Source organism: Protomyctophum parallelum (assembly GCF_964188405.1).
Source record: "Protomyctophum parallelum genome assembly, chromosome: 21".
Taxonomy (NCBI): domain Eukaryota; kingdom Metazoa; phylum Chordata; class Actinopteri; order Myctophiformes; family Myctophidae; genus Protomyctophum; species Protomyctophum parallelum.
In genome coordinates this window covers 19,693,005-19,761,569 of record NC_139713.1, presented here as the reverse complement: position 1 = coordinate 19,761,569, position 68,565 = coordinate 19,693,005, and the positions used below count along the sequence as shown (strand labels likewise).

The 68,565-nt window shown below is 40.8% G+C and overlaps 1 protein-coding gene across 1 annotated transcript; it reads right to left on the bottom strand.

Moving 5' to 3' along the window:
• Positions 1 to 24,900: 24,900 nt before the first annotated feature.
• On the bottom strand, positions 24,901 to 55,387 carry LOC310878863 (interferon-induced very large GTPase 1-like; the record flags this gene model as incomplete). Its single annotated transcript, XM_083793280.1, has 2 exons — positions 24,901 to 29,631; positions 55,283 to 55,387. 2 exons carry the CDS (start codon positions 55,385 to 55,387, stop codon positions 24,901 to 24,903), a joined length of 4,836 nt encoding a protein of 1,611 aa, XP_083649406.1.
• Positions 55,388 to 68,565: the final 13,178 nt, after the last annotated feature.

The following is a 68,565-nucleotide window of genomic DNA, read 5'->3' as shown; positions in this document are numbered from 1 at the left end:
GGACTTTTCTGTTTGGATGAATGGGCTGTCAAGGCCAGAAAGTAGTTTTTTGCCACGCGCATATACCCTCTGTACAGCTGACATGTTGTTCATTTATGACATTTATGATAAATAGGGTAAAACGTTAACTAATAGCTATCACGACTAGAACTGCACTCTGTCGAGTGCATACTTGCTTGTTGCACACTAGTAGGCCATAAATGGCCAACTAGTGCGCAAGCAGAGCGTGCAAGTACTTTCGACCGTTATAAACTGTCACTTTTGATGCGTATGCACCGTCCCAGCAAATTGTGCCTGATACGGCAGTGGTGCCAGAATACATACATGTATACACAGGAGCATTACCTTTAATCCTCCCAACACTAAAACATTATAGTCATTACGTCACCATCGAAAACCAATTACACTCTGGCATTGGGTCCTTTAATCCACATATTTCTTACGTCATCATTGAGAGCTAGTTATACATATACTATGTATATGTAATTTGTAAGTTGATTAGCGGTATACTGTGGTTACTTTGCGCCGTGCGCTGTCCCAGCCAACAGGCCACTTTTGATGCGTATGCACCGTCCCAGCAAACTGTGCCTGATACGGCAGTGGTGCCAGATTACATGTATACACAGGAGTATTAGCTTTAATCCTCCCAACACTAAAACATATCGTCATTGCGTCACCATCGAAAACCAATTACACTCTGGCATTGGGTCCTTTAATCCACATATTTCTTACGTCATCATTGAGAGCTAGTTATACATATACACACCATGTAATCTGGTCCCAGCAAATCAGGCACAATTTGCTGGGACGGTGCATACGCATCAAAAGTGGCGGGTTGGCTGGGACGGTGCATACGAGCCGGGCGAAACTATTACTTGCGTGCTCTGCTTGCGCAAGTAATGACACTTCTCCAGTTGATACTTACATTAAGAGTAAGACTTGGCTTTTGTATCACAAGTTTTCTGAAATTATATGTTTAAATATGCAAATTCGGCATTATATGTGCTAATTTGCATACTTTTTGGGATAATACATCTGAAGATCGGATAAGGCCCTGCAGGTTGAACATCTTGACATATTAGAGACAAAGGAAATTGCAAATGAGGGGATTTTAGATATCTCTTCTCATCGCTCCAGAAATCAGAAAATACTGTCAACAGGCCATTTTCGCCATGTTTTTAGGAATAAAAGATGTATATATAATTGTATTATATGAATATATCAACAAACCTTTCTGTAAATACCTGCAGGAAATAGATATGAATAAAACTGGAAGGTTTGGTGTATGTGAGCAACTGAAGTGGAGATTCTTTGTTCCAGGTATGAGGAAAACTCAATTTGGGAAAACTGCCTTTTTGTATTGATAGATAGATTTGTATTGTAAAATTACAAAACGTTTTATTTGAAGCCATTATTTTGAGACACAATATCTCATCCAATACTTGGCAACAACATGTCATTCCATATACCGTTGGAAAGGTCTGGACCTCGAGCTGACTGTGGTTTAATCCACATGTGGTCATAATTGAATCTTCACCCAGCAAAACGAGCCGTCATTGGCTAAAATAAACATCTAAATGTGTATTTTGAATGTTTATTTTGCATTCGTTTGAAAGAAGACATGTGTAGGAAGCAAAATAGCAAACATTCTCAAAACAATTTCCACCTGCCATGTCTCGCCTACATACGCATTCATTATGTTCAGTTGTGAGAATGTGTTTTTCTTAACATTGAAGTATTGACCTGGTGAATAAATGCTTCTTACCTGCTGTCTCCATTGTGTCTGAAGCTCTTCTCAGTTGTGTCGTTATCTTCTCCAACTAGTTGTCATCTCTCAGCTTCAGCATCGACAGCTTTGAGAAGAAAAACAGTACATTAACTGGTTTGTTCTGGTATTCAGACAGTTTTTAAGTTGCTTGATTTAGTATTTAGATATTTGATATTGATTTTAGCTGCCATCAAAATATTTTTGGAAAATTAGCATCTCCATGAAGCTTGTTAGCATACTGAAGCACAAACAAGATGGCTGTGTTGAAACTATTGTTAAGTTTTCACTGTCACACCAGCAGATAACATGGCCTAAATCATCACTTTTTTCCCAAGTCAAGAGTCTCAACAAAACCATCTATTATGATATGATACATATCATATCTTCCTTTTCAGGCAGCACTTGGCACCTGCCCACAGAGCCAAAACTACTACTAGTTTCAAGCCTGTTTTCTCAACTCGCTGTTTCTCTGCAAGACATTACTCTAAAAGCCATATCTCCAAAACTGGTGGGTCAAACTGAACAACCAATATGTCAAATCTGGCCACAATTGGTGTGCTGACCATGGTATTACTGTGATAAAAGTAAAACTACTAGTAACTGGTGCACTGACCATGGTATTACTGTGCTTAACTGACCAGACAACTGGCCTGACCTGATAATCACAGAGAATCTAGGTTGCATTGTCAAGAGGAAGGTGTGAGACATAAGAGATAAGACTGAACAATACAAATTAATTCACGGTGGTTATCAAAGTAAACCTGGGCTTCCATAAGACCTCAACAGTGCCACAGGCTGATCACCAGCTCCATGCCACGCCCCATTGATGAAATAATTTGTTCAAAAGTAGCCCAGACAAAGTATTAACTGCATATACATTTCAGATGGTCGATATTTCTCGTTTAAAAAAATCCTTTTCTTAGTGGTCTCATAAAATATTCTAATTTGAACAGAGATAGAGGTATAGGATTTTTTTGATTTTCATGAGCTGTATGCCATACTCATCAAGATTAAAACAAAAAAAGGTTTTACATACTTCACTTTATGGACAATGAATTGAGAATATATGAAAGTTTCACTTTTTGAATTATATTACGGAAGAAAATAAACTTTTACACAATATTCTAATTCATTGAGATGGAGCTGTATTCATTTGAGATTCAAGAGCTTACCATCTACTTTCACCAGCAAAACTAAACAAATAAATAAAGAAATGCAACAATGAGTTAAATTTAAAAATGTTTTATAATAATGTAATATATCGGAATTGGCCGATATGACTGTGCAAATAATTGGATATCGGTCATAATTTCAATGTGCATCTCTAAAATGTGTGTGTGTGAGTGTGAGTGAGCGTGCATGCTCCAATGTTCATGGTCAAATAATTGCACATGACAAAACTATCCTGACGGTACGGTACCTGGCTGGTGGCTGCAAGGAATTCTGACGTTCCTGACGATCCCGAGGATAAAACAGTCACGCCAGAAGCTCTGCACAGATAAACACAGTTCAAAGCGTTAATGTTATTATAATGCTTCCTATCCATACATTCTGTAGTCTGATATGACAACATTAAAACATAGATTATAGTGGCTAACAAATACAAAACATTCAAAATGCATACTTAATTCCCTCTCTCTTGTCTGTGTGTAAAAAGATGCTTAAGGATGTCAGTGGTGCATCTAACACCTCACTGCTGATCACCACAGTGTGTGTGTGTGTGTACTGTGTGTATATATATATATATATATATATATATATATATATATATATATATATATGCTGTGTAGGGACCACGTACAGCTGACTTAGACAGGCAATTTCTTAATAAGACGTTAACCTCTGTACTTTAATAATTCAATTTGATATCATGATGTGTGAGTGACATATTTACTTTTACTCCCCTATTGTATTAGTGTAGTTCTATAAAGAAATGTAGTTTTATGATTTCCATGAAACCATGTGGTTTCAAGGGAATAACCGTCCGATACACAGCTCAGAAAATGTAATGTCAGTAGGTTGTGGTGAACCCAAAACCCAAACTCAACTGTACTACACCATAGGCTACCGTACGTGGGGATCTGTAACTGACACTATCGAACTCATAGCACGTGGCAAACACATGCTAATGAACTTGAAAAGTTACACATCAGCTTCAATTAATTTAATAAGATTTAAGATTAATTATGACCTTCGGGTCTTAACCATATTCTATCAGTTACTCAACTGCCAAAAGGCCAAATGTATTTATTTGCTATACAATCTCCTATCGGCAGACATCCCTCCTGCTTTATAAAACTTGTACATAAAAAAGACAATTTCATTTTAATACTACTCATTAAGCTACTAATTTAGACTGAAGTAATCAAAGCGGGTCATGTTTATTTAATTCAGCTGTTACAATTCCAAACATGAAAACAAGACCCGCTTTAAGAGTGTGTGCGTGTGTGTGTGTTGTCAAAAAATATTACTTAAACAGTAATATACTACTTATTACTTATAACTTTTTAAAAAAGTAATAAAGTTACACTACTTATTACTCCCTGAGAAAAGTAACTAGTGACTTATTACTTTACTTATTATTCTCTCGCCCCCAGTAATTGCATATTTTGTCCCCAAAAGTCTTACTTTGTATTTTCAACATTAGCAGTCCCCCCTCCCCTATTCTGCAGTGTTTATTTAACTCTAAAAAGTGTACTGTATAGTGTACACATTATAAATAAACACTCAAACCCACAGTTCCACCAAGGCTCGTGAAAATAGTAATATTAGTGATGCACCGAATATCGGCCGCAGAAAGAAATCGACAGAAAATGGCTAAAAATTCATTTTTAGCCTATTCGGTTTAAGCCCAAATAGGCAGAAAATATATTCACTGAATAGTGTATGCAATTAATGCATTCAAAAGAGCAGAATAAATGTTTTATGGATCCATAACAGTGATTATACTGTGCGGGTGTAGGTATGTTAAGTGATAACCACTTTCAACATGGCATTACAGGCAAAAGCTTTCTAAATCTTTCACATTTTCCAAAGATCTACAAGCTTGTAGGTCAACTATTTTCGCTATTTGTTGTACAACAAAGTATATAGTGCTCAAGTGGCATTCTGGACTAGACCTGTCTGGCTGGAAACATTGTGGTTGCAAGGACTGACCTTTTGACCTATCAGCTACAGGACTGTGTCACAGTCATTACCAGGTGATTGAGAGATTATTTATTATTTACTTACTCTGTATAAAAATACTATTTTAACTAGTGATGAACCGAATATTCAGCCGCAGAAAATGTTCGGCAGAAAATGGCTAAAATGCATTTTTGACCTATTTGGTTTCTGTCCTAATAGGCAGAAAATATATCATCGAATAGTGTATGCAATTAATGCATTCAAAAGGGCTGAATAAATGTTTTATAAATAAATAAATACATTTTATTACTTAAGTTACTTGACAACACTGCGTGTTCCAATGTTCAAGGTCAAAATACACAATTATATAATTGCACATGATAAAATTATCCTGACGGTACGGTACCTGGCTGCTGGCTGCAAGGAATTCTGATGTTCCTGACGATGCCGAGGAGAAACCAGGCACTCCAGAGGCTCTGCACAGATAAACACAGTTCAAAGGGTTAATATTTTACTATAATGATTCCATGATTCTGTCTGACTCTGAAATGACAACATTAAAACATAGATTAGTTAGCTTTGCAGAACTAAAAACAACATTCAAAATGCATACTTAATTCACTCTCTCTTGTTCGTGTGTAGAAAGATGCTTGTTCCTTGTCAGCGTTGCATCCAACACCTCACTGCTGATCACAGAATATAGGTGTACAGAGTATAGAGTAGGCTACTTCATCAGGCGCACCTCTTCTACTGCAGTGAACGGTAGAGTGACTAATGTTAGTCTGCCTCAAACGTTACTCTTTTACCTGCATTTTATACTAACACTAACATTACAAAGATGCCCAGAACATCGAGATGAATCTGTTTAGTTTATGGCTGCTCCAACAGTAGTGGCAACATAAAAAAATAAAAATAAAACTGAATGTCAAAATATCCACCGCGGGGTCTGAGACCAGAACATTGAGTAATGGTTGAGACGAAGCAGTGAAAGGTCCTGAAAGATACATAACGTCAGTCTTACCCAATACCCAATCTTGCAGTTTTATGATCACATGGCTGCTGTAGTTTATACCTCATACTAAGCATTTAAAGCAGGGGTCCCCAAACTACGGCCCGCGGGCTGTATATGGCCCGCCATGTCATTTTATGTGGCCCGCCTGCCTCAAGCAAAAAACAAACAAATTTCTTTTTTCTTTTTTTTTAATAGCCACAATATAGGATTTTATTTTATTTTTTCATTAGCACTGGATGAGAGCAAATAATTAGATTCATAAATTAAGTTTAATTTGTATTATTGCTCTTGTATTGCTATTGGAGACACTGGGGAGGCACTGGGGGGACACTGGGGGACACTGGGCAGGCACTGGGGAGACACTCAGGGGGACACTGGGAAGGCACTGGGGAGACACTGGGGAGGCACTCGGGGGGGGGGGGGGGGGGACACTGGGGAGACACTGGGGAGGCACTCAGGGAGACACTGGGGAAGCACTCAGGGAGGCACTCAGGGAGACACTGGGGAGGCACTGGGGAGACACTGGGGAGGCACTGGGGGGACACTGGGGAGGCACTGGGGGGACACTGGGGGGGCACTGGGGAGGCACTGGGAGGCACTGGGGAGACACTCAGGGGGACACTGGGAGGCACTGGGGAGACACTGGGGAGGCACTCGGGGGGGACACTGGGGGGACACTGGGGAGGCACTGGGAGACATTGGGGAGGCACTGGGGAGGCACTCAGGAGGACACTGGCGAGGCACTTTGCAGACACTGGGCAGACACTGCAGGGCAGACTCTGGGGTGGCACTTGGGGAGGCACTGAGGAGGTACTGGACATTTCATATCACACACACCATGATTCACTAGGCCCCTCAAAAAAGAAAAAACAGCTTGGCATGGCGCGATTTATTTCAAGCATGGCAGCGCCATGCCAACAACATTGTGCAGGAAACCCTGGCACTGCTGCATGTACAGTACATGCACTATGCAGCCCTGTAGTGCTGCATGTACAGTATGTGCACTGGTTATTAATATTTGGTTATGTGTGGCTTTCTGGAAAAAAAAAAATGTTTACGTTTAGGCACCCCCTGCGATCGTCACACTTTTTCTGTTACAAACTGACCCCGGCCCCCATCAGAGAAGGGAAAAGTTATGTGGCCCTCACAGGAAAAAGTTTGGGGACCCCTGATTTAAAGTATAAGGTATACAGTACGGCAGCCTTGTGTTCATAAAACAGAAAGATTGGGTATTGGGTAAGACTGACGTTATGTATCTTTCAGGACCTTTCACTGCTTCGTCTCAACCATTACTCAACCCCCGCGGGGGATATTTTGACATTCCGTTTTTGTTTTTTTGGAATGTTGCCACTAGTCACTCAGTCACTCTACCGTTCACCGCAGTAGAAGAGGTGCGCCTGGTGAGGGTTTAAACCCTGCAGCTATGTCGAGTCCGCCTACAGGAAATACGTAAGCTGCGACCATGAGACCCGTTTCTGAATTCGTCTATAGTGGTTGCACCACTCAAAAAACTGGAAAAGAACACTTATGCTAATATCAAACTTATGCCAATTACAATATGTGAAATCACAATATCCAGTCTAATTATATGAATATAATTACTGATGCCTAGGGTGACTAGATCCAAAGTGAGGATGATTTGAGGGGCAGAAATATCACTTGTGTGGGACAGGGGGGACGGGACGGGGTTAGCGACTTATTACTTAAAACCTTTGTGTAGGGTTAGACAACATTAAATGAGATGGTTGCCTCTGGCTATATCACATTTTTCCGATTTTGATTCTGGAAAGTTATGCAAAATATGGCATGTTTTGCATATGCCTAATTTGCATATTTAAATGTACAATTTCAGAAAACTGGGGAAGTTTCATGGTGATAATTTCTTAAAATGTGTCATCCAATTCACCTAGGTGAAAATAGCTCCTCCTACTTTACTTGAAACAGTTTAAACTATTTTAACCCATTTAGGCCTGACGTCGAAATTAAAAAAATGTCTTCTATGGCTTTGCCTACTCATTTGGTAATCTCGTCTCAAAAACTCCTAGGAACCCAGATTAGGTAATCATAGCCCACATTTGGAGGTCTGGCTCATGGACTTCTGTCTTATGTTGGTATTTTAACACCTGAATGCAGCCTGACTACTGACCTGTCCTGAACAGTAATGTAAACCAACCAGAATCTCAACTGAGAATACAGGTTCTGTTTCAAGCTCCGTCTATAAAGAGACACAATTTGGCCATGCAGTTCAAACCTGTCACCCTGCACTGAGCCACACCTCATAGACAGCAGCTACAGAATAACAGGAAAGCCCTCAATGCCCTTTTAGTGACCAGAATCAGATCCAAACTGATGTCTCACATTTTGTTTTAAATGCAAATTTTGGTCATGGGTGGTATGGCCGACTTGGTACCATAGCCTAGGGGATATGTCTAATGTTATTTTAACAGACATAATAATAACACCTTGCAGGAAAGAGGCAAGAGAGCCAACTATTAGGGGACTAACTATTATTAAGGCATTTCAGCAGTGAGGCCTGCTAGTCACAATGTGTCCCACCCCCTTTCAGAACGACGAGTGGCCCAGGAAATGAATCCCAATGCATTTTTCCCATAGGCTTTTCTTAAAGTATTTATTTAAAGACGGTTACGCCGCGGACAAAGCCAACTCGGATCGTGACAAATCATGACAATGAACACAATATTTTGGGCCGATTGTTCAACTGTGTAAAAAATGCGTGGCTCACGCAGTTTATTTATTTGACCCAACATGAAACCTGCATTTATAACAGTGAATGTCCGGTTACTTTAGTGTTACTCCGCTCTGAATCTCGTCAGCCATCATCTCCCTTCATGTTTGTTATGAAATAACAGCACAGCGTGGCTGGGCGCTGTGACGTAAAATACTGTGTTTTGCGACACAACGATATAAACGATGGAGAACATTTTTCACGATAGACATTTTCTATCGTCTATACGATATATATCGTCATATCGCCCAGCCCTAGTTACCACTGACTCAGTGATGTCACTTACTCATGAAACTTAAGTGATAAGAAATGTGGGTGGATGATTTCCATGAAACCGCGTGCACGCTGACTCAGCTGAAAACGCCAGCTAATTTCTTCATTAAACCTCTGCTGTACTTTCACAATTAGATCTGATAATCTGATATCATAATGATGTGACTGAGTGACATAATTTACCCCCCTGTTTTATTACTGCTAGTTGTGTAAAGAGATAAGACATGTAGGTGGATGATTTCCATGAAACCATGTGATTTCAAGAGAAGTCTGATACACGGCTCAGCATATTTCCTGTCAGTAGGCTGGGGTGCAAAACCCAAACTCAACTCTACTACACCATGCCATACATATAAGGATATGACACTACCGAACCCAACTGTACTACACCATGCCATACATATAGGGATATGACACTACCGAACCCAACTGTACTACACCATGCCATACATATAGGGATATGACACTACCGAACTCAACTGTACTACACCATGCCATACATATAGGGATATGACACTACCAAACCCAACTGTACTACACCATGCCATACATATAGGAATATGACACTACCAAACCCAACTGTACTACACCATGCCATATGTACATATAGGGATATGACACTACCAAACTCAACTGTACTACACCATGCCATACATATAGGGATATGACACTACCGAACCCAACTGTACTACACCATGCCATACATATAGGGATATGACACTACCGAACCCAACTGTATATACTACACCATGCCAGCTAGTGGCAAACACATGCTAATATACTTAAGTTAACTTGATCACTCCCGGCTGGGTCGCCTGAGTGAGGGGTATGATGTTGCGAGACCCGAAACCCCGTTGACCTCAGGATACATCACTGAGGATACGTCCCAGGTGCATCCATGCAATGTTTTTTGTTATAGTTCTTCTATTTATAGTGACTCATAGGAATGGTTAGACTATGTGACAACCAGGTATAGTCTGGTCTGGTGACCACCGGAGAGACGGGTGACAGCCGGAATGTAGACGGCAACCGGGTGAGCAGTATGGGTTAGCGCCCCAGCCTGTGTCCTCCGTGAGTAGGAAGCCCAACAACCCTCGGTGAGGCCTTTAGGAGGGCCATGCAAGCAGCAAGCGGAACCGCAATACCATGACCCTGCGGAACCATTGCCCACCACTCCTGAATGAACTGTCTGGTGCTGGGACTCTGGTGCAACGCACAGGTCCACGCTCTGGTGAGAGCAGGAGTGGACCTGGTGAGACGTAGGAGGGGCCCGGACAGGAGACAACCCACAGAGCCTAGTCCCTCCATGTGCCAGAAGTGTACCTCCAAGCCCTGGCAGAGTAGTTCTGGAGTAGTTCCAACGGATTGTGTGCCCCTGGTTTTTCCCTAATGGGACTTATTGAGGGTAGCTACTGGGACGTAAGTCGGGACTTGATCACTCCCGGCTGGGTCGCCTGAGTGAGGGGTATGATGTTGCGAGACCCGAAACCCCATTGACCTCAGGATACATCACTGAGGATACGTCCCAGGTGCATCCATGCGATGTTTTTTGTTATAAGTTAGCTTCAATGAGCTTCAATATATTTTATAAGATTTAAGATACAGTCATGACCTTCGGGTATTAACCATGTTCTACCAGTTACTCAACTGGCAAAAGGCCAAATTTACTTTCTATACATCGGCAGATATCCCTCCTGCTTTGCATAAGATCAAAGTTGGCGGTGTGGAGTTTGCATGTTCTCCCCGTGTCCCCTATAGGGTAGGTACCCTCACATGTTCTCCCCGTGTCCCCTATAGGGTAGGTACCCTCACATGTTCTCCCCGTGTCCCCTAGGGTAGGTACTATAGTAAAATACGCACTTTGTGGAGGTGCTGGGTTCAAAAAGTAACATATGAAAAGAGAAGGGAACCCGCACACTCATGCTCCAAAAGATACATTTATTGACGACGTTTCGAGCCAAGGCAGTTTTGATCAAGTGGCTCCATCTCCAATGACTCTGTGTAATCCTCTCTTTCTTCAGATGAGCTACATATGACATCAAGTCCACACTTAAACAGGGGCAACAGGGCAATATCGCTTCAGATTGTACATTTCAGGAGAAAAAGAAGAAAGAGCGGGCAGAAAAAGACAAAGACAAAAAAAAACAAAAAAAACAAATAAACGAAAGTATTTACATTATTGCTGAGGGGAACAAAAACAAAACGGCTTTGGACTTCGACAATGAGAGGAGGAAGGGTGTCTTAAACATTTTCTACAAAGATCATAAAGCAGGCAATTATAGGACCAGTGAGATCACACAAAGTCTGCTCTCAGAGGGGCAATGTGCACTATCCAGTTATTCCAAATTTGGTAGAAATTGTCTAGTCTAGTTCTTAGAATGTATGTCCATTTTTCCATTTTGAACTATTCCATGCCAATCGTCCATTGTGGGTGTGATTGGGGTTAGCCATCTTCTTGTTATTGACATTTTGCTGGCTCTATCTGATATTTTTCAATAGAGGGTATGCGTGTGACATCATCATCAAACCAGGAAGTTATGCGAGAACGCCTACTGAGTGCAAAAAAAATACTTTCTAGCATTGACAGCTCATAAATCCAAACAGAAAAGTCCAATATGATTGCATTAAACGACGTTAAACAACATTAAACTCACTTTGCCACTCGATTTGCCATTCACTTTATGCATGCTGTGAAGGCTGCGAGGTCATCAACAGGCGGGACACGGTATTGCAGCACTTTCAAAACGTTGTTTATTTCAATTTAGCACAGTAAATAATAGAAGAGCAGCAAAATATAATTTCCAGACAGGAGAAACCCCACGTAGGTCTCTTCTGCTGGGTTTGGTCCATACAGTAATTGTTTGCAGACACAGTTTTTATCAGGCGTTTTCCAGCCTGGAGATAGATGAGAACAATATATTAGTTTCAACTCAGTTTATACAGAGTCTCATGTACTCTCCTGTAGCTCGCTCCTCACTGGAGAGCTTAGTTATTAATAAACAATATACAGTCTCTGATGGCTCCGGGTTAACAGATAGTGATATACAGGTGACGTCGATGCCTGGCTTCGTGACGTCATCAGTCTTTATCTTTATCTGTAGCGGCGTTTAGCTCCAAAAGAGCGCAAGTCTTCAAGCCGCTCCGGCGTATAGAATGAGCGCCTGTTTGCTAGACAGGCCTCAATGCAATGTCTCAGAATTATATAAAGAATTAATTGGTTTCTTTCCGACCTTAGTCTCTGTAGTTTCCTCGTCCTCGTCGCTGTGGCGGGGTGGCCTCCTTCCCACAGCACGGTCCGTGGAAACTGGACTCCTCTTCTGATTATCTGTAGTTTCCTCGTCCTTGTTGCTGTGGTGGGTTAGCCTCCTTCTCGCAGCACGGTCCGTGGAAACTGGGCTCCTCTTCTGTATCCCAGACAGAACTCCATATTATATAAAGAACCAATATGTCTCTTTCCGACCTCACTGTCTGTAGTTCTCACGTCGCCGTCTGTGGCGGGGCTGGCTTCCTCCCGTAGCCCGATACGTGAGAACTGGAACTCACTGTTATAGACAGAACTCAAAGTTATATAAAGAATTAATAGGTTTCTTTCCGACCTTACTGTCTGTAGTTCTCACGTCGCCGTCTGTGGCGGGGCTGGCTTCCTCCCGTAGCCCGATACGTGAGAACTGGAACTCACTGTTATAGACAGAACTCAAAGTTATATAAAGAATTAATAGGTTTCTTTCCGACCTTACTGTCTGTAGTTCTCACGCCGCCGTCTGTGGCGGGGCTGGCTTCCTCCCGTAGCCCGATACGTGAGAACTGGAACTCACTGTTATAGACAGAACTCAAAGTTATATAAAGAATTAATAGGTTTCTTTCCGACCTTACTGTCTGTAGTTCTCACGTCGCCGTCTGTGGCGGGGCTGGCTTCCTCCCGTAGCCCGATACGTGAGAACTGGAACTCACTGTTATAGACAGAACTCAAAGTTATATAAAGAATTAATAGGTTTCTTTCCGACCTTACTGTCTGTAGTTCTCACGTCGCCGTCTGTGGCGGGCTGGCTTCCTCCCGTAGCCCGATACGTGAGAACTGGAACTCACTGTTATATACAGAATTAATATGTAAAGAATTGTAGGTTTCTTTCCGACCTTATTGTTCGTAGCTTCCTCGTCCTCGTCGCTGTGGCGCGGTCCGTGGAAACTGGAAACTCCTCTTCTGTATGCCAGACAGAACTCAATCTTATAGGAAGAATTATAGGCTTCTTCCCGACCTTATTATCTGTAGTTCTCACGTCGCCGTCGTTGGCGGGGCTGGCTTCCATGCAACAGCCCGATACATGAGAACTGGAACTCCGTCCTGTGTGCCTGACAGGACTCAATATTATATAAAGAATTAAATGCTTCTTTCCGACATTATCAACTGTGGTTCTCACGTCGCCGTCTGTGGCGGGGCTGGCTTCGTCCCGGAGCCCGATACATGAGAACTCGAACTCAATATTATAGAAAGAATTACATGTTTCTTTCCAACCTGATTCTCTGTGGTTCTCACGTCGCCGTCACTGGCGGGGCTGCCTTCCTCCCGCAGCCCGATACGTGAGAACCGGAACGCTTGTTCCTATATGTCCATGATACAGTCCCGTGGATTCTGTCGCTCGGACATAACCCTGGACTGCTCCGATATGTCCTTCATCCAGTCCTGTGGATAGTGTCCCTCGGACACAATCCTAGACGGATTCTATAAAACCTGTGACGAGAGGAGAGTGACAGTTAAGACACGCAGAGCTATACACATAAGTGTGTGTGTTTGGTGGAAGTGCGTGTGTCTGCTTACCCCCCGACGGTGTGCGTGCCTCCTGGAGCGTGTGTGTGAACCAGCCGCTGTCAGACGCACTACTAAGTCTCCCTTTTATCTGACGGGTGTGGCCGCTTGCTGATTTGGGTGCGGTCCGTCAATCAGCTCAATCTGGCGGAGGAGGGCGTTCCTAACGGCCCGAGGCGTCTTCTGTCTGACAGCGTGCCTGTTTGCCCTGGCAACGCACTTACCATCGCGGGGGTCGCTCACCAGACCCCACAATGCGCATACCCTCTATAGCTAAAGTATGACATAATGATTAAAACACCGAAAGGGGTTCCCACCCAAAAACTGAAAATACACTAGTATAGAGCCCTGAGGGACTCAACAACGTATGCTGTTTAAGTTTAACTGGTAAAAATTAAAAAAAGTAATTCCATGAATTAGGAAAAGAAAAATACATCATGTATTTTTGTATGTTATGCTGAAAAGGTTTGGGAACCCATGAAGTAGACGGAAAGTAATTACTGAAAAACATGCCATCGCCATCCATTTTTAATTGTGTGCCTCGTACCGTGTAGTCGTACTGGAAATTAACACGCAGACCCACCAGGACACTGTACCACAAACCACAGCATATTCCAGCACTGCATTGCATGCACGTGTGCATTGCATATTTTTAATTGTCATATCTGTAACACCATTGGCTCATGTAAATCGTTTGCTGCCAGGTGGAAAAAAACTTGTATTCCCAATGTTTCTGATTATTATTTTTGAAAAAACATTTTAAAATGGTGAAAATGTATAACCCATCTACAATTCCACTACGTATGTGCAACACTTGTATGATGGAACTAGGACATTCATTTGGGATTTTCTTTTTAATCTGTAGATACAAGGTTTCTGCCTGAGATATTGCTTAAAGCAACCGTTCAGAATGCACTCTGTTCATTCTGAACCTGTGAAATACAATCCTCCACAATACTAGATGAACTAGATGAACAACACTCCACTAATGAGCTTGCAGAACTTGTGACACAGCTATGACATCAGGGACAGGAAGTCTGCTGATGTTCAATGTGGCAATAAGACCGGTTTAGCTTGTTTTCCAGAGGGGAGGATCAGGGTCATGGGGAATATTCTGCTTGAAATTCTCTGCAGAGAGTGTTGGAGAAATGTATCAGTTGTCTCTTGCTGGGTCTGACCTTTTCAGTGCAGGTGCCTCCACTTTTGTGGCCATTTCCCCACAACTGTGTGTGTGTGTATCATTTATGTTATAATACTTGCGTCAAACATTCCCAATGTTCACACACGTTCACAAATTTACATTTATTTATTTATTCACGTACAAGTATGAGGAATATCTTGAAACTTCATGACATACGAACGGTATGTGTGAGACAAGATGCTGCGCTATGGCTATTGTTACAGTACGTTTTAACAGTGGGAGACCTGAGAGACCAATGGCGAGCATCGCTTGAATTTCATTGGCTATCGCCCACAATATACAGCAGCTTAATTACCAGAATCTAGTAAAAATGTGCCATTGCATTCTTATGCTTTGATTATCATTGGTATTTTTTAAATTCAGAAACATGTATTGTGTATATTGTGTATTGTGTATATGATATACTGTATGTGTACAGTAACTATTCAGTACTTGTCCTTGATACATTTTACCACAAATATATGCCTTGGTCAAATGTGTCAGTTGTGACACATTGATCCTACATAATAGTGAAAGACAAGGCAACAAGAGCAACAGGGGCGGCGGTTGAGTTGGCTTAGGGGTAGAGTGGCCGGATGGTAACCGTAACGTTACCAGTTCGAACCCGGGCTCCCCCAGAGTTAGTGTCGAAGTGTCCTTGAGCAAGACTCTGAACCCATGTGCTGGTTGGTGCCTTGCATGGTTTCCGCTGCCATCGGTGTATGAATGTGTGTGTGAATGGGTGAATGCAATGCACAATCTATGTACAGCGCCTTGGATAAATGCACCATTGGTAAATGCACCATTTACCATTTAACAATGTATATGAAACACACTGAATACACAGAGTCAGCAGTCAGGCAGGCCAGGAGACAGCCCCATAAATAGCCAGCGAGACAGCTAAGACAAGAGATACTGTAGGTCAGGCTGTATAGCACTGTGATCATAGAGTTCAGCATTGTGTTCGCCACTGGGGATATCCTAGGTGGACGGATAGACAACATAGATGGGACAGACCAAAGGCATGTCATATCTCCAGTAGTATGACCACAGAGCTCACTGTCATTTTCAAACCCAGATGAAACCGTTGAGGCAGTGAGCTGTGTAATGGAAGCTGACAGGCACGAAAGGTGATATAATTTGGATCCTCGGAGAGCAGTAGAGGGTATACCTCCGAGGAAACACAAAGAAAGCAAAAAAAGAGAAGAATTGGCTACCTGTTGAACGTGCTAACCTAGAGGATGATTTATTGCCTTGCACTCACACTATATTAAATTGTCTGTGCTGTACATAACAGACAGTATATGGGCTATGTGAACAGCTGCTGTTGTGGGGGGTATTTACTGTAGCAGCAGAAGCCATCTACCACTTTGGTTCTACTCCCTGTGACAGGTGCACAAGCAGTACCCAAGTGTAGAAGGGGACTGCTCACAACTCCGACATCCCGTTAATCCGACTATGGCTTTGCGTGCATTAGGGGTCGGGCTACGGTTAGGTTAGTAATGCGCCAGAATAATGAGCCACCGGAATAATGAGGGGCCCGAAGATGGTACCATCGTCATCGGGTACAGTCCGGCTGTATAGTGAATCCTTGCAGCCAGGTCAATTTTAATATGAGTTGCAGGGAGGTCCCTGTTCAGAGTCTTATGGATTGTTCTTACTTAAACAAAGTGACAAAGAGCAGTAGAGCTACAGTTTGAAATCCCTAAAGACAGTAAGCAGCTGAGAGGTAGAACACTGAGATGAACAAAGGTCCTGTAGTACCGCTTATTATCTGGGTTCTATTTACCACTTAGTAGATTCAAAATGTTTAATAGTACCACTTTTGCTATTTTCACAGAATCTGCTGTTTTTGCTGGTTCTTAGCTTATTTTCACCGCTTGCCTGTTTTTGCAAAACGGTTGCCGAGTAAGATATGCAAACAATAGGGATGCTATAGCGTCCCCATAGACCGGGGTCCCCCAGGGCTCTGTATTAGGGGCGCTAGTATTTCCCTCTGCACTGAATCTCTTAGCCGAAAATACAAACATACTGTACTGTAGAGCATGTTGTGCCACTGCCTACTGTAGCTAATTTATTTTGTGACACTGTGTGCCTCTTTAGCACAAGTGAATTGCAGTCGCCAATCTGTTGCGCAAACAGTGTGTCTCTCATCCACAATAATGTCACCATCTGACTGCTGTAATTTGTTTGTTTTGTGGCATTACATCTGGCGCGCACTGCACACATTACTCTTTCCGTGGTGTGTGGAGCAGCTCTGACAGCCACAGGTGTAAGATGTTATTAAAGGCATTAAGCCTCCACCCCCCCCCCCTCCCTCTGCATTCCATTTTCCCTAACAGCTTGTGGAGAATTATGACTTGTGTGGATAGGTGCAGGGTGCTGCTTGCTTGGAAACATAACACACACACACACACACATGTCTCACACACACACACACACACACACACACACACACACACACACACACGCACACGCACACGCACACGCGCACACACACACACACACACACACACACACACACACACGTCTCACACACACACACACACACACACAGGCCAATAAAATAAGGATTCTTATTTCACGGTCCTCCTGGGCCAGTGGGCCAGGGAGAGAAGGAAAAGGAGAAGTAGATGTGAAGGAGGGGAAAATGGCGTTTCTCTGGAGGTCTTATCTTCCTGAGACGTCATATGGACCCACAGGCAACAGAAACATGAGCATCTGGACTGCATGTGCCACACTGGAGGGAGGGAGGGAGGGAAGGAAGGGGAGAGAGAGAGGGAGGGAAGGGGGGGGAGAGAGAGAGGGAGGGAAGGGGGGGGAGAGAGAGAGAGAGAGAGAGAGAGAGAGAGAGAGAGAGAGAGAGAGAGAGAGAGAGAGAGAGAGAGAGAGAGAGAGAGAGAGAGAGAGAGAGAGAGAGAGAGAGATTCAGCAAGAGAAGAAGGAAGGATAGATCAGGCAGGAGCTCCAACCCGCTTCCAGGAATGGAAATGAGAACCAGAATAAGAAATGGAAACGTAATCATCGTTAATTGCTCAGAAAATAATATAACATTATCTATTTATATAAGGCCTAAAAAAAAAAAAACTTTGGTTTCCGATTGGCTGTCATCTTTGGGCTGAGTAGGTAGGGAATTTATTTTTTTTTATTTTATTTTTTTATTTTTCGTGGGAAGGATGGGTAGCAAGGAATTTATTTTATTTTATTTTATTTTTAAATTTTTTCGATGGGTAGCAAGGATTTTTTTTTATTTTTTTTCCTACGGCAATGATGGATAGGCTTCTTTTTTAATAACTTCAATATTTGCCTGAAATACCATCTTTTAAATAATGAATGGTTCAAGTACACATAACACTGTATGCCTACAGCTAAACATTTTAAAACTTTGAATAGAATGTCCACACACTGGTTGAATACTTTAGAGTTTTAATTCAACTCCAAACCAAAGTAAAGTGCTGCATCACTCACATACCAAAAATAAATACAAATGTAAAAAAAAATCTTCAAGTAATAAAGCTGAAACATGAACTTGTGTTTTGAAGCAGAGAGCTACTGGCTATCCCTGGATCAAACAAATTAACTTAAACCAACCAATGGCATGAGGAGTTGGAAAACCAAGAATACTGACTGGTGAATGAATTATACCAGGATTTGAAAATAATAAAACATTTTACCCCAGGGTATGAGATGAGCTCAATTCAGAATGAGGAGCTTTAACAATTAAGTCCATTCTAAATACTGATAGTATGCAGCTTAAAAGTGAATAGTGTTAGAACGGTGGTTGGTCAAACAGATTAGAACGGTGGTTGTTGAACTTGCTACCGCTGTCTGGCCTCTGGTTTGCGAACCAAATTAATTGCTTAGTGTTCAGCATCAAAGTATATAACTTAAATTAACTTGCCATATGCTTAAATGTTCTATACGCCCATCGATTAATCCGCAATAGCTCGTTTTGGAAGCGTCGGTCTCGTTGAACCCAGCTGGGTGAATAACCTAAATCAACGTCACCACGGTAAATGCTCCATATAACTATGAAAGCGCTAATGTTAATGTTCACTGCATACACGTAATATAGTTGACCAAGCAATGTTACAGTCCACTGTAGGCTACAGCTATTTGGTTTCCAAATCGTAGCGCTGTAGACTACAGCAATTTAATTTCCGCATCGCAGCGCAGTGCGCCTCATGTGTGCCCAAAAGAACAGATCTGCAAGCTGTCGACACGCAATCGAGCGGCATGTTGATAGTTTGTATGTCTGTTATTTTGGTTAGGCAACGCACATTACGCGTGGTATGTGGGTTTGAGAGGCAATGATTAATGTAGGCCTACAGTAGCCTAGTAGATTATAGCCAAGTTGACAGTTGTCATAATATTGTATAGCTCTGTTCTGGACTGTTGCACAACGTTAGCCAACGGTGAATGATGAAAAAGTTGCACTTTGTTAACGAGGACAGTATTGGACATGCTGCGTCACTTCAGACGATCGCTGCTACTTTGATTCAAAGATGTTTACTCACCCCTGGAAATCGCTGGAAACCATTAGAATGTTGGAAATGGAACGTGAGTTACAACCTCAAGTAGCCTACCATGCACCTCGCGATGACGCATTCCAAAACATTTGCGCACGTGATATTTTAGACGAAAGAAAACTTTATTTTGACTTTGCGCGTCCCGATGGTCTCATCAAAGAGAATTTTAATGATCAAAGACCTTTTTGGTCTTGAGTCGGTCGTATTCTGAGTTTTCTTTTTTTTTTTTTTTTTTCCCCACCAAATGCCAATAAAATAATATGAGTCGCGCATATTTAATAGAGTCGGTCGGCAACCGTAAACCGTAAATTGTTAAGTTTTTTTTTGTTAGGCCTAACATACATTCCCTCTTTCTATCTCGCTGGTTTAGCACTCTGTTGTGGGGCGGAACGCTAATACAGAAATGTTAACATATTCGTTATATAATAATAATGGAACTACAATTAATACATATAAATATATAATATATATATAAATAAATAAACGCTCTGATCTCCAGAGACTGCAGGGAGAGATAAGACAGAAGAGAAAAAAACAACAACATGGAGTGATGTGAAGATGAGATGATCGGTAACACCTGGTGATAATGTACCATTGCTGCAGAATAGATGGCTGAATGGCCTGCCCAATAAAACATTGTTGAATAGCTGCTCTGTGTTTGGCCCATTGGGTCGAAGAAACGGAAATTACATGAACATTTTTATCATTTTCACACACTGTTTAAATCCATCTCTAGCCTAGGTTCCCCTCAGATGCCTTTACTACATTGTTGAATCCAGCTTAGAGCCTTTTATAATTTGGTTCAGTGTCTACCACATTGAATTATACAGCTCAATAGCTTTTACTGTACTGTGTGTAACAGTGTCTTCTTTAAAATCAGCGTAGTTTAATGTTAACTTGAATGCCCGGATGTAGTTGGAACTGCCTGCAACTGCCTGTCATAATTACACCCCCCTCCCTATCTAAGTATTGGACAGTATTAAGATGTTGATATTGATTTTGTATTCATCTCTAGGGCCCCTAATCACACCTTAGAAAGCACGAGTGTCTATTTCAAACAAAGTGTTTTTTGACTGGGAGGGTCATATTTTGACGGCAGTAACTGCCTGTCATAATTTCACCCCCCCTCCCTATCTAAGTATTGGACAGTATTAAGATGTTGATATTGATTTTGTATTCATCTCTAGGGCCCCCGCCTAATCACACCTTAGAAAGCATGAGTGTCTATTTCAAACAGTGTTTTTGACTTAGCTAGTGGAGTTATATTAAACAGTTTAAAATAAATGCATAGTGTTTCCACCTTTAACTCACCAAATAATACCCTAGAAATAACTAGTGTCTACCTCAAACACTGTGTTTTTAGATGGGAGTGTAATTATGCAGCTGAATTATGAGCACCTGTTAAATGGTTGATATTCATCCTGTTTCCACCTTTACCTCCCCTAATCATACCCTACAAAGCACTATAGTGTCTACAGTACTTCAAACACAGAGTGTTAGAACACTGGGAGGCGGGGGGGCCTGGGAGGACAGACACCCCAGGTGTCACCCGTGTTTTTCACCTGTGTTTAGTGATAGAGTGATAGAGAGAAATCCTCAAATCCCATACACCCACGATGACCGTTTCATTAGTTCTTTTCTCTTTTTGCCATTCTCATATGTCCCCGGAACGGGTGGACCAAAGGAGAAGTTCTAAGACAGAAAATGATACAACACCGGCCTCCGAACCGAAAAGCACCGAGAGGTGTCGGAACCAGAGCCGAACGTAACTACCTAGAATATGAGAAATGAGAATTTCTATGAGAATTGAATTGAAAAAAATATATATATATTATTAACTTCTTTCTTACCTAAATGTACCCCGCTGTTGTTGGTGGTGCTGCAGCGTAGACAGTCAATCATTGCGGACAGTTTGTAAATAAAAACATCACACCCGTGTGACTGTTCCCATCTGTTTTCTCCTCATGGTATTGGTACACTCCGTCACACAATTTTCCTTTTACCTCTTTCATTTCCAATTTTCCACTGCTTTCTTTCTTGTTGTTGCTGTCTCTATTACTGTAGAGAAGGGAGCGGGGGTTATTGACAGCTGTGGCGGCCAATCGCCGGGTCCACTCGGGTTTTAGTCATTACTCGAGGTCTGAGACATACCGCTCCGAACATACAGTCACTTCTTGTGATTGGAACCGGAACCGGTTCAGTTCGGACCCAGGGTATTTTCGGATCTCTCTGGCTTAACCAAAGACCTCTAAGAATGAGTCATCAGGGTGAAAATGGCATTAACTTCAGAAAGGGAAAGTGGAAGATGGAGGCAGGATAGAAGGAGAGAGACATAGGCAAATAACAAAGAATTGAGAACTGTATAGAAAGAGGCACAAAGAGAGATGGATACTTCAAATACATGGAAATGACCAGAGTCCCATCGGGTTCTATACTAGGCCCAGTCGCATTATCCCTCTATAAACCAAATATCTTCACTAAAAGTTGTAACCTACAAGCTCACAATGTGCTGTGTTGCTCCTTGTATTGAGCTTGTAGATTTTCGAAGAATGTTTCACCCAGAATACGGATGCTAGTGTTCATGGGGAAACCTCACTCCTTCCTTTTTTTTAATCCTATGTCCTATCCTATCCTATCCTATCCTATATGATGGTATAAAACTGTTTGAACACGACAAAGTTGAGTTCCTCCAAAAGTAAGCACATCATTGTTGAGATCATTAGCTGAGGGAAAGCAACCATACATCCCTTGCCTCCGTACATAATGATATTTATAGACCAGTGATTCTCAAAGTGGGGTCTGGGGATCCCTGCAGGGGTCCTTGAAGGGGTTCCATGCGGGTCCCTAGCAAAATTAATTAATACAGTATATAGCATCAAAACGACTTTAACCCTATTTTTTCTTTGTCGATTTGAAAATAGCAGATAGCAGAAGCTCACAGCGCGTCAAAAACCTTGAAAAATCGGGAAATCATTTTGAAATAGTTTACTATTTCAAAACCTTTTTATTAACGCGAGAATGTAGCGCAAGCCTGCGGTTTCTAAGCTTGGATTCCCACTCGATGATGTCACTGGTAGGCGGATCCACAGCCCTTCTCTGAGACACAGACCAAGTAGATGACCCAAAAAGAAATGTAACCGTTGTATCATGAGCGGTAGTGAAGACCAATTATATGAATGTATAATGAAATATATATCGGTGCGGTCATTCTTCAACCCATTTAGGCCTGACTCAAAAAAAAAAAAAGCCAGCCAAGAGCCAGCAAATCCCATATATGTCAATGGGATTTCCCAGCAGATGTCACATGTTTTTCCTGTTTTCATTGCAGCTCAAAAAGCTTCACAGACACAGAGAAAATCCCAGCCCACAGAAAATCCACTGACTGTTCAAAGTTCAGATTTTTGGGTATAACTGAGGTCATGAAACAAAACAAACAAAATGAATAATGAATGAAAATGTATGTCATGAACCCTTTAATACATTAACTGTATAATCTTCTCATTGTCAATAACGGTCCTTTAAACGATGCATGGGCACCAGGCGGCCCGGGGGACACATGCGGCCCCCACCTTCACTTAATGTGGCCCTGCAGGTTCCAAACATATAAACATGACCGAATTTAATTACTTCAGTATTAAAATATTATTGTCTTGTTTATGTCCAATTTATTTGTATTTAGTTTATAAAGTTAACATAACTATTATTAAAGGCATTTGAAAGGCATTTGAAAATTCAGCATTTCAATTCAAATATAGCAAAACTAACTGATCTACAACAGTAATATGCAATGTGGCCCCTCTGGAGGGTGTGCGGAAATATAGTGGCCCTCTCCATCGTCAAAGTTTCCCACCCCTGCATTAAACAATACACTCTAATGGATATATGGAATCTGATAATACAATCTTTCTACTTGTATTTGACACTGTTGTTGCTTTTTGCGTTTGTGTTTTTTCTGTTTTGTTGTTAGTACTGACAAAGACAAATTTCCACATTGTGGACGATAAATTAAACTAACTAACTAACTAACTTTCAGTTATACAAAAAACAATCAGATGTTTTGATCAATTACAAAATATTTATTTGATGATTTACAGTAAATGACGGACAACAAAAAGTTCAATCAACTAATAAAGTAGTACCGGTATCCATGTATCACTTCTATAATGTTCTGTGAAAATGGACAGATTTAAAATGACGTGTCGATGAAGTAATACATATTTTCATTGATAATTGGTTCCACCATATTTTCGAAAGTAAAACATATTTTCATGTTTTTGTTTCAAATGAAGTCTTCTTAAATGCTGCATATTGTTTAATCAGTTTCTCAAACACCCTGTGATAAATCTTAATCTAAATACATAGAAAATGACACATTTTGAATGAAAGAAATATATGATTGGTTTTAGTTCATGTGACAGTTAAATGTTCACTTTATCATGATGAAATAAAGGAGAAAGTACATATTTCAGAATTAAATTAATTTGCTTCTATCCATTCATAATATTCAGAAACTAGTCTGTATGATGACTTAATTGTCGCATACATAAATTTATGTAGAATCAAAAAAACATTTAGTTCTGCATATTATTCAACAGAATGTGTTGTAAGATTTGGGAATCTCAGTTGCCTTTAAAAACTAAAGTTAACCAAGCCTTCTTCTAATACATTTTCATAATAAAAACCACATGGGGCCATCTATAGGTCTGTGAGTGAGTCTGTTTGTCTGGCTAGGACTAATCTTGCAATTGGCAATTTCACAAGTTCACAGTTTGTGAACTCAATACTGCCACCATCTGACAGAGTCAGGTTAAGTCTAATCAGCATCAAATTACTTTTGCTCACTACTACGCCACAGATGTATTTAAAAAATATATATATCTGTGTTGTTTTGTGCATATTTAGCTGTTAGTGTTCTCTAACACTCGCATGTCTGAAGTAAGGCCAGGCACCACACAAGCTGGCTTCAGGTCAAAAATACCTTTGTTCATGCAATGTTATTGACTACTGTCTCCAGAGGCTTTGAACTCCCCCGGCGGGGTAGAGACATTGTTATTGGCTACTGTCTCCAGAGGCTTTGACCTCCCCTAGCGGGGTAGAGACATTGTCTTTCTAATTGGACAATGGGCTGTCTGGAGGCGTTAAAGTCCACTCCCGTGGGGGGAGGAAGGGATTGAGGGGTCAGCTTTACCGAAAACGAACAGACAAAGATGCTATAAGTATGCCTACATTCCTATTTAGAAAATGTTTCAGCCAAGAAAAAAAAGAACAGTTGATTATAAACGAATATTTACGAAAGGTCATGGAAGGAAACCTTCTGAGAGCTTCACGGGCAAAGATAATCAACTTCAAAATCTCAAAATGGGTCAGAAAGACCTCAAAGACACTCAAGTGTTAAGAGTCATCAAACGATGGTATCGGATTGTGTCACTTTGAAGAGGGTTGTGAATGTTTCAAGTCACAGATTACATCTCCTTCAAGCTTTCAATAGCTTCCTCTTGGGTGATGTCTCTCCATTCTTCTGGAATCTCTTGGCTGTCCGCAAACTTTTTGCCATAATTCTTCTCCAGTTCCTCTTGAAATGCACAGACAAACCACTTCCAGTAAAGCAATTTTGATTCATCAGGTGTGATCTTCCAGTTGGCAAACTCTGGACCAGCTTTTCGATACTCTTTGAACAGAAAGAGCTCCTCTGAATCTTCTGAATCGTAGAAACTTCCATCACTTCCAACCTCTGTTGTGCAGAAAGGAAGATAAAGTAATTGTGTGCCTCTAATGCTCATTCCGCTAATCCCTCCCGAACGATGAAAACGGACGTTGTGATCGTCAGGAACGTGATCCTCTAGGGTGTTGGTGCAAATGGCGCCACAGAACGGACACTTTGCCCAGCAACACTTGCACAAATGGTCGATGAGAATTTGATCTGGGCTCACACGGACATCCTCCGTGTTGATCGAGAGGCTGTTTAAATCCTCCTTCATGGAACGGAGACCTTTCTTGATCTCATCTTTAAGAAAATCAAATTGGTTTATGTCATTGAAGTTTTTATAGCAGTTTGTGTCGAATCTTAGATCATCCTTTAACAGACTGGAAAACTCCACAAGCCACATGTTGGTGTCTCCTTTCCGAGTCGTGACTTTCTTTGTCGCGTCATGCACTGCTTGATCCAGAATTTGGCACACATCCTCCACATGATTCTTCATGATACCGAGTACCCCGTCATGGTTGGTGGCGATGTATTCCTTCACCTTTTCCTTTATAAATGTCTCCACGTGTTCCCTTGGACTTGTGATGTAGTTCATGTAACTGTCAAAGTCCGCTCGCTCTGCCAGTGATCCTAAAACGTGTCTCTCCAAGTTCACCCTGTTCCCGCTGAAGGGAGGGAGACTACTTTTCATCTCTCCAGCCAAGTGAAGAGCGGTCTTGTCATAGACAGACTGAGTGGCAGACTCCTTCAGTTTGCTACAGATCAACTCACCGAGCACAGCAGCAGAAGAGTTTCCTTTACAATAGCCTCTGAACACGTTGTAGTATTGGTCCTTTTGTTTTTCCAAATGAGTGAGTGGATCATTGTTGATCTTGAATTCTTCGTGAGACTTGGAAAGACAACTCTCTGCAGCTTGAAATACATGAAGTAAAAGATCAACTTTAAACGCAGGTTTAAGGGCGTATGTCTTGTCTGAATCAAATAGTTTGAACTGGTGTATGACCTTCTTTGCTAGTTCTTGCAAGTAACTGCTATTGTAGCCTCTGGTTCGAACAGGTTTGCTCTCAATCAAGGCAATGGATTGATCCACAATATTGCGAATGAAGGTTCTAGCCTTTTGATAAGGAAGTAGGTCTGCACTAAACCCAATCCGGTTCAACCCTTTAGAGAACAGGCCTTTAGGGATTACATATTCTGAATAATCCCCTAGATGTGATAGGTTTTTGTATTTACCATATCTTCTGCGTTCACGATAATGCTCAATGCCAATCTCCTGAAGGATATAATCTACATCCTCTTGAATGTTGATCTCTTTTATGGAAGGAATATCAGCTTTGAATTCAGTAACCCAAACTTTCCAAAGATCATTAAACGCCCTTTTGAGTTCCTTTTCTTCCTTTGCCTTGCCTTTTAATTGACAGGCACGTGCTTTGCTCACCTGTAGCAGCTTGTTCTCGTACACCGTCTTCTTATCATCCAGCTTCTTCCGAGCATCTCTCTGCTGAATAATCTCCTCAAGCTTCTGTTTGGATCCTTTCACCAGGTCATCATGGAACTCTTTAATTTTGGTTTCAAATCGTCCTCTCCATTGAACCAGTATGTCTTTATCTTTAACGGCATCAAAGTGCTCTTTCATCTGTTGTACCACTTCTTTTTGAGACTTGTCCATTCCTTTGACGAGCTCATTTTGAATCTTGTCAATGGTTGTGCCATTATCAATCCTGGTGTGGAGTTGGTTTTCAGTGTTCAACATGGCTTGCCTTAAAGCAAAGGTCCATTTCCCATACTCTTCTTCAAGTGTTCTGTAGATTGAAATTTCCCTTGTGTTTTTGAAACTGAAAACAAAGTTTTCTTTCAGCAGGGCATTCCAGAGGTCTTCGATGGTGCTTTTGAATTCTGACAGTGGAATTCCACGAGACTCTTTTGCTTTAGAGAGGATCATGTCCTTCAGATCTTGGATGCACTCACTATAGCCCGGGTTTGGAGGAGCCATGGGTGGACTGCCTTCCCACAGCTGGGCAAAGTATTTCACATCGGTTTCCACATTGAATGCAATTATATCACTGAAGAACTCTGCATTGACCACTTCCTCCTTGGCAGCTAGCTTCGTCATCGCATCAAGATCTTCTTGTAGTCGTCTCTTCCCCTCCTTGTTTTTGTTACCAGCCTCAATATCTGTGACATTTTGATGAACAAACATACAATTTGGAGTCATCTTAACCTTCTTCATCCTCATGAAGGCCTGAACGGCAATGTGAAGAATGTCTTGCATGTCAGACGTATTCTCTCCAAAGATGTTGATCAGAGTCATGTTTCCCAGGCCAATGACAAACGTTGCCAGTTCGTTGTCATGGTGAAACGTATTCTTCCCCGCCAGCTCGAGAGCACGCAGTCCTTCGGTGTCCACGATCAGGACGTAGTCGAACTGGTAGACCCTCTGTTTCTCCTTTGACACTTTCACCAGCTGCATGAAGGCTCCTCTGGTGCACCTGCCGGCGCTCACCGCAAACTGCAATCCAAACATTGCGTTCAGCATGGTGGATTTGCCGCTGCTCTGGATGCCTAAAACTGACAAGACAAAAACCCTCTTGTCTCCCAGTGTCTTGACGACCTCGTCTAGAACACTGGTGATCCACGTTAAAGGCACGTGAGCTGCATCTCCGTCCATCAGCTCCATTGGATGTCCTGCGATCATGAGCTCTGCAGCCAGCTTGGGGTATTCAGAGTGTCCTACTTTATTTGGAGATGCATGAGCTTCGTACATTTGTCCCAATTCTCTCAGGATGTGCTCAAATCCAACTGTCGCTGAATACAGTTTCTCTGCAATGACTTCCAACTCCTTTTGCTTCTCCTCCAGTTGTTTTGGATTGTCACGCTTCTTTTTCAAAGCCAAGACCGCTGACCACTTTGCATCATATTCCTGGTTGATTTGATAAAGATCGTCTGTTGAGAAGGTATCCAGTAAGATTCCAATCCATTTTAGGAAGTAACGTTTTTCATCCCCTTTCAGAGACTGCAGGTTTTGAACAAACAGCTTCATCAGCTTACTGGAGGATTTGTCTCGTTGTTCAGTTCTTTTTTGCTCCATTTGCTTTTCTTTTTTAGATTTGTCTTTCTCCTTCTCGTCTCCTTGGAGACGGTACAGATCTTTATTGAGTTTGCACCACTCATGCCACATTTTGCCTTGGCATGGCAGAAATGTGTCTTTGATCTCTGAAAGCTTCTTTCCTTGAAGCAATGTCAGAATCTGCACAGCAGCAGATTTCCCTCTTTGGCATGGGCGTTCAGCTTCATCTGTTCTGATTCCAGAGACACTTGCCATGTTATCAAGCTGGAAGGATTCATGTGGTGTTGACAAAATCTTTCGAAGTATTGTTTTCAATTCTGTAGCCACATCTGACTGACTTCTACCCTTCAGACCCATTTTATATTTTCCTGATCCTATCCCAACTGTAGCAGAATCATCATCAGCTCGGAGACAAATGAGATGATTTGGACGCTTGCAAAGGTCTGACAGAATCTTCCAACCTTTGTCACCTTTTCCCAGAGTAGGTACAAGGACAACGTTGACTGAAGCCTTGTTGATCAGTATCTCACGCTGTTTTTCATGTAATACAGCATCTCCATGAAGGTTACAGAAGGCAACGCAGTCAGAGAAAGCGTCATTGGCTTTTCCAGCAGGGCAATACCAGGCAATCTCTGCCATACCATCTATCAGGCAGTGAGATTTGGTAGCGCCTGGACAGTGCCTATGAAAGAACGTGCTGTGACGGTCATTGACTATGGTATTCATCAGCTGAGATTTAGATGATGACAAGGTGTGATCATCTCCGACAGAGGTGTCGGAGCCAAGACGGAAAAATGACACCATAGGTGTCTCAGCTTGACAGATGGGCATGTTCTTACTTGTGATGTAACCTGATTTATCAGTCACCTTCCAGGATTTTCTGAGTTGTCTAAAAGTCCATAAAGGACACTCGATATCCCCTGTGAACGGGTCTGGCACTAGCAAAGGTAAGGCATACTGACACTGGGCTAGTTTAGTAATCATGTTCTGCCTGAGGAAGCTATCTGAGCAGTGAAACACAGCCATCTGAACATCCATCGGATGGACGTGGCTCTGCTTCAGTCTCTGGCTATTGTCTACATTGGAGCCGAATATAAGATCACAGTCACAGTCTTCTGTGTCAACGTCATCAGCGACTTCAGCAGTTGCTGAATGCTTGTCCTCGGTACTGCCCACTGCTACTGGGATGTACCTGGCTCTGTGGTCTAGCATCAACAACTTCTGAAGGAACGTGTGAGCTACGTCTTTCTCAGTTATTTCATCATGCTTCTTTATAGAAGGGAGAATTTTCAGAAAGTCAGCAGTAGTCAACTTATCTTTATAGTGGTGTTTGAGGTTAAGTCTAGAAAACAGTTCATCGACTTTCCGAAGTTGCTCTTCTGGGACGATGTGATTCTTCACAGGTTTGTGTACTTTGCCAACCTTTAAAAACAAAAAGAAAACACATGGAAAAATAATGATGTTAAAGGTAGTGATTTTCTTTTTTTAAATAAGTGTTAAAAAGCTAAATATTGTGATAGTAATCATTGCTATAGAGTGTGTGTTCAGTAACGGTGTTAAATAGCTCTATATTGTGACAATAATCATTGCTAGAGTGTGTGTTCAGTAACAGGGGTCTATGCTGCTGTATTTTAACATCAGTTATTATGGTGGTATTGGAGAGTACAAGGTTAAAATCCCCTGCTTTAAAGTAAATAATGCAAAAACCATTTGAAAGGTATGTCATCTTACCTTATTCGTTTTCTCAAGATTTCTCTCCTTTTCTCTTCTTTCTTCTCTTCTTTCTTCTCTTTTTCTTCTTTCCCCTTCTTCCCCTTCCATTTTTCTTCTTCCCCCCTTCTCACAGTCTAGTGTTCCTTGAACCTATTTGGATTAAAACAAATAATAATAATAATCAGGTTAAACAATACAGTTCACATCTCTTTCATTTAAATGTAAAAATCACCATTCACGACCTCCGGTCATGTAAAAAAAAGGTCTGGGGTGTTCATTTAAGCCTGAGTAGATGATGAAATGAAAGAAATAAAAAATAAAGTGAAATATCCCTTTAACTAACGTCGATAGCGTATCATCAGCTGCATTGCTCACACGCCTTTATATCTTATCTCAGCTACTATGTGTAAATATTTAGATTATTTGTTTCCCTTTATTTATAAAAACAATGGAGTGATGAACAAAAACTAATTTCACACTGTTTTACACTTGTAAACTTTATATGTGACTATAGAGAGTATGCACATGCATGCTTTTCCCATCAGGACACACCCCCCTCATCTAGACTGAGTGGCAAAACATTGAGCAGCATGGAGTGTTGGAGTTTGGAAGCGCTCGTTGGAAATCACTCAACTGTCCTGCGTACCACCTGTTTCTAAATGTCACATAATGCAGGAGGCAGCAAAATGTTGTGTTATTGAAAACAAGCACTTCCGAACTCTGACACTTATATCTGCAAAATAATCAAATGCAGGGCATTTCTTGACAGGAAGTAGCTCATAACGTTTCTATGGTGGATTTTTATGAAACACAAACTTTGCAGATAGAAAGAGGATAATTCAAGCTTTTCGTACAGCTGCAATGTTGGTGAGTTTAACATTGTTTAGTGCAATTAGACAGGACTTTTCTGTTTGGATGAATGGGCTGTCAAGGCCAGAAAGTCGTTTTTTGCCACGCGCCGCATATACCCTCTATAAAGCTGACATGTTGTTCATTTATGACACACTACGGATAAATAGGGTAAAAACGTTAACTAATAGCTATTACAATGACACTTCTCCAGTTGATGACGACAAGGTGTGATCATCTCCGACAGAGGTGTCCGAGTCAAGACGGAAAAAATCGATACATATCGTCGGGTTATAATATCGCGATTTACGATATATCGTTACATGCCTAGTATTATTATATGTTGTTTTGTACAGTATACTTCTAAATGCTTTACTGTATGTACTGTAGCTTTGTTTTTTTTATTATTATTACGGTAATACCAGTTCCAGACAATATTTGCACTACATGTTACTGTATGTTACTGTATGTATATATACTGAAACCAAATAATGGCCTTGTGCAGGCCGGTGCAAAAATAAATAACAGCCTATGGCAAATAATGGCCTAGGTCCTTATAAACGCCCGGGGTCCGAATCGATTTTGCATATTAACATCCCGGGCTACTATTTGGTATACGGTAATTACTTTTTAACAGCAACTTGAACAACACTGCTGATTAGTTATTAGACTGCAGATGCAGCAGCATTATTGGCTTAGGAATGGAACAAAAAACAAACAATTCAAAGAATAAATCAAATCTTCCTCCTGTGTTAATAGCTGAATTGGATGGGGCAGGTCTACGCTGCTGTATTTTAACATCAGTTATTATGGTGGTACTTGGAGAGTACAGTATCTTTCTGTGGTGGTATAAAAAGGTTGAAATCCCCTGCTTTAAAGTAAATAATGCAAAAACCATTTGAATGGTATGTCATCTTACCTTATTCATTTTCTCAAGATTTCTCTCCTTTTCTCTTCTTTCTTCTCTTTTTCTTCTTTCCCCTTCTTCCCCTTCCATTTTTCTTCTTCCCCCCCTCTCATAGTCTAGTGTTCCTTGAACCTATTTGGATTAAAACAAATAATAATAATAATAATCAGGTTAAACAATACAGTTCACATCTCATGCTGTTTAATTTAAATGTAAAAATCACGATTCACGACCCTCGGTCATGTAAAAAAAAAACGTCTGGGATGTTCACTTAAGCCTGAGTAGATGATAAAATGAAAGAAATAAAAAATAAAGTGAAATTCCCTTTAACTAAAGTCGATAGCGTATCATCAGCTGCATTGCTCACACGCCTTTATATCTTATCTCAGCTACTATGTGTAAATATTTAGATTATTTGTTTCCCTTTATTTATAAAAACAATGGAGTGAAACTAATTTCACACTGTTTTACACTTGTAAACTTTATATGACTATAGAGAGTATGCACATGCATGCTTTTCCCATCAGGACACGCCCCCCTCATCTAGACTGAGTGGCAAAACATTGAGCAGCATGGAGTGTTGGAGTTTGGAAGCGCTCGTTGGAAATCACTCAACTGTCCTGCGTACCACCTGTTTCTAAATGTCACATAATGCAGGAGGCAGCAAAATGTTGTGTTATTGAAAACAAGCACTTCCGAACTCTGACACTTATATCTGCAAAATAATCAAATGCAGGGCATTTCTTGACAGAAAGTAGCTCATAACGTTTCTATGGTGGATTTTTATGAAACACAAACTTTGCAGATAGAAAGAGGATAATTCAAGCTTTTCGTACAGCTGCAAAGTTGGTGAGTTTAACATTGTTTAATGCAATCAGACGGGACTTTTCTGTTTGGATGAATGGGCTGTCAAGACCAGAAAGTAGTTTTTTGCCACGCGCCGCATATACCCTCTATAAAGCTGACATGTTGTTCATTTATGACACACTACAGATAAATAGGGTAAAAACGTTAACTAATAGCTATTACAATGACACTTCTCCAGTTGATGACGACAAGGTGTGATCATCTCCGACAGAGGTGTCGGAGTCAAGACGGAAAAAATCGATACATATCGTCGGGTTATAATATCGATATATCGCGCTATACGATATATCGTTACATGCCTAGTATTATTATATGTTGTTTTGTACAGTATACTTCTAAATGCTTTACTGTATGTACTGTAGCTTTGTTTTTTTATTATTATTACGGTAATACCAGTTCCAGACAATATTTGCACTACATGTTACTGTATGTTACTGTATGTATATATACTGAAACCAAATAATGGCCTTGTGCAGGCCAGTGCAAAAATAAATAACAGCCTATGGCAAATAATGGCCTAGGTCCTTATAAACACCCGGGGTCCGAATCGATTTTGCATATTAACATCCCGGGCTACTATTTGGTATACGGTAATTACTTTTTAACAGCAACTTCAACAACACTGCTGATTAGTTATTAGACTGCAGATGCAGCAGCATTATTGGCTTAGGAATGGAACAAAAAACGAACAATTCAAAGAATAAATCAAATCTTCCTCCTGTGTTAATAGCTGAATAGGATGGGGCAGGTCTACGCTGCTGTATCAGTTATTATGGTGGTACTTGGAGAGTCAGTATTTTTCTGTGGTGGTATAAAAATGTTGAAATCCCCTGCTTTAAAGTAAATAATGCAAAAACCATTTGAAAGGTATGTCATCTTACCTTATTCGTTTTCTCAAGATTTCTCTCCTTTTCTCTTCTTTCTTCTCTTTTTCTTCTTTCCCCTTCTTCCCCTTCCATTTTTCTTCTTCCCCCCCTCTCACAGTCTAGTGTTCCTTGAACCTATTTGGATTAAAACAAATAATACTAATAGTCAGGTTAAACAATACAGTTCACATCTCATGCTGTTTAATTTAAATGTAAAAATCACGATTCACGACCCTCGGTCATGTAAAAAAAACGTCTGGGGTGTTCACTTAAGCCTGAGTAGATGATAAAATGAAAGAAATAAAAAATAAAGTGAAATATCCCTTTAACTAACGTCGATAGCGTATCATCAGCTGCATTGCTCACACGCCTTTATATCTTATCTCAGTTACTATGTGTAAATATATAGATTATTTGTTTCCCTTTATTTATAAAAACAATGGAGTTATGCACAAAAACTAATTTCACACGGTTTTACACTTGTAAACTTTATATGTGACTATAGAGAGTATGCACATGCATGCTTTTCCCATCAGGACACGCCCCCCTCATCTAGACTGAGTGGCAAAACATTGAGCAGCATGGAGTGTTGGAGTTTGGAAGCGCTCGTTGGAAATCACTCAACTGTCCTGCGTACCACCTGTTTCTAAATGTCACATAATGCAGGAGGCAGCAAAATGTTGTGTTATTGAAAACAAGCACTTCCGAACACTTATATCTGCAAAATAATCAAATGCAGGGCATTTCTTGACAGAAAGTAGATCATAACGTTTCTATGGTGGATTTTTATGAAACACAAACTTTGCAGATAGAAAGAGGATAATTCAAGCTTTTCGTACAGCTGCAATGTTGGTGAGTTTAACATTGTTTAGTGCAATCAGACAGGACTTTTCTGTTTGGATGAATGGGCTGTCAAGGCCAGAAAGTAGTTTTTTGCCACGCGCCGCATATACCCTCTATAAAGCTGACATGTTGTTCATTTATGACACACTACAGATAAATAGGGTAAAAACGTTAACTAATAGCTATTACAATGACACTTCTCCAGTTGATGACGACAAGGTGTGATCATCTCCGACAGAGGTGTCGGAGTCAAGACGGAAAAAATCGATACATATCGTCGGGTTATAATATCGATATATCGCGATATACGATATATCGTTACATGCCTAGTATTATTATATGTTGTTTTGTACAGTATACTTCTAAATGCTTTACTGTATGTACTGTAGCTTTGTTTTTTTTATTATTATTACGGTAATACCAGTTCCAGACAATATTTGCACTACATGTTACTGTATGTTACTGTATGTATATATACTGAAACCAAATAATGGCCTTGTGCAGGCCGGTGCAAAAATAAATAACAGCCTATGGCAAATAATGGCCTAGGCCCTTATAAACGCCCGGGGTCCGAATCGATTTTGCATATTAACATCCCGGGCTACTATTTGGTATACAGTAATTACTTTTTAACAGCAACTTCAACAACACTGCTGATTAGTTATTAGACTGCAGATGCAGCAGCATTATTGGCTTAGGAATGGAACAAAAAACGAACAATTCAAAGAATAAATCAAATCTTCCTCCTGTGTTAATAGCTGAATAGGATGGGGCAGGTCTACGCTGCTGTATTTTAACATCAGTTATTATGGTGGTACTTGGAGAGTACAGTATTTTTCTGTGGTGGTGTAAAAATGTTGAAATCCCCTGCTTTAAAGTAAATAATGCAAAAACCATTTGAAAGGTATGTCATCTTACCTTATTCCTTTTCTCAAGATTTCTCTCCTTTTCTCTTCTTTCTTCTCTTTTTCTTCTTTCCCTTTCTTCCCCTTCCATTTTTCTTCTTCCCCCCCTCTCACAGTCTAGTGTTCCTTGAACCTATTTGGATTAAAACAAATAATACTAATAGTCAGGTTAAACGATACAGTTCACATCTCATGCTGTTTAATTTAAATGTAAAAATCACGATTCACGACCCTCGGTCATGTAAAAAAAACCGTCTGGGGTGTTCACTTAAGCCTGAGTAGATGATAAAATGAAAGAAATAAAAAATAAAGTGAAATATCCCTTTAACTAACGTCGATAGCGTATCATCAGCTGCATTGCTCACACGCCTTTATATCTTATCTCAGCTACTATGTGTAATTATTTAGATTATTTGTTTGCTTTATTTATAAAAACAATGGAGTTATGCACAAAAACTAATTTCACACGGTTTTAAACTTTATATGTGACTATAGAGAGTATGCACATGCATGCTTTTCCTATCAGGACACGCCCCCCTCATCTAGACTGAGTGGCAAAACATTGAGCAGCATGGAGTGTTGGAGTTTGGAAGCGCTCGTTGGAAATCACTCAACTGCCCTGCGTACCATCTGTTTCTAAATGTCACATAATGCAGGAGGCAGCAAAATGTTGTGTTATTGAAAACAAGCACTTCCGAACACTTATATCTGCAAAATAATCAAATGCAGGGCATTTCTTGACAGGAAGTAGCTCATAACGTTTCTATGGTGGATTTTTATGAAACACAAACTTTGCAGATAGAAAGAGGATAATTCAAGCTTTTCGTACAGCTGCAATGTTGGTGAGTTTAACATTGTTTAGTGCAATCAGACGGGATGCATACTATCATCCGACAGAGCATTGCTCCGAAGGAGCAATGCTCTGAGGTGCGCACGCTCCGAGGTGTGCACGCTCCGAGGTGCGCACGCTCCGAGGTGCGCTGCGGGTCGGGAGAGGGTTGCGGTTAGGTTTAGGTGTCTGCCCCGGGGGAGGTTAGGGTTAGGGTGAGGGAGGAGGTAGGTTGTCGTTCGGACCAATGGTCCGTCGGATGAAAGTACTGCACTCCAATCAGACAGGACTTTTCTGTTTGAATTAATGGGCTGTCAAGGCCAGAAAGTATTTTTTTGCCACGCGCATATACCCTCTATAAAGCTGACATGTTGTTCATTTATGACACACTACAGATAAATAGGGTAAAAACGTTAACTAATAGTTATCACAATGACACTTCTCCAGTTGATACTTACATTAAGAGTAAGACTTGGCTTTTCTATCACAAGTTTTCTGAAATTATATGTTTAAATATGCAAATTCGGCATTATATGTGCTAATTTGCATACTTTTTGGGATAATACATCTGAAGATCGGATAAGGCCCTGCAGGTTGAAAATTATTGTTTCGTTTTCTTGACATATTAGAGACAAAGGAAATTACAAATGAGGGGATTTTAGATATCTCTTCTCATCGCTCCAGAAATCAGAAAATACTGTCAACAGGCCATTTTCGCCATGTTTTTAGGAATAAAAGATGTAAATCATGCTATGTATACATAATTATATTATATTAATTTGGGAAAACTGCCTTTTTGTATGGATAGATAGATTTGTATTGTAAAATTACAAAACGTTTTATTTGAAGCCATTATTTTGAGACACAATATCTCATCCAATACTTGGCAACAACATGTCATTCCATATACCGTTGGAAAGGTCTGGACCTCGAGCTGACTGTGGTTTAATCCACATGTGGTCATAATTGAATCTTCACCCAGCAAAACGAGCCGTCATTGGCTAAAATAAACATCTAAATGTGTATTTTGAATGTTTATTTTGCATTCGTTTGAAAGAAGACATGTGTAGGAAGCAAAATAGCAAACATTCTCAAAACAATTTCCACCTGCCATGTCTCGCCTACATACGCATTCATTATGTTCAGTTGTGAGAATGTGTTTTTCTTAACATTGAAGTATTGACCTGGTGAATAAACGCTTCTTACCTGCTGTCTCCATTGTGTCTGAAGCTCTTCTCAGTTGTGTCGTTATCTTCTCCAACTAGTTGTCATCTCTCAGCTTCAGCATCGACAGCTTTGAGAAGGAAAACAGGACATTAACTGGTTTGTTCTGGTATTCCGACAGTTTTTAAGTTGCTTGATTTAGTATTTGATATTGATTTTAGCTGCCATCAAAATATTTTTGGAAAATTAGCATCTCCATGAAGCTTGTTAGCATACTGAAGCACAATGTACTCTAACAAGATGGCTGTGTTGAAACTATTGTTAAGTTTTCACTGTCAGTGGATAAACACCAGCAGATAACATGGCCTAAATCATCACTTTTTTCCCAAGTCAAGAGTCTCAACAAAACCATCTATTATGATATGATACATATCATATCTTCCTTTTCAGGCAGCACTTGGCCCCTGCCCACAGAGCCAAAACTACTACTAGTTTCAAGCCTGTTTTCTCAACTCGCTGTTTCTCTGCAAGACATTAATTACTCTAAAAGCCATATCTCCAAAACTGCATGGTGGGTCAAACTGAACAACCAATATGTCAAATTTGGCCACAATTGGTGTGCTGACCATGGTATTACTGTGTTAAAACTACTAGTAACTGGTGTACTGACCATGGTATTACTGTGCTTAACTGACCAGACTACTGGCCTGACCTGAAACTCACAGAGAATCTAGGTTGTATTGTCAAGAGGAAGGTGTGAGACATAAGACTGAACAATACAAATTAATTTACGGTGGTTATCAAAGTAAACCTGGGCTTCCATAAGACCTCAACAGTGCCACAGGCTGATCACCTCCATGCCACGCCCCATTGATGAAATAATTTGTTCAAAAGTAGCCCAGACAAAGTATTAACTGCATATACATTGCAGATGGTCGATATTTCTCGTTTCAAAAAATCTTTTTCTTAGTGGTCTCATAAAATATTCTAATTTGATCAGAGATAGAGGCATAGGATTTTTTTGATTTTCATGAGCTGTATGCCATACTCATCAAGATTAAAACAAAAAAAGGTTTTAAATACTTCAATTTATGGACAATGAATTGAGAATATATGAAAGTTTCACTTTTTGAATTATATTACGGAAGAAAATGAACTTTTACACAATATTCTAATTCATTGTTATGGAGCTGTATTCATTTGAGATTCAAGAGCTTACCATCTACTTTCACCAGCAAAACTAAACAAATAAATAAAGAAATGCAACAATGAGTTAAATTTAAAAATGTTTTATAATAATGTAATATATCGGAATTGGCCGATATGACTGTGCAAATAATTGGATATCGGTCATAATTTCAATGTGCATCTCTAAAATATATATATGTGTGATTGTGTGTGTGTGTGTGTGTGTGTGTGTGTGTGAGAGAGAGGGAGAGAGAGAGAGAGTGCGTGCGTGCATGCTCCAATGTTCATGGTCAAATAATTGCATGATACAATTATCCTGACAGTACGGTACCTGGCTGCTGGCTGCAAGGAATTCTGATGTTCCTGACGATGCCGAGGAGAAACCAGGCACGCCAGAGGCTCTGCACAGATAAACACAGTTCAAAGGGTTAATATTTTACTATAATGATTCCATACATTCTGTCTGACTCTGAAATGACAACATTAAAACATAGATTAGTTAGCTTTGCAGAACTAAAAACAACATTCAAAATGCATACTTAATTCACTCTCTCTTGTCCGTGTGTAGAAAGATGCTTGTTCCTTGTCAGCGTTGCATCCAACACCTCACTGCTGATCACAGAATATAGGCGTACAGAGTATAGAGTAGGCTACTTCACCTCTTCTACTGCAGTGAACGGTAGAGTGGCTTATGTTAGTCTGCCTCAAACGTTTCTCTTTTACCTGCATTTTATACTAACACTAACATTACAAAGATGCCCAGAACATCGAGATGAACCTGTTTAGTTTATGGCTGCTCCAACAGTAGTGGCAACATTCCAAAAAAAAAAAAAACAGGAACGTCAACATTTCCACCGCGGGGTCTGAGAACAGAACATTGAGTAATGGTTGAGACGAAGCAGTGAAAGGTCCTGAAAGATACATAACGTCAGTCTTACCCAATACCCAATCTTTCAGTTTTATGATCACATGGCTGCTGTACTTTATACCTCATACTAAGCATTTAAAGTATAAGGTATAGCCCTACAGTACGGCAGCCTTGTGTTCAGTCTAATTATATGAATATAATTACTGTAGCCTAGGGTGACTAGATCCAAAGTGTTCAGTTGAGGGGCAGAAATATCACTTGTGTGGGACAGGGGGGACGGGACGGGGTTAGCGACTTATTACTTAAAACCTTTGTGTAGGGTTAGACAACATTAAATGAGAAGGTTGCCTCTGGCTATTTCACATTTTTTCGATTTTGATTCTGGAAAGTTATGCAAAATATGGCATGTTTTCCTATATAATGCCTAATTTGCATATTTAAATGAACAATTTCAGAAAACTGGGGAAGTTTCATGGTGATAATTTCTTAAAATGTGTCATCCAATTCACCTAGGTGAAAAAAACTCCTCCTACTTTACTTGAAACAGTTTAAACTATATTAACCCATTTAGGCCTGACGTCGAAATGAAGGCTTTGCCTACTCATTACATAGGGCGCCATTTATTTTTGTAGTGGTTTCCACCATTAAAGGTTTGAATCATAAAACCCCCTACAAAGGTCACTGTGTAAAAAACAGAAACCTACCTGGTTATACTTCAAAACACTGTAGATGGTTTGAACAAAACACAAAGTCACTCAGTCAATAAAGGCCACCGAATTCTTAATCCTTTTCCTTGTCTTCATGGGCCAAGTTGGCCAACTTGTGAAAGCTGCATACTTTTATTGTGAAGGCAAAAGTTTCTAAATGCTCTCAGAGCCTGCATATCTCCGCGTGCTGAAAATAGCTGATCTACAAGCTCACAACATGCCGCGGACGTGACGCGTTGTGAGCTTGTAGATCAGCCATTTTCATCACACACTTTGTACGACGAAGAATAAATCAGGCATCAGTGCTCTTCACTCACTGGGATCATCATGTATCATCATGTATGGACACATGCTACCTCCTCGATGCAAACATAACAAGCTTTGGAAGCTATTTTTCGTGGCACATTGTTTAATCAAACATTTAATGTGATGCATTCTGAGGATGCATTCTGAGGACGCATTCTGAGGACACATTCTGAGGAGGCAGTAATTAGTAGTTAAGATAGGATGGTAATTCTACATTCTTCTCTCTGAACTCTTGGTGAAATAACTATATTTTCCATTACCATTTATCGACCTTTGTGACGACTTGCAGCATATTTGATGAATTGAGTAAACAGTAGAAATACAGTAATAACTGTATTACTGTGAGGCGATCAGTCAACCGACACGGAACGTAAGTGGTAACCGGTAACAGTGGAATTAGTCATCTGAAATGAAGTAGGGTCTGCATTTTCCTGCTTTCATTCCTCAAAATGACAGAAAAACAGGCAGTAATGTAATGAAGTGTACTGTATCTGACACCTAATAAGTCTGAGGGTTGGAAGGGCCACAGAGAGTGGTCATAAAGTCATAAAGTTGTCATATTGGTGTGCCCTCGTAAGAACTGTTTATATTTCTGTTCCAATCCAATCTGCCCTTAGGCAAGGCAAGGCTATGTGTACTAGAGGTCCGGGCTGCGGTCCTCAGACCTATGTCGCATCGCCGACTGATATGCCCATATATGGAGATATCTGTATCTTTCAATCATTGTCCCTTTGATGCCCATAATCTACCATATTATCCAAAGGAAGTGAGCATTATACTTCTTTATAAGACAGTGGGTATGTCCTGTCTCAATGATGGGAATAGAGGTTATGCACGTGACATCATCATACCCAGAAGTTATGCGGGAACGCCTACTCAGTAGTAGCCTGGCTAATAAGCCAGACCAAATCAGCCGTGTGATATTAGTCTGGCTTATTAGCCAGGCTAACTCAGTAGGCCCTACTGAGAGGCAAAATAACTACTTTCTGGCCTTGACAGCTCATACATCCAAATGGAAAAGTCCTATCTGAATCTGATTGCATTGGACTACGTTATGCGTCATTAAACTCACTTTGCCACTCACTTTATGCATGCTCATACCCTCTATATACAGAGGACCACTTCTTAATCACTGTATTAACCGGACTTCCACTTAGTTGTCAAGGGAAATGTCAAGTCAGTGGGTAGGAGGATATGAAGTCACAGCGAGTCACACTCTCTTCTTATTTAAATCCCAGCGCCACAATAGATATGCAAACAAAGCTCTGCGCGCCGCCGCCGGTCTGCATCTCACTTAGTCTCATTCTGTTCTGCGCAGATGTACCATTATTGTCTGCCCTCTGCGTAGACATGATTCCTGCCCCGACAGGCCATGATTTATGACTCAATTTGTTCACTCTCTGTCACAGATGCATTCTTCGAAAGTATACAGTATACCCTTTCATTGTTGGAGCTAGAGGACATAATTGCGTGTGATAGCGGATGGGGTGGCATAATTAAGTCTTTCAGGTGAGACTAAATACAGTACAGTAACAGTAACAATGCATTGAGCAATTGCACTGACAATTCTCTCGGTAATTATGGCAGTATGTGAGAGCGCTTGATGAATAAACTAAAGAAATAAAATCAAAAAGTAAAAAGCTTAAAAAAGTCAAGGAGAGACTAAAAGTTGTGTGCAGTCTTCCAAACAAGAACAGCTGTTCTCATGATCACATCTGTCATGTGGTAAAAACATCATCATCATACAGATGTCACGATCATGAAATTGTACCACTTAAGCTTGAAAACCCCCCCCCCCCCCCCCCCCCCCCCCCCCAAAGAAATTGGCTCACGCTCTTTGTTGTTCTGCAAGGTTTGTGCGGCTGTTCTCGCCAGAGCTGGCCACAGAGGGACGTCTGCTCAATGCCTTTCAATGAGAATGCACGTGGAAAAAGGTAACGTGTCATTGTTCCAACCGCTGCTACCGGTATATCTCAAACCCTAACTGCAGGTGGAAACCACAGGGGGAGTCTTAACCGTCGCACATAGTCAGACTAGCAGGATGTCGGACTAATGCGCAGTCCCCGCGGAAAACATGCATTCATCCCAGGCCCAGATTTACCGTTGGAGCTAGGGTGGGCTGCAGCCGTAAAACAATCAAGCTTTCAAATTGCATAGCCAAATCTTTCTTTATTGCTCGTGTGTGTGTGTGTGTGTGTGTGTGTGTGTGTGTGTGTGTGTGTGTGTGTGTGTGTGTGTGTGTGTGTGTGTGTGTGTGTGTGCACGCTTGCGCGTTTGTCTGTGCACATGCATGCACACATAAATTGCACCCCTTGCTCTCTATTTTCTATCCACTTTGGGGAAATATATTTAATTAAAACAACAATTTTAACTGTCTGTCTGTGTCTGTCAATTTCTCCCTCTCAGGGATTATAATGTATGACATGTGGGCAAATGGAAAACAGCACACAATCGTATGTGTGTGCACAAATCCAGAGAGAGAGAGAGACAGTGGCTGTATTTTGCGTGTCTTAAGTACCAGGTCTTATTACTTAACTTAAAACCTGGAGGCGTGGTCAATGCTCTTTGGCCACTCAGGATAGCCAAATAGCATTGATAACGCCTCCAGGTCTTAAATTAAGTAATAAGACCTGGTACTTAAGACACGCAAAATACAGCCCTAGAGAGTATAGTAGATCCACCATGGTGAACTCTAACCCGTCCCATGGGTGTATATCCTCAGTCAATGTAGACTTGTAGAGGATTAGTTGCTTGGCCTCCCCTCTTTGCCCTCAAAGTTGTTATTAAACTGTCTTGGTTTTGCACCACAGCACACATACTGTAGCTGCTATAAATGATTACCAGGTGTTTTGTTCAGGATTCAACTGGCTGTTATCGCGCGAGTGTGTCTGTGTGTGCGTGCGTGCATGCATGCTTAGATAAGACACGATTCTTTAAGAAAAAGTATATCTGCGACAAACGGAAACGTTTTTATGTGTGTTTAACTGAGTTTCAGCACACCTGGCTGCAGCTTTCTGAGAGTTTGTTCCTGATATGTGGTGCCTGAAACGTGAAGGGACATACTGTAAAGTCGTTCCCACTTCCCACCCTAACCCAATTACCTGATGATCATGTTTTATGGAGGAAAGAAAACATGGCATTCCATCTAGGGCCGGGACTTTAACGCGTTAATCGAGATTAATTAACTACAGATAAATTAATCGCACCTTTTTGTTCACCGCGGAACGTTTCTCACTGGGCGCTTTTCTATAGTACTGACTTGGCTCTACACTGCTCCATGCAGGCAGCAGTACACTCTACAGGCTACAGCTCCGTCAGAAGCCCAAACCCAAATGAATCGAATGAAGAAGCCGCTTATATCGCTTTTGCTCCATGGATGGGACATTTAGATGTAAAAGCTATCGGATGGACACGTGGATAGCGGCATGGCTGTGTGCAATGAGAGGGAAATATATGACCAACGTTAGCTTCCATGCTAGCTGCTTCAGTTTAACATGTCTCACAGGACACCAGAGACGCGCGGTGATTTCACCACAGCACGAAGCTGTCAAGCTTCTCAATGCAAAACATACTGAAGTAGCAAGCGTAGGAATTCCGTGGTCAGACAATGGTCTGCCCCAACCTCATGTCATGTGAAATGTTCCCCCCATAATAAAGTTGTTTTTATTTGTTTTCTCATGCCCAGCCATGTAAAGCACATTTGAGTATTCATATACACACTGAAGACACTTTATATAGGCACTTGCTGCCTATATATATATCACCTGCCTATATATCACTGTTGGGATAAAACGCATTTTTATATGGAGTTGTGTGCATTGGAAATAATAAAAAGTCCCCCTATTCTGTGTTGCCTATAGAACTGGAGGTCTGAAAAAAACAGTAACATTATGAAGTACATTTTTGTGATGTCACTGAGATGTACTTCATAATGTTACTGATTTTTTTTCAGACCTCCAGTTCTAGGCAACACAGAATGGGGGGGACTTTCTTATTTTATCCACACAACAACTCTAAGGTATATTAAGGTATTAATGACAGTAAAATGTTGAAAATGAGTGGAATCCCGTAGTCACTATTCACTGGGATACCAAAAACATTTGAAAAAAAAGGTTTCTCACTGTTTTCGGGTTAAATATTGATATGCGATTAAAATGCGATTAATCGAGATTAATTAACTTAAGCCTCTGATTAATTAGATATTTTTTTTTAATCGAGTCCCAGCTCTAATTCCATCTTTAAGGCCTATTCATTTCATACTCATACTTAGATGATGAGGTGATCACCTTTTCGGTGGTCACCTCATGCCGGCCACGTATGTATGTCTGACATTACTAACCCTAACCTCACAGGGAAGCCACGAGTGAGCCACGTTTGTCGGACTCCGTCGCGGTCTATATCCGGACTTTATTGGCACAAAAGTACTGCAAGTGGGATTCGATACCAGGAAGTGTGGTTTGGGAGTCTAATGTTTAGCGAGGCAAGTCACTGAGACCGGTCCTACTCCTGAGATGGCCATTCGGTCAACTCATGTAAAATGAAAGAAACCCCACCAGAAGTCCTTGATGGGTGATTTCTCCATTCTGCTTCATGATATCGCACATGAGATCATGCATTTTGTCCCTAACCATTCAACGCTTTATACTGTAAACCAACAGTAGGCCATTATATTTTAAATCAGTTCTTGGGGGTCCTATAAGAAATGGAGTGATAGCCAATACTTTCTTGGTATTAATATGGACTCAAGGATCAGCAGCATTCTGAACCAACTGCAGTTGTCTGTTATTAAAAACTTTTCACAGTTAGTTATTAATAATCAAACCCACCAAACTGCAAAGCATTATAATAGTTTATGAGACAGTGCTGTGTTCTGTTTCATTCATGGGAATACAAATGACCTCACTTTAATTACACAATTCTACTGCCACAATTGATCACTCACTAAAAGATGACGATCAGCATTATGCAGTGAAAATAAAGCATGGCTAGTCTAATCACCCAGAATCAATAGAAATATGCAATAAAACACTGATTAATACCTATAATGATCACTACAAAACAAAACCCAAGTATACCCCTTCACTGAAAATAGTCAAAATACAATGAGGGAAATCAGGATTAAGGTAGTGAATATAGAGGACGGAGCTGAATTCACTGAGCTGCCCTGTTGGTGACATTGGGAGGATCTGATTCATACTATGTCACTCTCCAAAAATAGCCGGCTGTACTACAACGTACGATTGAGTATAAAATAAGAATGCGAACGAAAATAAAGGCCTGGGTACCGAGCAGTGTTGTTTTTGGCAGCATATTTTGGTTTTAGTTTTAGTCATATTCTCTTGAATAGTTTTCAGTTTGTTTTAGTCACATTTTAGTCACCTGGAATGTTTTAGTGTTTGTCTAGTTTTAGTCGACTAAATCTACAGGTGATTTAGTTGACTGAAATGTATTTTGGCGCGTGACTCTTAATGACTGTTTTTACACTTGCTGAAAATAGCTGATCTACAAGCTCACAACGTGTCGCAGCGCGAGGCGTTGTGAGCTTGTAGATCGGCTATTCTCAGCATGCAAACCAAGTGTAAAATGACTTATACTGGATCTCTTGTCCACTAGTCGCTTCCTAACATTTTAGTCTAGTTTCTATCTGTTGACGAAACTGTCAATACATTTAGCTTAGTTTTAGTCACAATAGCTTAGTTTACATTTTTCGTCTTAGTTTTAGTCGACAAAAACAACACTGGTACCAAGGCTACTATAACTATAACTGCAGCCAACCAGCCAGCGGTGTTGTTGAGCAGCCTGCTGCGCCGCTCAGTTCACACGGGTGTGAATTATTTCATTTCAGCTGGTCTTCACCATAACCATATTCCTATCTGTTATATCATCATGCCCACTATCATCTATCATCCCTTCAGGCCGCCTGCTCTCCTGGCCCACATGGCTGCCACTTTCCCTTCCGGTGGAGAGTACCCGCCACCTCTGGCATCACGCTGGTCCCCATCCCCAAGCCCTCTCTGCTCTCCTATATCCTCCTGTCCTCACTTTGCGAGTCCCAACTGTCAACCCTATTCTCTCCCCACAGCCCCGCAGTGACTAATGTTCCACATCATTTCTCGCATCCGGCTCCCTGGCTGGGGTGTGTAGTTGGATAAGGCCAACGTCAGATTGGCTTTCAGATCGTGCCTTATTGTCACACTGACGCTTCGCTTTTTTCCGGAGTTTTCTGGCAAGGTTCATACTATTTTCTTTTTTCGTCTGTCTCGCCTTCAACATTCTGAAGTCAACTTCACCTTAATATTCACTCTTAAATACAAAGAGACTGACAGTTTGGGAATCCACTTTTCTATTTCTCCTCAACCCCTTCCCAAGGCTGCATGAACTTCACACCGAGCCGCTCTGTGACTGGTTCCATTTTTATAACAGTGTCAATCCTGTAAAACTCTGCTGATTATTTGCTGGCCTTTCCTTCCAAATAGGCATACCGTAGGCTATGCTATGTAACCTAGCCAGGCACAGGCCTGCTTCAGGCCTGCTTCAATAGAGACAGAACAGTGAAAACTCCTCAAGTGTCTCCTCATTGAATTATTCAAACATGTCAGCTTGAAGAAATCTATTAATCAAATGAAAGACAACTAGAAAAAGTGCCCTTCCGGGCACAGGTCTCCACCAGGTTATCCACAGATCCGTGCAGTTAGAGGTAAAAACACTTTTCGGCCAGTTATAGCGCCACCTTGAGGCTGAGTTGAAATTGTTCATGTGGCATTTCGTCCTCGGCCTAGTGGGAATGTGGGTGCACAATTTCACGGAAATCACGCGATGTGTTCATGATTTGCAGCATTTTGTTTGAAACTGAGCACTCCTGTGAACTTTGGAAGCCAATCTTAACCAATCAGGATGGAGTCTGATAAATCTGAAAGACCCGTTTCGTTGAATGGCTCTAGAGAGACTGTGTACCAATTTGCGTGATGTTTGGACAAAATCTGTAGGTGTACTGTGCAAAAACGTGTTTTGCACAAAGCGGCCTCCTGGTGGCGCTATAACAGGCCGTTCTGGAAAGTTTGGGGCAGAGGTTCATCGTTGGCATCCAGGGAGTGTGTGTGCAAAATATGGCATCGACCGGGTTAACGGTGGCCGAGATTAGCTGTTCACGGACACACGGACACACGGACGGACACGCGGACGGACGGAGTGCAAAACATACTCTCCCCACATGCCTTCGGCCTGGTGGAGACAACTAACTGTCTTGAGAGGTAACACACCCTGGGGTCCTAGCTGTGGCAGTGTGCACCTAAGTGTGAGAGAGAGAGAGAGAGAGAGAGAGAGAGAGAGAGAGAGAGAGAGACATTGGAGTTGACAGGAAAATACAGTGAACAGTTTGAGAAAATCATTGAAGCCAGTTGTGTAAAAGTAAAAACACAATACAACTTTACAGATTCCAGCCCTTTGTGAAGATACACAGTAAAGTGTCTAACCTTCTAACCGTCTAGCCTTACTGACGGTAGATTGACTTTCAAGTTCAACCCCTGCTGATTTATAAACTCAGTGTTGCAGAAAATTAGCTGCATGCTAGCATGCCATAGGTGTCTTATTATGCATAAAGCCCCAGTGTTGCTGGTAGTGCAAGGTTAATTAATTAAATAAGGTTAGGAAGCGAAGACCGTAAACAGTGAATAGTCTTTAGTGCATTTGTAAGCTATTTTGTGGTTAAATTGACACTTGTCTACATTCCACTTAAGGTGCATTTGCGGGGTATTTAGAAGATATATTCGCATCACATTGTTCTGAATGTATAGCTCGTGGTCTCATTGTAAGAGACATCATAAGGAAAAATCTTGAAAGTGTGAGAACTACGATTTAGAAGAACAATAATCAAGTCATGATGGGTTCAGTAGAGTGTTGTTGCTTTTAACCTTTGTCAACCTATAGCATATTGCTTTCTTGTCATATTGGAAGACCCTATGCCGGTCCAAATGAGAGCCTCAGCTACATGTCTGTGAAGAGTAATAGCTGCTGTAGACACTGGCTTTATTGATGCAGTATAACATCATGCCTGCATAACACCAGGTGGCTTCAGGTACATTAAATATGGATAAATCATTAAAACAAGTAATTGTTTGTGTGTGTGTGTGTGTGTGTGTGTGTGTGTGTGTGTGTGTGTGTGTGTGTGTGTGTGTGTGTGTGTGTGTGTGTGTGTGTGTGTGTACTGTATGCTCACTAGTGTCAAATTAAAGTTTTAGAAAGTAAAATATAAAAGTTTAATACATTTCATTGCCCATGACCTTCCCCGGATCATAACACACCACTCTGTAAAGTTTCAGCCCGATGCGAACCTTGGATGTTGTTATATCATGAGTTTCCCATGTACATCTTATTCTGTGTACTTGAACTTGAGATACAGTGTAGCCTACTTGATATGTATACATACTTTATAGATAGGCTACGAGAGACATCTCAGCGCCAGCACCAGCAAGGTCAGCCTTGCTGCATTAGTTACGATACTTTGTCTCATATCTTATTGTCATGTCATTATAGGCATGTAACGATTCACTCAACTCACTATACGATTCGTATCACGATCCGATTTTTCACAATATAAAAAAATACAGTATATATATTTTAAAGAAAAATTACCGTTTTTTAAATTTTTATATAATTTATCTTCCCCCCTGAGATTTTTTATTTAACTACATTGCAAAAGAAGTAGCATTACTTTTGACAGTGCAGAAACATAATTGCCTTCCTTGATGAGCATCAACGACCATCATCACCTGGGCACAGTCACAGACACACACAGCTCCCTAGAGCTAGTTTAAACTAGTTTAGGCTGCTAAAATACAAATATTGTACTTTTACTTCAGTACATTTATTTAAATAATTTAGTTACTAGTTACTTTGTAGATTTTGATTATTATAATATTACAAAACATACATTAACCACTATATAATACATTTCGGCCATTTGAAACTAACCGATCCACAAGCTCACAATGCGTTGCATCGCGACGCATTGTGAGCTATACATTTGAAAGCATATCAAATGGAACATTCTACTTTTGGTACTTTAAGTACATTTTGATGCCAACAATACCTTTGTACATTTACTCAAGTACATTTTTAATACTGGACTTTTACTTAGTATTTCCAATATATTGCAGTATTGATACTTTTACTCAAGTAAGACATGCGAGTACTTCTTCCACCACAGGTGTGGGCAAATATGTGGGTGTGCCTTAATTTCATCCCCTCTGTGTATTTGTGTAAGTGTGGCTTTCAATTTGTTTCCATGGTAACCACACAGGCAATGTTTCTGACGTTTGATTCAGGTAGAGTGAGTGAGCGAGTTAGTGAGTGCGTGTGCACGCGTGACTTGCGACAAATCAATGCGCTGGAACAATGCGTTGGAACTATGGTTGTCCCGATCCGATCACGTGATAAAAATATAAACATTGGATCGGGAAAAATCTGTATCGGCAGATACTCAAAATCGAAATATCGGAATCTGATCAGGAGAAAAAACGTGATGAGGACATCCCTAGTTGGAACCCTCTTGGACCAACACTGAAAACAACAAGACTAGTTGGAACCCTCTTGGACCAACACTGAAAACAACCAGACTAGTTGAAATCTACAGGAACACCTGCTCTCACTCTGTCTGTGTTCATCTACCTACCAACCCCCTCATGACTTCTATCTCGCAGCTTATTCATAGATATAGACTATATATGTATTATAATCTTATTCTGTTTTTCTCTACTCCTATCTGTATGTTTCACCCTTACTGCAGTGAGCTGATATTACTGTACCACTGAATTCCCCTCTGGATCACTACAGGTCTATCTATCTAACTTTATTCATATTGAATCATACACTATAGGACAATGGTCCAGTACGGTGCAAATTAACTAAGTACATTTACTAAGTACTGTACTTTAGTACAATTTTGAGGTATTTATACTTTACATGAGTATTTCCAATACTTTTACTACTACTCCGCTACATCTCAGAGCCAACATTTGTACTTACTCCACTACAATTACCTGTATTTGAAAACTTTAGTTACTTTGGAGATTTTAATTGTTATTATTACGATTTGAAAATAACCGATTTACAAGATCTACGAGCTATTTTCGAAAGATTTTTATACATTTAGAAAACATAGCCTACATTAACCCATACAACCCATACATTTTGGGCATTTCAAAATAGCAGATCTACAAGCTCACGATGTGTCGCGATGCGACGCATGTTGAGCTTGTAGATCGGCTATTTTCAAAAGATTGTGTACTCAATTTTGAACTTTGAACGCAATATGAGTACTTTTAGTGCTTTAAGTACATTTTGATGCCGATACTTTTGTACTTTTACGTGAGTACATTTTCAATACGGGACATCTACTTGTAACGGAGTACATCTACATTGCAGTATTTATACTTTTATTCAAGTAAAACATTTGAGTACTTTTTCCACCACCATCTATCTAACTTTATTCATATTGATACACTAGGATGAAAAATGGTTCTTCCTTTCTTGGAGCTGATGCACATCAAAGGTCAATCCCATAATTCAAATGATATCGTGTTCAGCAGATATAGTTTGCACGCACGCACGCACGCACACACACACACACACACACACACACACACACACACACACACACTTAAACTCTTCTGCTCAGAATTATGCTTGCTCACATTGTCAAAAAGCACATAGCCTTTCTGAGGAATTAGATTTATTTTCTTATTTTTAAATGTTGAAAAGTTTCCTTGTGTACAGTAGCCTCATCGAACATTTCCAGTCCCTTGCTTGACGCCACCTACTGTATGTTCCACAACACTGATAATTGGGTGCAGGAGGAGGCAATATTCATGGAGTTCCACATTTTTTCAAGCTGCTTCTTTTCACCTGACAGGGGGGAGTTTCCCCGGCCGGACATAGCGTGTGGAAGGAACACGTTTTTCCGACCAGTTCCTTTCCCCTCCATCAGGCGCCACGGCTGACCAGGGGGAGGTAGTTTAGAGACCAGGATTACTGCATGTTTTTGTGAGGGTACCTACCCTAGGGGACACGGGGAGAACATGCAAACTCCACACTGGATTTGTAATGTTAAACACAGCCTTAAAATAGCTATGCAGTATGCATGAACATTATTGGACATACTACTTTGACTACATAGTTGAACTGTTAGCAAGTACCAATAAACATTACTCATTCATTACTCACTAATTAAAAACTGATGACTAAATATATTATAAATATAAATATATTGACAATATCGTCAACAAATAAAAACTAGACTAATATGTCTAGTGGCGAAGAGATCCAGTAGAGTAGTATGTTCTCTCATCTTAGTTTCAGTTCAAACTCCGGCTGCCACATTTTTAACAAGTTGTTGTCGGTTATTTTCTTTAGCAGGCCCGACAAAAAGTGCATTTCCGTAATCAAGTGGAGAGAAAACGAAAGCGCGGATCACCGTTTTTTGCATCGCCTAGTGACAGATGAAAGAATGCAATCTTCGTAGCATGATTAATGTGTGTATTGAAGTTCAGTTCAGAGTCAAAATAACCCCCAGGTTCTTTACATCTTCAGAGGTAAACAGAAGTTTCACTCGTTCTGTTATTTGCATCTGAGCAGCTTTATTTATTTTTTCTTTATTTTTTAAAATAAATATTATATTATATATTTTATTTCGTTTTTGTTAGTGTGATGTTATTTATTATGAGTATAGAAGCAGTAGCGAGTCTGGTAAAGAACTGACAGTTATATGTTGCATTGACACTAATGATTTTACCGTGTGGTCTACATTTTGTCTAACATTAAAATGAGGATATACAGTATATTTATTCTCTTAACGTCTACTCATTAGGGCACGACAAGAGAATAAATCCCAATAAATGTCAGGTCAAACATCCTGTTCAGCCCCCATATAGAATGACAAATAGAAATGTCATTCTTCAATGCAATACATTTAGTTAATCTTTAAAAAAACTATACATAATAATGTTTCTCTATACGCGATCTTGCCGCCTGTCAGTCAGTAGAGGCGTGTGTTGCCCTCTGAACTGCCGAATGGTTTCGCCCACTGAAACACACGTGATGTGTAGAGGTTAGCAGAGAGGCATACCGACCACCCACAGAAACAGTGACTTGATAATGAGATAATGAAGTGTTTGGCAAGACAAAAATGGAATCCATGCTGCCGAAAGTGCTGCTTACACAGCAATGCCAATGGCTGAGCTGTGTGGTCAACAGGCTATTTTACATTGGTCCGGGTTGTTTGTGTTGAGGTTGATGTAGCCTATTTGAATAGAGATGCATACATTGTGATTGAAAATCCAGTCCGATTGAAAATCTTGTGCTTGTTTTGAGTCGACTGAAGGTCACTTCGCAACGCTCGGCATGGTGTCTCGCTAGCTCACTGGTTAAAATCCTATAACCAAATATCCACAAGCTCAATGCAACTTGACTAAATGTGAGCTTGCAGATGGGCTATTTTTGCTACTTTTGCGCAGCATGACACTATTGTGAGTATTGTGTGTATATTTTTTTAATATGGAGATACAAGGTTTCTGCCCCACATGGACAATTATACACTAAGCAAATGAAAGGATGAGATAGATATACGTTGTTTGACTCTAGCATCTTGCTCAAGGACACACGGTACACAGATACAATATGACACCATGGTTGCAACTTGCAAGGCCTGTTGTTTTTTTCTCACTTTCCCCCTCGAACCAATCGTCACATAGTTGGAGATAACAAGAGCGTTGGCTGCTTTGAAAGATATATGAGCTTCTTTTCTATAAGAGCTTCTTATGGATTATGTCAAATTCCTCATGCATTTCTACCTGGAATGCATGATGCATAGTGATAATTGCCCATCTCCCTTAAGTACACTACGCAACCTATTATGTCAATGGACAGTATTTGATCTTTTCTACTTCTGCAGGGAATAGAAATGTCTCAATGTGAAAACTGCCACCGCATCAGCATTCAATCACAGTTTCCTTGCAGAGGACTTTGGTGGGGCTTCTCTATGAACCAGGAATGTTTTTTTGCGCAAAAAAGTATCAATATTTAACTTTTGAGGGGTAAAAAATTAACCGCATGAAAAGTGCATACTAGGAGTCTGCCATATACTGGTGCAAAAGTCGCCACACGAGTGCATTTAAGTAGTTTATCTAACTTCCATCATGTTCCTCTGAATTAGGATAGGGCTTTCTGATAATGGAAGTTCATTTTTATTCTTGACTGGTTTCTAATTCATCCCCACTACTGAGGCAGCCTGCTTGGCTTGATAGGATAGCGTTGAGCCGCATGCATTGGCTGGTTTGGTCCGGTTCCCCACAGAAACCCAGTAGGTAGTAGCATTGGTTACAAACAAACAAACAATGACAAATTCAAGGTTACTTGCTCAATGTTGTTTTTTATACAAACAAGTCTTGTTGGATGAAAACCTCATACTGTACCTGAGTGAAGTCAGCTTCACATGCTGTGATTTGGTCTTATTCTTAAAACACAATTCAAGGGCTCATGCTTGCCGAGCTCAAATATATGTCTCAGAATAAAAGAATATTGACAATTGCAAACTGTCATTCCGCGAAACAGTAGCCCATGTTAGCCTGAAAGGAAATTACTTCAACCAAACAAATAAAGTATATAATCAAAGGCTGTAGTGTGGAGCAACAGTGTCAACAAGGAAAGCCACAAATCAAATATTGTATCTGGTCGATGTATCTGGAAACCAATATGTTTTACTTAGTTGTTGTTCACGGTGCATAATCTGTCTTTCATTCTAACCACACATCAGGCCAGATAATAATGCAATGAAGTGAAGTTGAATGAAGTTTTCTTAATTTCTTGATTTATTTAAAAATAAATCCCTTTCCTGAAAAATGTTGGTGGTTTCTTCCCGACAGCAGAGATATATTAAATCTAATCCAACACGAAATGTTTTCAAATGTGGGTTGTAAATGGTAAATTTATATAGCTTTTATCCAAAGCACATTTAATACATAGATTGTGCATTACATTCACCCATTCACACACACATTCATACACCGATGGCGGCAGAAACCATGCACCCGTCGTGGCCTATTACGTATCAATTTGGGGGTCCATGTTTTGGAGTAAAATGTTTGAGGGCCACTCGTCTACAGAGCCTGCTCACTGGACCAATTGAGATAACATCTTTTGTTTTCCTGAGGAATGAGAGTGATGGAAAACAATTACCATGAAAAATCACTTGAATCACTTGAACTTGTATTCTGAAAGAAACAGCAGTCTCTTCTGCTGCAAGTTATTTTCCAAGAAGAAAATGTCTTTATCAAAGTCAAGACTGACAGACTGTTAAGTATGTTCTAAGTTGTTGACTTCAGAGCAGAAACGGCATGAATGGACAGAACTAGCAATAATAAAAGAGGATGGAGGCTGAGAGCATAAGATGGAGAGAGATTTTTTTTTATTAATGTTTTTGTGGCTTTCGCCTTTATTTTATATATATATATATATATTATTATTATTTTTTTTTATTTTTATGGAGGGACAGACAGTAGGCTGACAGACAGTAGGCTGACAGGAAATTGGGGAGAGAGATGGGGGAAGACATGCAGTAAAGGCCTGGGGCACACTGCCAGACTGGATTACCAAGGTGCCTGGACCATTGAGCCATGGCCCAGGCCAAGATGGAGAGAGATTTTAACAAGCCTGACTACTATTGTGCTGTGTCTGGCAATTAGAAATATGTTATTAAGGGGACACACATACACTCTACTGTACTATTCAATGTTACGTTCAAAGCCATTGATTGATCCCAACTAGATGTTACGCTCAATGTGTTAAGTAGCCAAATGTGCCAGGGAAACAGCAGATCTACCATAAGAAAAACTCTCTCTCTACAATATGAACAACTCTAAAGCACGCTAGAGACTCTTTCTAAAACTGCCGGTTACACTAACCACAGCAGCCAACGTCCAAGCGTCGGGCGTGGCTCTCAGCAGTTTATATTGGCAGCCTCTGTTGATGGTGATTGTGGAGCAGCTGGGCTGATTGAGACCAGCCACACCTGAGCTGGCTGCTGGCTGAGGGAGACGCCCGGTCCTTGCCCTATGATGTCGTGCAGGGGAGGGACTAGGAACGTGAGGAACGTGTGGCACAACACTAGATACATATTGGCTCATATCACAGCTGACTGGCATTGAATGAATATCAAAGTGAATCATAACGGCATAATTCATCGTAGCATACTCTCCAACGCTGACATTGACAACAAAGCACAATCCTGCTAACCTGACCTCTGCCAGATTGCAGCAGTATTGAGTTCACCAGTTCCCTCCTCCTGCCTGCATCTGGGCTCTCTCAAGCCGAAACGATGAACCGGAAGCAGTGGGACAGAAATCTGATATCTCCATAATGATTTTGAGTTGTAGTCTTGTTAGCTTGTGTTTACATTTGCGACGTGGCACAGCGATACAATTTGATTAAACAGTATGAACACTTTAATAAAAGTTAAAACATTTCTTAATCACTATTGTCAAGTTATAAACGGCTATCAAATTTTACAAGCTCAGAGATTAGGCTTTCAAATTGCTGTAGCAGTGAGTAACAAACCCTTCACGGCACATAAACCGAAGGCACTTATTCACAATTTCAGTTCTAACAAGTGGAACATGGAGCATATCCTATTTTGCAAGTCATTATGTTTTGTATTAAGAGAGGGATGAAATATAGGGCAGATGTATCTTAAGTATAATTTTGTAAATAATGAAATGACCATCAGTGATGGTCATGTTTTAATATAACTAAAATGTGTAAAGTACTGTCTCTCAACTCTTCCTTTTTCTTTGTTTTCAATCAAGTGTTGCATCATCAGTCTGGCCTTCTTGTCCTACCAGCAGCCAATGAACAAAGAAGCTTGGCTAAACCAAAACACCACTCACCAGTGTGGAAGACACTTCACTAAAATGTGCAGACTCAAAACCCACCAGAGAGTTCACACTGGAGAGAAACACTTCACGCAGATGTCCAGCCTTAACAGACACCAGCTAAATCATACCTGAATAAGATCATACCACTGTGACCAGTGTGGGAACAACATTAAAGAGAAAAGCTCACTTAAATCAACACCAGAGAGTTCACACCGGAGAGAAACCCTATAAATGTAATCAGTGTGAGAAAAGCTATACATTTCTTAATGATTTAAAGGCACATAAGTACAGTCACTCTGGAGAGAAGCCCTTCTGTTGTGAACAATGTGGGAGGAGTTGTGTTTCAAAAGGAGCTCTCAAGGGTCATCAGTGCATCCATAATAAGCCTTAGCACTGTGAGCAATGTGGGCGCAATTTCACCAAAGATATGTGTATGTTCACCAGAGACTCCACAGTGGACACAAACATTTCCTGATCAATGTGGGAAAAGCTTCACTTCATCAACTGGCTTAAAAAGAGAAACGGTTGAGTCACACAGGAGAAACCCTTTGACCGTGACCTGTGTGGAAAGACTTATTTTTTTAAACGAAAAATTATTTCTGACAGTGGGTTGATTATATATGTATTTACTTTGGCAGTGAATGCATAACATTGACTGCCAAGAACGAGTTTGGACAAGTTTTTACGTTTTTATTTAATTATGTAAGATTGCCGTCTTCACTACCATCTGGTTAGCTCTCAGTTGCTAGGTGATCGAGTAATGCAGGCAATGAACTGGATACAAGATGGCCGTGCCCATCCACTTTTTTTTTAAAACCCATTTATCTCTGATAATTCACATTTAGTGCATTTAACCAATAACATTAGAAAGTATTATTTACAGTTTCTCTTTTATTTGGTCTTTTTAAAGTCATAGTGCGTAACGTTCATTTGAGTGGTGATGCCTTTGGTATAGCTCCGTTGGCATTAAAACACATTCCATCTCTGGAAAACGTCTGGAAACGTCATAGGGATTCCAATCGAGGGATGCATTGGACGTGTGTACACGTCCTAGCGCATCCTCAATGACACCAGGCAAGAGAAGAATATTCTTCAATCAGACTCTCGGCCACCGTACTTCGCGCTCTACGGTCATATTAGCTTACCGTTGACTTAGCTGTTAGTGCGGCAGAAAGAATGCCTCGTCTCTCCTAATCCAGGGCGCGCTCTGTGGTTTTGATCTGATGGATATACTAGCGCTTCATTTCTGCTCCTCATCTGCCTCTCCCTCAAAATATGAACGCTTTTTGGAGCTTCTAGCGATGTGTAATTAAAACCAAAATAAAGTATAATACAGAGAATTAGAGGAACATTGAAACATCAGTTTGAAAAGTACAATGGTAGGACATGAGGCAAATAGAACAGGAAAGAGAAAGTGGGAGAGGAACTTACTGAAATATTGATGGCCTTTGGGTTCCTCCTGTTCAGCAGAATTGTCCCTGGTGGTATAGGGCTGAGAGAGTTCATCTTCACCTGAAGCCTGGAGTCCAAAGTCAGTTCTGGTTGAAATCCCACAGGGGGTTTTGATGAATTGCAACTACAAACCATTCTTACACTAGAGCGCCTGAGGTGTAAGAAGCACTAACAATACAACCTGTCCACCAATCACAAGCTAATAATACTCTAGGCCTACATGTCCCCACATATGTACTGGGCTTTTAGCCTCATGATTCATGATTCATGTGACATGAACACCAACATCAACAGCTATTCTATTATTTACACAATACATGTTGTGCAAGTCAAGTCATCACACTTTAGTATGTATGATAGTTCGGAATTATGGGGCAACTTAAACCCACACTCGAGCCGGTCATTGTTCTGACCGCTCATTACTGACCCTATAACCATAACCACACACGGACGCCACGGTGTGAGTCTTAACCGGCCACATAGTCGGACTAACGCAATGTCGGACTAATGCGCAGTCCCCCATGGCCAGGCGTGTTTCTCCCTCATACATGACTGACAATACAACTGGATGCAAGTCATTTGGATTATACTCTGAGAGCTCTGCTGAAGTTTATGAACAGATTCTCTTTTGCTGTTGTTAATTATGTCAACCTATTAAGTATTAACTATAATTCATCAAGTATTTTCTTTGTTTTTGGATTGATTATTCACGGTAAAGTAATGCAACACCAAACTAATGGTAGTAAGTAAATGTAAATGTAGTGAGAAAACCAACCACTAGGCATGTAACGATTCACTCAACTCACGATACGATTCGTATCACGATATGAGGTTCACGATACAATTTTTCACAATATTAAAAAAAATATATATTTTAAAGAAAAACTTCAGTTTTTTAAATTATATATAATGTATCTTCCCCCCTGAGATTTTTTATTTAACTACATTGCAAAAGAAGTAGCATTACTTTTGACAGTGCAGAAACATAATTGCCTTCCTAGATGAGCATCAACGACCATCATCACCTGGACACAGTCACAGACACACAGTACCCCTCTATAGTGCTCTACTACTGAAAGTCACTATCATTTCTCTCCAAAAGCAGTTGAATATGATGGAATATGACTAAAGCTCACATTTCACATCACACACTAGCCCCCCTAAAAAAGATGTATTTCAATGAATCGATTCATATCGTAGGGATTAATATCGATATATATCAATATACGATATATCGTTACATGCCTACTGGATCTTGCACTTAGCCAGATAGCACATTGCACTTGACCATAGAGTGGAGTCCAATGGTGCTTTCACAGCTCTTGGAAGGAAGCAGTTTGTCAGTCTCTTAGCTGGCAGTCTCTTATGTTTCGCAGCCCACCTGATGGGGAGGGTGGTGAACACTGTTCAGCATGCTCTTGATGGTCATTAACTCTGTATATATATCATTCTGACTGCCATTGACTTCCATTATCAAATTACATTTTAATTAATCATAAAAAGGGCGCTCCATGGAGCACATACAGTACCGTGTAAGTTGTGGATTGCAGTGCGCGCACACGCACACACACGCACACACACACACACACACACACACACACACACACACACACACACACACACGAGCACCAGCACACAATTATTTTCCTGTTCTCTGCATAATTTCCAATATAAAAAGAAATCCCATAACCATCACTATGACATGACACGGCAGCAGAAAGTCATATAGGCAGACTATTAGGGTCTGCTTGATTAACATCATAATCGACTAAGATGGTTTAATGGTGATCTTATAATGCCCCCACATGACGAATGGCTAAACGATGGGTTCCACCCAGTGTCTATTATCTACTTCTGGGTCAAGCATGAGTGGGGAAATTGACATTTTTTGGTCCATTCTCAGCAGGACAGCCTGTCCTTTCTTTGTCAAGATGACATTATAATCATCCAAAAGAGAAATTACTATTCAGAAATGTCAAGCAGGTATATTCATAACATTTAAGAAAAGACTGCACACTCATAGCCGCGATGCAGGATAATTTATTAAATGAATACCAACATTTCGACCTGGAAAGGTCTTCTTCAAGCAGGTCTAATTAATAATAATAAATATTAAATGCATCTGACACTCTGGGAATGGAATTGTACAGGTAGCCTACTGTTGCAAATCGGCGGTAACTGAATACATTACTAGTTTGAAAAGTTAAAAAGTGCATCCGCAAAAACTGACATGAATATTCATTGCCAATTAGATGGCAAAGACACTGAAATGCCTTTGTAGGCTTCCGGGGTGCTCAGTGTACAAACAGCTCTAGGTGTTAATGCTCATCACGTAGCTCAGACTGAGGCGAAAGGAACACAGCTTACAATCTCTCTTCTTCCATTGTGTGTCAGTCAGATATCGCAGTGAGCAACATGGGTGTCCGACCGGTAGGATCACACCTCCTTTTGGTGTTTTAAACATTATGTTATAATTTAGCTATTGAAAAATAGCAGATCTACAAGCTCATAGCGAGCTCGTAGGTCTGCTATTTTTGAAAAATCGGTAAAATGTGGCGCAAATCATTGAATTTCAGAGCGAACATTTTAAACTAAAATATTTGCTTCTGGGGGGTCCCTGGAACTACATATTTTGAGATGGGGCCCAATAGAGATAATTCTGGGGGTCCTTGACATGAAAATGGTTGAGCACCTGCACCACTGACATAGAAACATAGGTTTTAGAAGCCTTTTTTTTAATCCACCTCAGTCCAAAATGGGTTAATGCCACTTGCAGAAGTACCGGGGAAATAATTCTGCATGGTTGTATCACAGAGGACGGGAGGAGTAGAACTCGTGCTGGATGTGGGATAGTGTTTTGTTGTCCCAAAGCTACCAGTAGGCCTACAATAGTATGCTTCCTTCTCGATTTACTACCGAAAATATGTAGTTTGTTCATTTGTCTCTCATCCCTCAAGACATTAGATCAGTGGTTCCCAAACCTTTTCGTGTCAAGGACCCCCAAATCAACATTTATTAGGCCACGGACCCCCCATTTGAAAACATATGCCACTGACCCCGATAAGGGAGGATTTTTACGGCTCTAGCAGTGATTCTGTTGAGTTTCACACGCATTATGCTACGGACCCCCGATTTTATGGCATTTCTATCTCTGGTACCCCAATTTATATTGTAAAACCACTGTTAATTTAACTCTGAGAGTGTGCAAATGGTACCAAATGGACTCGTTAGGTACACGTATATTACGTTTGTACACTCTCTGAGTTAGACCCATAAGGGTCCATTTGGTTCCTAACTATCTCAAATTGAGCTAGGTACCCCCTGGAACTCCCTCAAGTACCCCCAGGGGTCCCCGGACCCCACTTTGGGAACCCATGCATTAGATATTAGATAGATGTACATTGTACAATATGAAACAAGCGGAAGATGTCGATGATTATCCAGTATGTGCATGAATAATATATCGAGCGGTAGGCCTATGTAAATGGTTATTAATATTGCATTGATTAATTCTGTTTACATTGCAGAGGGAATGAAAAAAAAACAGAAAAAAAACACTGCAGAGCTGTGTGCGGACTTCAAATGTATGTTAATCACCACCACGCTAAGGTGAAACTTTATTTTTCTTTCCCGAGGAAGGCCTGGAACACAATAAAGAATGCATAACTGAGCCTTTGTCTTGCGTTCTCTCATTTTGGAGTGCCGCCACTTCCACCTTAGTGTGGAAACTTTTTCTAAACAGACTGTTCCTGTATAGCTGAGTGAGCAGTGAGCACCCACTGCTCATGAAAGCGTCCAAAGGAAGCACACTTGCCTATCTTCCATCCTGTATGTCAATCACCTTAACCAATAACCTGGCATCCCTATTGTGGGCAGATTTATTTTTGCATAAAAAAAGAAACGGCAGATTAGCAACAGTAAAGCGCTTGTAGAGCTTGTGCATTGGTTATTTTAGATATTTGTCATAATGATGAAGTACCCTATATAAGCCCTGTTGATATGCTTACAACTCTTCACAGAGTGATAGAGACTGAGAAATACGTAGAGATTCAAGAAACAGTCAAAGAAATGGATTGAGAAAGAAAGAAACTCTGGATGCAAGACAGATGACGAGACAAGAAGGAAGGACTAACAAAGACCATCTATATAAAGCTGCTTTAGTTTATCCATTGGGGGATAATAGAGTAACTCATGTTAAGACATTAACATGAGAATGATGGACTGCATTTATATTATACATTATATTAAGAATTTTACAATGTATGCCTCCCATGTGTGCGTTAGGGATTAGGGTATCAACTGTAGACCTGGGCATTTTAAGAGCACTGATGGAGAGATGGAGTGACAGGGTTGGCTGAATAACACCTGTAATAGGCTATTACTGCAGCAGCCCCGCTCATCTCCACCTATCTGAGAGAGAGAGAGAGAGAGAGAGAGAGAGAGAGAGATTGACTGGCAGACAAAGGTGAGGTGGCCAGGAGTCAGAGCTGAACAAAAAGCCTTTGGAGAGATGAGCAGTGTTTAGCAGCTCTTCTGTGTAGAGCAGATAAAAGCACTCAAGTCTCTGATGTCAGCCAGCTCCTACAACGCTTCCTCCTCCTTCTTCTAGGGTCAGGTAGACAGTAGCCTCGGAAACCCAGACGTTTTTATTTCCAGGGAGGAAAAGAAAGTCTGGGTCCGAGTCCAGTCAGTCCACTTCAATTCGGCATAGAGTAGCGCAAACGTCGATCACTCTCTGCTGATTTCTGATCGTCTGCACCTTTGTTAAATTGACGCACACATGTACACACACACACACACTCCTCTCTCTCTCGCGCAGCTGTGTCTAGATTCTCCCGGCGGATCCTGCCGGGAGCTGCCTATGCCATAGAAAGCATAGGTGGACCCCAGGCTAGGTAGACAGAGGACGGATTCAATAGATCATAGCGGAGATTGTCAGTGGGTGGGAAGTAACCAAGTACATGTAACCAAGTACTGTACTTGAGTACGATGTTGAGGTATTTGTACTTTACTTGAGTATTTCCAATTGCCCAATGCTTTTACTTCTACTCCACTAACATCTCAGGGGCAAATATTGTACATTTAGTTAACTATGGAATGGTGCATTTCCCGTGTGTTGGTCTTGTGACATCATCAGGGATGGAGATGTGGAGAGACCCTGATTTCGATGTCTCCCTTTTGACTTATACATGTCCATTCAAATGTCAAACTATCGACGGGCCTGTCCCAAAGTTACTACTGGTGCCACGCCCGGCAGCCGTTCTCAACAGGCCCACCTGTGACCTGTCCATTTCAAACCCCCATGCCAAAGTGCCCAGCAGTCTGCCGTCAATGAGGCGGGTGCGTGCACGCAAACTCGCCCTCAGGTGTCTTGCTGGTACAATTATTTGAAAAATGTTGTTAATAGTTACTTTGTAGATTTTTATTATTTTATTACAAAACACTGTACTGCGGAGCCCCTGAGTGGCCATGGGAAGGAAAATGAATGATCTCGTTTGAACGAGATCTTTATCTCGTTCAATCGAGTTATTAACTCGATTGTACGAGATCTACCACTTCAGCCCTATAAACATGTTGGCCATTTGAAAGATCTACAAGATCGATGTGATGCATTGTGAGCTTGTAGATCTGCTATTTTCAAAAGCTTTTTATGCATTTGGAAACTTTAAATGGGATATTAGTTTAAATTAGCTAAATTAGTACTTTAAGTACATTTTGATGCCAATACTTTTGTACTTTTACTCAAACACATTTTTTTATTATGGACTTACTAACGTAAAACATGTGCGAGTACTTTTTCCACCACTGGGTTTCTCAACACTTCCTTCTTCTAGGATCAGGTGGACAGAGGATGGATTAAATACTGTAGATTATAGAAGAGTGTGTGTGTGTGTGTGTGTTTGTGTGTGTGTGTGTGTGTGTGTGTGTGTGTGTGTGTGTGTGTGTGTGTGTGTGCGTGTGTGCGTGCGTGCGTGCGTGCGTGCGTGCGTGCGTGTGTGCGTGTGTGCGTGCGTACCTGCGTGTGTGCGTGCGTGCGTGCGTGCGTGCGTGTGTGTGTGTGTGAGTGTGACTGTGTGTGTGTGTGTGTGTAGTGCAATACATATTTTACAAGCATAGCATCAGCGAGGATCGTTTTGATGCACTGACACTATTAACATAATCAGACATCCTTTTGGCGATGCATATGTAATGTTCACACATGGCAATTCTTCATCTATTCTATCAGATCCACCTCTTTTAGTTCCTGTGTTTGTATCATATGGAAATGTGCCAATGTTGGCAGTTGTATACATCCTATTTTTTCACGTGTCCTGTGTCCCATGCAGTTCAAATTCCATGAACCCAATCAAAACAACTGTTTTTCTTAGGCTTGCACGTCTGCTTGGTGTTAAAGCGCTCTCTGTAGCTGGAAGTATTGGAAGTCCACCCACTGCTACTTTCACGGCGGACAGACTCTGCTGGAAGGCTGCCATGTCTGTTGCCTCTGTTCCCGGTAGCTGTTCACCATGTTTATGCAGCGCCTTCTTGTAGGCAAGCTACATAGTCCACAGAAGTCGCGCGTCACACACACACACACACACACATCTTATTCTTTGCTATTTTTGAATTGGAATCCTGAAAATTAACATGTTTATGTAATTTCAAATGCCTTTAATTATACTTGTGTTGAGCATTGAGCTACTAATTTAGACTGAAGTGATTAATGCGGGTCATGTTTGCATGTTGTGGAATTGTGACGGCTGAAAACAATATTATATCAGTATTCTGATATTAAACTGAGGGCTGCATTAAGTGAAGGTCGCCAGTTGCCCATGTATGACCTAGAAATATGACTTAAGTCTAAGCTGAGTCTAAGCTCACAACGTGTCAGGTTGAAGATCGGCCAGAAAAGGGCTGTTTGCGTTCATTTTTGGGTGCTTATATTTTCAAAAGATTTTAAACACATTGTGGCCGACGACAATGCTGCAGATCTCTTGTACATTGTGTTTATAAAATATTTGAAAAATACTGGCATGCAATGAATGTGCACGTTTATTATGACACTGTTCTCACTGAAATACAGTATTTTAAAACTTGATGGGAAATAATCTCCAAAGGAATAATGAATATTGACCTAATCTTTACTAAATCTGTCAATTGTCTTTAGCTGTCTCTCACATCTAAAGTGTATTTGAAAAGTCTTTATAGTGTAAGGGAGGCATTAGATGTTAGTCAAATGGCTGCTTGTGTTGTAAATAAAAACGTCTGGTTTTCCGAGGCTACTTGTGTTGTGACATGCCAGTGATTGACAGCAGCCGGTTTGTCATCCAGATGACAGGCAGGCACCTCAGGAAGGAATAGGCTACACCAGACATGTTTCATGTTCTTGTCAACTGAAAATGACATGATGTGGATTGACAAAGTAAACTGTCTGAATGGGATGGAACATTCACAACAGTGAGTGAGAAAAGTGTCTAGTTTCCCGCTGGCCTACAGTACACTCACTTTGTGTCTTTGAGAAAGGACACACGCGATGAGAAAGAAGGGTTGTCCGCACACTGAATAACTGCTACCAGGAAACTTTTATTAGTTACAAACAACGTTTTGAACCGTCCGAGTCTTCGTCAGGTACGACAGTACAAAACAAGTGGGGGTGTTAATATACAACAGCATATGGGCAGGTCAACAAAGAACAAGCCGTTTTGCAATGAAGGAGATTTAGCTGACACACCCAGATCTGAAAGGATAGGGCTGCATTTGCATACAGAGCATGGCAAGCAGAGGACTCAATTAATTATAGTGGCGCTAAGGCCAACTCTTTAAAACCCCATTTAGAATAGGACATCGAGGGTGAGGTGGTACAGAGGTGCAGACAAAATGAATAATAAGCTGAAAACCAAAAGGTTTTGAGCTCCCACTAGTGTTGTCACCTACGAGACAGACAGACAGACACACAATCTTTGGCAATGTGAATCCTGGTCTGTGTACAAAGGCAATGTGCATGAGTCAGTTGTCAAAAGATAACATTTAGTGATCGTCAATGCAGGTCTTAAGTTCTCATAGGAACGTGTGTGTGTGTGTGTGTGTGTGTGTGTGTGTGTGTGTGTGTGTGTGTGTGTGTGTGTGTGTGTGTGTGTGTGTGTGTGTGTGTGTGTGTGTGTGTGTGTGTGTGTGTGTGTGTGTGTGTGTGTGTGTGTGTGTCTGTGTGTGTGTGTGTGTGTGTGTGTGTGTGTGCGCGCGCACGCGCAGACACATTAGGCTTGCTTAAGATTCAGGATGGCTACTGTGGATGTTCATTCTAATGAATTATTTGCATACAGGGTCGTTCAGCAAGACAGCAGGGACGTTCGTTTACAGATGGCTGATGATGACAAACTGGATGCCTGACGCTCCTATTAACCAGCCTCCTTAACACATTTTAGGCGGGAACCCCTTTTGGTGTTAGCATTACTTATGCTTTAGCTATTTAAAATCACACACGTGTGAACTGAGTGGTGCAATTCACCCCCCCCCCCTCCCTCTCTCTCTCTCTCTCTCTCTCTATCTCTCATTAGAGACACAGAACCTACCCTCTCTCTGTTTCTGGCGCCCCCTACTGGTATAAATAAGTCACATACTCGTGCTCATAGTTACAGGTACACAGGTACACAGGTACACGGACATTGCAAGCTGGATGTAGGAGTGGTTGCACCACTCAAAAATAGCAGATCTACAAGCTCAGAGCTTGTAGGTCTGCTATTTTTAGAATCTGATCTCAGGTCAGAATGGGTTAATTTGCTCATTATTTAGCGGGTTTGCCGCACAGAGGAGTCTGGCAAGTGGATGGAATGATTGAGGAAAATGATGAGAGAGCTGGAAGGGATCACGCAAAATGGTGTTGGTGGAGTACAAGATGCGATGTGATGAAGACGGATGAGTAACAGAGAGAGGATATAATGACGAAGGAACACGAATATTAAACCTCTTACTTTGATATTTTATTATTATTATTCAGGCCGCTGCCCCCCAAAATTATCATATTTGAGGGACCTCCACCATGACGACACTTGGAATTGTAGGTGTCGATCAAGGCAAGTCATTTGGTTTGACTTGGTTCTACAGATGAATATTGAGCTGTGAGCTGTAGATCTGCTATTTTCACAATGTTTGCCTCTTTCTTGGGTGTAATATGTTACAATTTGTCCAATGTTTGACCCTTATAGTATTGTTTGCTTTTTTTTTACGTCATATTGTCTCTTTATTGTTAATGGCATTTAATGTTTCTGTTGGCACTGTTTGTTTTACATCACCATTACAGTCCTAATCAACATGAGTTAGACTTTAATATATTAGCGCCCCCTAAAAAGCAGATCCAATACATCGCCAAACCATAATAAATGTATTGCTCATCTTATATTCAATAAATATATATTCCATCCATTCTTGAGTTGTCCTGACTGAACCCCAGTTTGGATCACTGCACTATAGCATATAATACATTCAAACTGTTTTCTCTGCCATAAATGTGTCACGGTGGCAGCGGCAGATTTTGTCGGTGACACTTTGAGACGAAGGTACGGATTAACTACCATATAAATCCTGTTTCCTTGTCCAATGCCAGCTGTTAGCCTAGCGGGCTTGAGATGTACAGTCTGCAATTAAAACCTTGATGCAATACGAGCTGCACCTGCATTGAATCAACTTCAATCTGTTAAAATCAACTTGCAGAGGAAAAACATGCCTGCAACCACAGGACCTATCCTACTCTAAGTGTAACCGTAACAGTCAACAAGTTGGTTGCGTTTGTACCCTTACGGGTCCAAATGGACCCTTGGTGGACCCGATGTTGAGGAACAGTATAGTTTACAACATGCAACGGCCAACGGAACGGTGTCTTCATCGTTGTTGTAAAAACCCTAACCCTCAGAACGAACAGGTTCAACACAGACAGCCGTCAAGTCACGGTTCAATATCAGAGGACAAGTGTAATCGGCAGCTCAAACAAGCCCACCTTATTCACGACCAAAAGCAGGTGAAAACTGTGGTTAAATATATGCAACCCCTGTGTTCAGTGAGCAATGCAAAACAATCACAAAGAGGAGAAAAGAGAGCAGAAGGCGGTTGGTGTCTGAGCAGCCCGTTGATTCGCTCTGCCCCTTTGCAGCTTCATCCAAAGATCTGCACCGCCTCCGGACGGTGCACCTGCCTTCTATATTCACCCCAACAGAAAGGTTGACTGTGAGGCTGGCAACGAGTAGCGCTTTTGTTATGCTTAAGATTATTGGCTCTGACTGTTTAGTCAAAGTTTAGACAAAGTTCATACTTTATTCTGACCCCTCCCCCCAAAAGTCCCATCTGTCCTGACCCCTAATGCATAATTTATAAATTGTGGATAATTACAATGGATTGAAATGGTTCTTCTTCTTTGGATATGTTAATAAGTATACCCTGACATGAACTACAGTAATATTAGATCAAAATTGAATAAACATAGCTATACTGAAATGCAATCTAATTATAATGAAGGCTTTAGCTGTGGCATAACTAAAGTGTATCCATGCATGGCCTCATTAGCTTCTTATTAATAATCTAGAAGATTCTACAGTTGTAAATAGGGGATGAACGTGTTGTGTGACCTTAAACATCACCCTCAGAGGGCATTCGCCGAATGAATGTTCCATTTTCATATGGCAGGGAATAAAAGCATTCCTTTTTGCCATCGATGTGCATTATTCAGAGCATAGCATATGATGCCAATCTTCTCAGAGGGAATTCATTTGCCTCTTTTGTTGGTGATGCAGAGAGAAAGTTTACTTTGCGGTAGAGACGATGATAAGCCCCGAACACTGGACTGAAAGGGGTAAAATGTCACAGAAGCAGGGAACATAAGCTGTGCTTTCGGTAGAAAAAGTACTAAATTGTTCTACATAAGTAAAAGTCTATCGGTACTGCAATGAAGAAATACCATTAAAGTCCAGTAATCAAAATTTACAGAAGCGCAAAAGTATTG